The sequence below is a fragment of the Sciurus vulgaris genome, assembly GCF_902686455.1.
Source record: "Sciurus vulgaris genome assembly, chromosome: 3".
Classification (NCBI taxonomy): Eukaryota; Metazoa; Chordata; class Mammalia; order Rodentia; family Sciuridae; genus Sciurus; species Sciurus vulgaris.
In genome coordinates, this window is record NC_136463.1 from 51609038 (window position 1) to 51666073 (window position 57036).

The window sequence follows — 57036 nt, forward strand, 5'->3', positions numbered from 1 at the left end:
AAAACTCTCATCTTGGGTCCTAATTCCTCTAGGGCTTAATCTCCCATCTCTTTAATTCTGTGGTCACCTTTCTTTCAGTTCCATTTGTTCTTTTTTTTCAATATGTAGACACATGTCCTGTTTTGATGACTCACCACTTTTTATTTTTTAAAGTAATAATATATGTACCCAGCACAAGAAAATACAAAAAGGTACTGTATGAAATGTCAGCCTCCCTTTCACCTTGCAATCAAGCATTCAGAGATCACCAGTTAACACATTTTCCACCACCCTTTCTTTTCCATTTCTACCACCAACTCTTTAAATCAAGCACTCATTTCTTCACAGCTATATTCGAATAACAGGTCATACAAGTTTGTGTGTCTTTCTAGGTGAAACCATTTTTCTTCTATCAGGCAGAATAACTCCAAATTAAAAAATGTCTGGGAGAGAGGAGGAAAGTGCTGGAGAGTGACATTGGCCAAATTATATTGTTATATCGTGCTCATATATGAATATGTAACAACAAATCCACCATTATGTACAACTATAATGCACCAAAATGCAGAAAAAATGTAAGATCTGAGCTAGACTTTGATACATAAGACAATCTATGATTCCAATTGTCCAGTCATAGAATTTCTTAAGAATTTGCTATATAAAGAAAAAAAAAAAAAAAAAGACTAGCAAGAGGCTTTATAGAAAGACAAAAGAGCATTACATAATGACAGTGGGGAGCTTATCTGAAGCCTACTGTATAGCATAATATTCTGTAAATTTTTATTAAGTTATTGAAATGGTCAATTAACAAACATGTCACATGTAGGGATCAGAAAGGAAAATAGTTTCATTGCAAAGGAGAGTTCAGAATAAGGACTAACAAAATATGGGGGCCATAGTAATCCCACAATTATTAATATCAAGTGAATAAGAAATGTTTGCCAGGTGTTGTACTAGACTTCTAAGCATTTTTATTATTTATTTCTTAATAATTCATAACAGGTCGCATTTTCTTATTCTTTTATATAGCAGGAAACTGATCTTGGGAAGGGTTAGTAAATTTCCAAGGATATCCAGCTGATCTGTAGTTAAAAGTTAAATCCAGTTCAATTGTTAGGAACAAGGATAAAGAAATCTGGAGAATCCTGGAATTTGTAAACTAGAATTTGAGGGTGCTTACAATATGCTAGCACCATACAAGGTGTTAATGAATATCAAAGAAATGCATTAAATATGGTTCCTTCCCTGTAAAGAATTTATTTGCACACAATATTTTTTTTAAACTTGCTATCAAGTTGTTTTGAAGGTGACTTGAGCCTTTTTATTAGTGCTTTCTTGATTTCTCAAATTATAACCCTCCTGAAGTAAAGGTCAGTTGCTGCTATTTCCTTTGAATCTCCTTACAAAGCATAGACCAATATTCACTCTTGCATTTTCTCTTTTCCTGAATTATCACCAGTCTAAAATGTGACAGATATCCCAGGAATGAGCAATGGAACATGGAAGTCCCTGACTCATTAGAGTAGTGGTGAAAATTGGTGAAATCAAGAAAAAGTGAAAGTGTATCTTCAACCTGTTTGCAGAGTGGGAAAGTACATTATTCTGACTGACATAGTCCTTAATCCCCAGTCCTTGGAGAACATTTACTAGTCACAAGTCATGAGCCCACTGGCATAGGCAACTATTAAGATGTATCTCTCAATCACTGGGAATGAGGCTTTGCATTTTCTTTTTTACATTCAAAAACAATACACTGGACCACTTCATCCTCTAGACTACAGTATTCCCTAAAGGAGTTTATAAACTGAGGAAACAGAATATATAACCAAGAGAGGATTTAAAAATGAATATCAATTCATAAACAACATAAAAATAAGAATGTTTAATAAAGCATAAGGAAAATTCTTTCAGGGAGCAGGAATGAATCAAGAGAATATCAAACTATTAGACTGGGCTCTGAAAAGGACTATTTTATGGGGAAATAGCACCATAATTCACATCAAAAAAATTATAGTTGTGCCGTGAAATGCCGATCCCTTCAATCTCAGAATGGCTGGATGGGCCAGGATTGGGGGCAGAGCCTTGGGAAGTGGCCTCCAGGTGTGAAAAGGCTGAACAGGAGGTTCCTCTGAGGGTATTGTGGCCTATGTATCAAACTAACCTTGACAGCATATCTTCTAATCACCAAAGGAGGCGAGCACAATGGTGGCATTTGGCATGTGCTAAGTGGAACCAAGAAGGACTTCAGCAGCCAGCTGAGAGTGTGATGCTGCCTGCTGTAGTCAAGAGACCCCTGGAGTTGTTAGGAAGTTGATGTTCCAGGATGCCTGGGGCTGGGCATGAAGCCCAGAGTGCAGCCAGCCAGAGGAAAGGTGCTGGACGGCTAAATAAGATGTCCTGGTAAAGGCAGCTCTGAGTGATAGCTCCAAATCTTGGACTTTGAATATTTCAAGCACTTCCATGTATCTGTGACTGATGTGCCCTTTGACCAACTTAGGAACCAGAGGACTCTTTAAGCACATGGATTTCTTGAAGATTAGGCCTTCATCCTCTTTTGAAATATTTGATAGAAAGAGTTCAAATAAATGGGTTAAAATTCTATTCTTATTACCCTAAAAAAAATCAACATTATATTTCATCAATGAAGGAAGAAGAAGAGCCAGAGAATTTTGGGAATGTAATTTCAACAGTTAAAAAAATTTGCTTTTACATCTTTAGCACCTTCTTAGGCAAAGATTGCCACGATAATTATCAGTAATCATCAAGAATGCAGATACTGTATTATTAATAACATTTTGATCTGAAAATATGTGTCACATTTCAAGAATAAAATTAGATACAAACAAGTTTAATTTGTGGAATCTAGCTCAAGTTTCTTCCTAAAAGTTTCAAAAAGACATTATTTGGAAGTTCAAGACACCTTCTGTATTTAACATTTTTCTTAATGCTGTATATATTATATTTGCTATTTTATGTTACATAAAGAAAAGTAAGGAAATGTAAAGAAATAATCTCACTACGTCCACTATATATACAGCCAAATCTCTTCCATGTTTCTCTAGGACGCTATATAAAATATTTGCATTATTTTCTTGGTGTACTATGACATAAAAACACTGGAAAATACACTCAAAAAATCACCTTTTTCTACTAGAAAATATTCAACCTTTCCTATTGCAGGTACATCAAATGAGAAGGGGATAGGAAATGATGTGCTGCATGGAGGCAACAGATTGGGCAAAAGAAATTGTAAGAAAAAAAACTGCTATTTCACGAGAGTAAGGGAATTCCCGGAACTATAATACTACTGGGGGAAGAAAAGGGAGGACTTTCTGTTTTTAAATTGTAGAAAACACAGCTTAATTTTGCAGGGTTGAAAAGATAGGATTAACAGGTGAAAAATTGTCTCGTAAAATTAAAATAAATATGTGTATTTTATTTGTATCATTTAATATGTGAGATATGCAAAAGTGATGCAAGGCAATTCTGAATGGTATGCCTAGCAAGGCCAAAAAGAAGTTATGAGAGAAGCCAGGTAACCTGGCTGCCCAGTCAATGCCTTTATCCACGAGTCTGAATCTTCCTTTCACATCATCTTCTCAAATTATCCATAGGAGATTTATCCACATACTCAATAAGAAAAATATTTCTAATTATATCCAACCATTCTTAATATGAATGGGAATTATGCAGGGACATCAGACTGCCAAGAGGTTTTTTGCCAAACAATTCCTTTTGACTTAAGAAAGAAGAGGCAGCTGCATTGTTTCCATAACTATCCATATAAAAGAGCCTTCGGAATGAGGCTGACTCGTCCTGCTTTAAAAAGCTCCAAGGTAAGTGGGAGCAGGACCGGTCTTTCAAGAGGGACACTGGCCACATCGCCTGAGCTACTGCTGGTTCTGGTACTGCTGTCTTGCTACTTGGCCTTTTACACCTATGAATTCTGTTGCTTTCTGCTTATAATAGCAAGTATTTTGCAAATAGAATCCCTCCCCTTTGGTTAACCAAGTGCTTTTCCCTTATCTTTTACAGAACTGCCTTACTTCCAGGCTACATCTTCTCACTTGCTAACAAGGTAAGATTTGGACTAACCAGTCCTTGGAGGTGAATTCAAAAGGCTCTGGGATGGGTTTGTGTCACTTAGCAACCTTTGAGAAAATGCTTACCTCAGTAAATAACCTCCAACAACAGTAAGGAGGTGGAGAGGGACAGAGAAGGGGAGGGCTTTCACTGTCTTGTGTATGACTCAGGTACTAGTGAGGTGACATTTAAGCAAGAGAATTATTTATATTAGAATATTATTGTGCCTAAGGAAAAAAAATACACCACTCAGATTTCCTTGCTAAAGTGCTCAGATTTTGATAAAAATGTATCCTGCTATTAACATTCATTCAGTAATCAGGATGCCCAAGAAATAAGATAGGAAGTATCCGTGAAGATGCTCCCTTTAAACTTCTTTAAAGCTCTTTAAAAAGTCACTTTGTGCAATGCTGAGTGCTATCTAAAATGAAAACACCATAGAATTTTATTTTTCTCTAATAAAGGCATTAATCAGCCCTATTACTACACACTGCACTTCTAAAGAGGAGACTGGGATAGGGGATTAAAATGATTTCAAGTAATTTGATCATGCAATGACTGCAGTGGCATTCTTTGCCAAACCAAGCATTCTACTGATGCCACTGGCAACCTGCAGACAGCACAGTCTGAAGCAACCGAGGCCTGCATTCTTTAGAAGGAAATTCAGAATAGCAAAGGGAGCACTGCTTTGGATTTTATCATTAACTAGTCTAACTGGGTTAAACTGACTGACTGGATTTACTATGCAAAGAAATTTTGTAAGAGTGACTCTCTTCTAAGCACTCCACTAAAAGGGAAAACAAAGGTAAACAAAACTATAATCTCCAAAAATTCACTTTGAGCAAACTTGTCTATACAGCTAAAGGAGAAAATAAAGTTCTCTGACTTTGCATGGCAAGACATGGCATTTTGTGACATTATAGTAAATGACATTTTATATGCAAATGGTAGCATAAACTATTTCACATTACTACTTGTTCAGTAGTAACTATTTTTTTTTCAAAGTATCTTCATGCTATCTCATGGGCTGTGAATTAAGAAAAGCAGATATTATAATCCCTAAAGATTAATATAATCTCTACAGTGAGATCAAGTGACTTACCCAAGGATACAAGCAACTTAGCAGCAGTTCTGAGACCCATTTTCTTGATTGGAATGTGAGCCTTGGAGGATGAAAGAAGACAATGTATGCAAAACTGTAATATAGTATTAGGTGCATGGAGACCTTGGATGCATTTCAGTTTTTGTGATTATGTTTGTATCAATAACTAGCTGGTGTACAGTAGAACTGCCTAGCGGAATTTCCAACTGGGCCCATGGAATACAACTAATATAAAGATCTACTGTTAAAACAGCCCTTCAGACTCTACAGTGTGAAATGTTTTATCCCCTTTAGGACCTCTGAGATCAGCAGCCATGAGTTCAGACTCAGAAATGGCTGTTTTTGGGGAGGCTGCTCCCTACCTCCGAAAGTCTGAAAAGGAGCGCATTGAGGCCCAGAACAGGCCCTTTGATGCCAAGACATCAGTCTTCGTGGCAGAGCCCAAGGAATCCTTTGTCAAAGGAACTATTCAGAGCAGAGAAGCTGGGAAAGTGACAGTAAAAACTGAGGCGGGAGCGGTGAGTATAGACCCAGGAGCCTGCTGTATTTCATTGAATTGGGACAGGTAAGGTTTGGTCACTCAATTGACATTAATGGTTATCCTTCTTGTTTACTAGACTCTGACAGTGAAGGAAGATCAGATTTACCCCATGAACCCTCCCAAATATGACAAGATAGAGGACATGGCCATGATGACCCACCTGCATGAACCTGCTGTGCTGTATAATCTCAAAGAGCGCTATGCAGCCTGGATGATCTATGTGAGTGTCACCTACCAGGGGTCTTTATCATCATCACTGCATACCCTACCAGCCCACTGGCTCCACTGAAGCATAAATGGATCCCAAGTAGTGACCTATTTCATTTTCACTAGTAGCCTAACTAGTTAAATATTCATTACTATTGTAATGAACTGTGTAATAAATATTACACTATAGTAAGGCACAGTACAAACACCAGCACATCTTTTTCATTCAGAGCCAAGGAAGGTCATTATCCTTGTTGGTTAGATTGACCACAGGTCTCTTGATCAAATATTTGAGCAGTAACTGATTATATCTCAACTATCTGCTCACATCTTTCCCATTCCAATTGTAGAATCATTCCAAGGAGGGAAAAGATAAACATTTTATCACTCAAAAATTATTTTTAGGGACAAATTTCACTCATTTTCACTTTGCCCAAATAATGGTGATTTGCATCTATGTGTTCTGGTTGCTTCTATTTGGAATGCCACCTCTTCTGTGAAACCTTTCCAACTTCCCCAGGCAGAATCAGGGGTTGTGTCCCATTGTTTCTGTCCTTGCAATCACATTAGTCATGTTTTTCCTGCATCATTCATTACATCACTGTCTTCTGCATTGACTGGGAATTCCTCAAGGGACACAATCTCATTTATTTTTTATTCCTACTGCCTTTCAGGGACCTGGCACATAGTTCACTTTCATTAAATATTTTAAACTCAATATGTTATGTTACACTCATATTTTTGCATAATTTAACCAGTGCTATTATTTAGCTGGGCAACACCTATTACAGGTGTATCTAATGTTTACGATCAATATCTATTTTAACTGGTTGTTCTGTTCTGGACTAGTCATCAAATGTTTTAAAATTCCTTTGTTGTAATCATAATGTATTTACATCATTTTTTCCTGTATCTTTATAACTTAAAATAGTTTGCAAATATATTTCCAGTGTTGTCATATGTCACATTTATCTTCTTAAAGGTAAAAAAATATATATAGTTTATGTTGTCTTAAGATTTACTACAGTTCACCTAATCACTCCCTTATTGTTGGACACTTAGCTAATATCTAAATTTATGTTCTTATAAATTTGAATTATCTTAATTCTGCAAAGGAAGTATGTGCCTCTTTCTTTAAAAGAGTACAAATGTCTCATAGTACACATTTAAAAACAAGCAAACAAACAAACAAACATGTTTTTAGAGTTCCTACCATGTGATAAAGCACTGTGACGAGTTCTGAGGGTAGCGACAAGAATTCTGAATTTTGGTCCCTTTCCTCAGGGATGTTGTTACCACACCAACTAGTTCTCATGCTGATCGCTTAAAGAAATGTAGACCATTCACTTTTAGCCCTCCTTTTTTGTTAAAACCCAATTAATTAAGAAACTGAGCAAATAACAGAAAAGGCCTTTGGGTAGTAATTCTTTCTTTCTTTGCAAAGACCTATTCGGGACTCTTCTGTGTCACTGTCAACCCCTACAAGTGGCTGCCAGTGTACAACCCAGAGGTGGTGACGGCCTACAGAGGCAAAAAGCGCCAGGAGGCCCCGCCCCACATCTTCTCCATCTCTGACAATGCCTATCAGTTCATGCTGACTGGTGAGTGGGTCAGATGCTTTGTGTGTGCATTACATTTCTAGAGCAGAACCATAGGGGGGAGAGAGACAGAGAGAGAGAGAGAGAGAGAGAGAGAGAGAGAGAGAGAGAGAGAGAGAGGGTGGGAGAGAGAGAGAGAGAGTCTCTGACCAATTTCAACATACTTCAAAACAATTCCGTTGAGTTGAGGCGGGTGTATTTGTGAGATATTACATAAGGGTTGTCCCTGATTAGATAATTTACTTTTGAATGACTGAGAAACTCAAATGTTTGAACAAAAATGTAAACATATCTATGTGTACATGTACACACATGCACACACTCAGCCATACAAGCACACATACAAACTGAATCTCCACCTACCATGAGCCAAAAAACAGGAGAGTAAACCTTGCTCTGGGGTTTTATTCTTAATATCATAAATTGTGACCAATGAACATAAACTAAACATGGCACAAATGCTATTTCTCTTTCCCAGAGCCAATTTGAACAGGCCTAAGATTTTAAAGTATATAAGATATTATGACAGTTATGTTATGAATTTGTTTCCTGCACTATTGCTTCAGCTAGACTTATCTTAAGTACCCAGCATCCCCCTGGAAAGAGCTTAGAGAATTCCTTGTTAGAATAAAACACCAAAACAAACTTTTACCTTCCCCTAAAAAATACGACTAAACTCATGAGCACTTTCACAGCTACCTCCTTGTACTATATTTCTTACTTTTCACACACTAAAAATATCTCCAACATCCATTTTTCATTACTTCTTTCACCCACAATAAATATGTCATTAACATAAACTGTCATCAAAACCCAACTGAAGAGTCAAGTCCACTTTTGTTATTTATTTAATGTTAAAGAATTGAAAAGGAAGTCTGGTACTTCAGAAAAATAGAGCCATGTGATTATACTCTGGCTTTCAAACATTTTCTTTCATCACAGAATCTCCTCCCCAAATGAAATATTTCTTGGAAGACTTGAACATAAAACAGATAAAAGTGGCAGTGTTCATTTTAAATGGATGAATGTATGCAAAAGTAGGGGAGGGAGTAAGAAAGAGGGGTACTGGAAAGATGGCAGACCTAGGACTCATCAAGCTCAAAGGACTGCAAAACCCAGGTTGAAAAATACTAAGTTCATTTCATTTTACTTTACTGTCACTTACAAATGTACAAAAAAAAAAAATATTAAATGTTCACAATTTCTCTTTTGTAGACCGGGAGAATCAGTCAATCCTGATCACGTAAGTAGATTTTATGCTTTCCTTTCATGGCTGTGATAGCTGTTAACTTTGGGACCTCATTTGATTTTGGTTTGATTTGACAGTGGAGAATCTGGTGCAGGGAAGACTGTGAACACCAAGCGTGTCATCCAGTACTTTGCAACAATTGCAGTTACTGGGGACAAGAAGAAGGAGGAGGCAACCTCTGGCAAAATGCAGGTGTGTGTCTTGTCCCAGGCAGAATCCAGGCTCTGTTAGGGCTCTCAGGGAAGAAATTCCTGAGCCCCAGATGCAAGGACTGCTCTCTTCTTTGCAGGGGACCCTGGAAGATCAAATCATCAGTGCCAACCCCCTACTGGAGGCCTTTGGCAATGCCAAGACTGTGAGGAATGACAACTCCTCTCGCTTTGTAAGTCTCCTGGACACTATGATTGGCTCTGTCCACTGGTCAAAATTGATGGGATGCTTGTGAATACGTTCTCTGAATCTTTTATTCATATTATATTACACTGACTTTTTTCTTCTGAACATGGATCAAAAACCCTGTCTTGAAGGATATGTGGCTTTTTCTGAGTTTTTCTTAACCTGTCATTATATTGTTATTCACAATTTTAAAATTCTCATTTACTTTCAATTGATGATAATTGCATGCCTTTATGGGGCACAAAATGATGTTTTAATCTATTTATACATTATGAAATCCAACTAACATGTCACCTAACATATGTATCAAATTCACGAATTTTTAAATGAAAGATAAAATTCACTTACAAAATAGGAGAATATTTTTTAGTTCTTGACACAAATAGTCTCTAAATTGATTTAATATTAAAAGCATTACCATCTCAAGTGTTTTAGAGTTTGAAAAGATTTGATATTATTGAAAAATATTATTTTTATATTTGATATTATTGAATAATGTTAGTTTTCCTTTCAAGGGTAAATTTATCAGAATCCACTTTGGCACTACAGGAAAACTGGCTTCTGCTGATATTGAAACATGTAAGTGCTCAAATATCCTTAAAAATATTTCCTGTTCCTTATGAGCTATAAAATTTGTACATCACAGGAATTTTTATACTTTTCCCATGTATGCTTTGTTTTCTTCCAGATCTGTTAGAGAAGTCTAGAGTTACCTTCCAGCTTAAGGCTGAAAGAAGTTATCATATTTTTTATCAGATCACATCAAACAAGAAACCAGAACTAATTGGTAAGAAATATTATAATTCCTTTTCAAAATTTCTGTAACATTACCTATGAATGTATGTCTGAATTTTGTTGAATTTATATGTACTTTATTTATTTATTTATTTATTTATTTTTGTGGTACTAGGGATTGAATGCAGAGCATTCTACCATTGAGCTACATCCCCAGACCTTTTTATTTTTTATTTGAGACAGGATCTCACCAAGTTGCCCAGGATGGCTCAGATTTGTGATTCTTTTGCCTCCACATCCTAAGTAGCTGGAAATCCAAGCATGTGCCACCCACCCAGCTTGTTTATTTAATTTTTAAAATAACTTTGTAGGCTAGGGGTGTAGCTCCATGGCAGGATGCTTGCCTACTGTACACAAGGCCCTGTGTTGGATCCCTAGCATGGCAAAAACAGCTTGTAAGTTTGGTAAAATGTATATGTGCTCACTCAAAGAACTTATAAGAAAGCAAAAGGAAAATTAAAATAACACCTCCAATTTCTATAAGTAGTTAAATTTTATCCTAGTCATTTTCCATATATATATCTCATTACATATAGCTAAATACATACAATTTACATAACTGAAATAATAGTTACATGCCCTTTTGTAATTTTTCACTGAGCCTATCATGGTTTTCTCCATGTCAATAAATATAGATCTATGTTACTACTTTTAATGGTTGCATAGTGTTCCATTCTAGAAATAAGCATGATTTACTTAATCATATCCCTATCTTTTAATGATGTTTAGGTTGTTTTCAAAACTGAATTTTAAATAGTCAACACTGTAATTACTACTTATAGATATAACTTTTTTCATATGCAGTTATTTTTGGATTATAATGGTGTTTAAAAATAGGGAATGATAAGAGACGCTATGATAACAACTTCAAGGGGTTTAAGATAGTGGTACATATCCTTTAAGTGCCCCTTCACTGCCCATCAAGCATCTTTCAACCAAGCATCATAAAGTGATCTCAAAATTTGTCTAGAAATCTCTTGCTTTGATGATGAGGATGATTATGCTTATCTTTGCTCTTTTCTACGTATTCAGAAATGCTTCTGATTACCACAAACCCATATGATTACCCATTTGTCAGTCAAGGGGAAATCAGTGTGGCCAGCATTGATGATCAGGAAGAGCTGATGGCCACAGATGTAAGTAGAATACACAAAAACTGGAATTACTGCATTGGGTCGGAGCAATGGTCCATTTAGATAAATACTTAGTCTCCAATAGAAATAGCAAAGAAAGATTGAAGTATGAGGAGCATACACATGCCTCCTGGAGTCAATTAAAATATTAAGATGTGCCCCTACAACATTTTATCTTACCTTGATAGTCTAAAGGTTTATTACTTTGGAACCAAACCATTTTTTATATCTATCTGCAACAGACCAAACTACCTCTCAAAACAACTTACTATCCTTGTTCCCTGAGTTTTCTTTTTGAATCTTAAGATGATATACACATAAAATTAGACTGCTCTGCCCTGGTTTTTGGTTGAACAGACCTTTCTACACCCAATCTAAGGAATCTCTTGCCCCCCCCCCCCCATTAATACTGGTAGTTTCTTCAGATTGACCAATAAGTCAGGAAGGGGAATGTGAACTATAAAGTGTGCAAGTGTGTGGACTGTAACCTAACAGATATATTACTGGTTATTTGACAGAGTGCTATTGATATTTTGGGCTTTACTAATGAAGAAAAGGTGTCTATTTATAAGCTCACGGGGGCTGTGATGCATTATGGGAACATGAAATTCAAGCAAAAGCAGCGTGAGGAGCAAGCTGAGCCAGATGGCACTGAAGGTATCAACTGAGTTGATGTCATATTTGTTTGAATCACATTCTTGTTTCCTGTGAGTTTTCCTAAGAAGACAAATTTACTTTTAAGAATTGAGTGTTAAAGTATACCTAAATAATCTATTATGTAAAACATGAGTATTAGTTAATTTCCATCATTTCTAAAGTTCTTTAGGTCAAACTACCCATAACCAAGGTCTTTAACTTAATGAAAAAATGGGCAAGAATGTTCAAAAAGTTATACATAAAACACTCTACAAAACATATATATATACTTTAAAAAATTTAAGGAAGTGGGTATCTTTAGACTATAATAAAATTGTTCTTCCCTTTCTTCCTTTTAGTTGCTGACAAGGCAGCCTATCTCCAGGGCCTGAACTCTGCTGACCTGCTCAAAGCCCTCTGCTACCCCAGGGTCAAGGTCGGCAATGAGTATGTTACCAAAGGCCAGACTGTAGAGCAGGTAGGAGAATAATTTGAATTCATCACCAGGATAAAAAACATTTTTATAGCCCTCATGTAACTTTAAGAACTCTGTCTTTCAAGGTGATCAATGCAGTGGGTGCTCTGGCCAAAGCCATGTATGAGAAAATGTTCCTGTGGATGGTCACCCGCATCAACCAGCAACTGGACACCAAGCAGCCCAGACAATACTTCATTGGGGTCTTGGACATTGCTGGCTTTGAGATTTTTGATGTGAGTTGGTAGTTGGCTGGTGAAGAGATTTTATAGTAGGACAATAAAGAATTTATGAATATTATGGCTTTTTTCTTACAACTGTCAGTTATATTAAGACTTAAAAGAGATTGATTTGGCAGCTACTAATCATTTATTGTAGTGGCAATTCCACTTCTATGAGAAACAATATACTTAATGATGACCCAACTTGCTATGTGGTCCAGAGGGAGTTATGAATTAATTTGGTGTTATGGAGGGAGAAGGTTATAAAAATCCCACAAAACAAAATGAAGTTAACATGAAAATATCAATGTAAACCTTACTGATAAACAGTATGCTCTGAAAATATGGTGGAGAAATCATTTGGAAATACTTACAGAGATAATAAAAGCTTAGAAAACTTTATAGAGTCAGCATTAATAAGTGAAATTAGCTTTTAATCTCATAAATGTGATATCATGAAATAAAAATTCATATTTGATTATGAAATACATTTTTCCTGCTGATAGTTTTTGAGAAGTTTATATTCTTCCCAATTATTAAAGTAAAATTTGGGCATTACATAAAATATAAAAAAGCAAGGGAAAATATTCCACATAATTGTGCTTTATATCTAGTTAATGTTAATTTTAACATTTTGGTGGAACTTTTACAGTAGAAGTGTGTGTTCTCATATTGCATTTAATTTTTGGTATCGTGAGTATTTTTTCTTTTCACATCAAAGAAGAGATGCAGTAATTATTGCTCCCTTGAAATGCTGACCATAGTGAATTTCTCACAATGTAGACTCCTAGACAATTTCTCATGGGTTACAAGTTGGCTCGTAAGTCCACTGAAAGCTATGAGCCCTCTAATAGATGTAGAAGATAATGGGAATAAATACGGAATGATTAAGTAGAAACTCAGGAAAACACCGGAGTAAACTTAAGCAAATGCAGGGAGAAAATGTTAATACTGACAGGATTTTCTATAAAATGGCAGAAGAGAATGGTAGATAGATTCCACACATCCTAAAACCTCCTATACTTTTTACTTTTTATTTCAAAGGAATCTCTTTGGTCCAATGATTCTCACATCTATCATCTAAAGTCTATTGGACACAAAGTTTTAAATTTAAAAGTAAAGTATTTTTTTAAATGCTCAATTCTCTTAAGAGAGAAGTAAACACATCTATTTATTTAGTTCAACAGCCTGGAGCAGCTGTGCATCAACTTCACCAACGAGAAACTGCAACAGTTTTTCAACCACCACATGTTCGTGCTGGAGCAGGAGGAGTACAAGAAGGAAGGCATCGAGTGGACCTTCATTGACTTTGGGATGGACCTGGCTGCCTGCATTGAGCTCATCGAGAAGGTATCCTCCTCTGTCCACTCAGTCCCTTCTGCCTGTGTACTCTGCTTTTAACATTCACCCAGATGACCTTTTACCTCATCTTCAATCCAGCCTATGGGCATCTTCTCCATCCTGGAAGAGGAGTGCATGTTCCCCAAGGCAACAGACACCTCCTTCAAGAACAAACTGTATGAGCAGCATCTTGGAAAGTCTGCCAACTTCCAGAAGCCCAAAGTGGTCAAAGGCAAGGCTGAGGCCCACTTCTCCCTGATCCATTATGCTGGCACTGTGGACTACAACATCACCGGTTGGCTGGACAAGAACAAGGACCCCCTGAATGAGACTGTGGTTGGGCTGTACCAGAAGTCTTCATTGAAAACTCTAGCTTTCCTCTTTTCTGGGGCTCAAACTGCTGAAGCAGGTATTGCTCAAAAGTCTTAACATTTTCTGTAGATATTACAAAATGTGATGTTAGTTTGAGCCTGGAGAACTCATAGTCCTTGGCAGAATGTTTGCTGGTGAAACCCATTATTCTCCTAAGCATTGAATAGGTAGGCTGGTCTATAATTATATATGTGTGGCTCATGTCACTACAGATAGGGGCCCTACTTGCAAAGGGTGAGAGAGGAGGAACTATCATGCACTCAACCAATAAAAGGCCTCAGCTTCTGTGATTCTCTCCTGCTTCTTCCACTACACTGAATATTTGGGGATATTTATTATAATGCAGTGACTGACTTCTGCCTCTCCATACTTGTTTTATTGATGGTTTCTGAAGTTAGTGTATTCCTTAATGTCCAAATATTGGGGTGTCCAAATATTGGGAATGCCCTTCACATTATTTCCCAAAGGAGAAAGAATCACAGAAAAGTGATGCAAACTTAGTTAAAAATACAATTCAAATAGAGGCACCAATAGAGTTGGAAAATGCTCCATTTGATGAGTGTGTGAAAGCACAGACATCTGCAAATAGGCAAGTGTAGCCCTGTTGATTCAGAACTACATTAAATGATACTTCTTTTCTTCTCCAGAGGCAAGTGGCGGTGGAGGTGCCAAGAAAGGTGGCAAGAAGAAGGGCTCTTCTTTCCAGACTGTGTCTGCCCTTTTCAGGGTAAGGAAGGAATTGTTCTTGCATTCCCCAGTTACTTTGGGAATTTTTTTTCCAGTACTAGGGAATGAACCCAAAGCCTCGAATATCCTAGAAACTGAGTTAAACTCCCAGCCCAAAAATTTGTTTTCAGAAACAGGAGATCTTCTTTTCAAGAGATATTAGGAAAGAACTGACATTATCTAATGACTTCTATTGATTTAACTTAGAGAGAAAGGATTTTAATTACTCAGAAATCGTTATCTCACCTTTCATGCTAAGTCAAATAGTGAAGACTATGTGATAGGAAATAAACTTAATGCTCTACATTCATAATCTAGTGAGTCCTGACAAGGAACAATGAATGACATGTACACAGAGAGACTAACAGACATCTGCAAGACTGATGAAATCTAGCAGATAACCTACAACAAAGCTCATATAGTCTCCTTGATCTTAAATTAATTCTCAACTATAACTGGTAGTTTTTTTCACTTATAAACTTTATGTCCTAAAATTTTACAGAGCTGGAAAGAGGGAGCTCTATTTATGAGAAAAAGTTCAAATGTGGTGCAGGCTTGCATTTACTTATTGGAGAACTTCAGAGTTTAGTAGAAGAGAGAGTGATTATCTAGAATGGGTAGCAGTGACCTTGTAAGTGTCTGTGGGTGGCCAACAATATAGGTAGAAAGGACGGTGCTGATGTATGTGAGTAACTTCTGCCAACTTAAATTCAGAAAAATGTACCGAGGAAGAAACTAATCTCAGGAGAAGCATCTGAGGTGTTCTTTCATATGAAAACAGTCCATACAGGTCATTCAACCCAACTATAAAAATTGATTTTAGAAACATTGCCAACTGCTCATTACCATGTCAATAGTCTGAGATGACTGGTTTTACAGGAGAATCTGAACAAACTGATGACCAACCTCAGGAGCACCCATCCTCATTTTGTGAGGTGTATCATTCCCAATGAAACTAAAACTCCAGGTAAGAAACTCTAGAATGAAAGCAGAAGACATGATTGTCACACTCCCTTTTCATAACTCTCCAGTAAAATCTATATGTATTTTTTAGGTGCCATGGAGCACGAACTTGTCCTGCACCAGCTGAGGTGTAATGGTGTGCTGGAAGGCATCCGCATCTGTAGGAAGGGATTCCCAAGCAGAATCCTTTATGCAGATTTCAAGCAGAGGTCAGACTCTCCGAATTATGGCATATCTTGAAGTTTTGTATGAACAAATTTAATACAAGCAGAACAATTTAGTGAAAATTTTTAATTAGCCACAAAAGTAAAAAGTGTACATCTCGAAATTCCTTTAAAATGTAGGTGTATTGTATTTTAAACACTGTGAAGAATTTTCATTGGACTTACCATGCTCCTGACTAGTTCACAGATATGTGTGTATTAACTTCAATTTAGTTATGAGAACTATCTTTTTGAATATTTAGTATGTTTGGATTATCTCATTTAATCATTATAAAAGCCTAGTAAAGATAAGTACTATCATGACCTCATTTTATAGATGAATAACCTGAGGTTCATAAAGGTTATTTGCCCAAAGTCACACATTTAAGTGGCTAAGTTGGTCACTCTGCTATGCATGTATAACTTCAAATAAGTCATGTTCTGTTGCTTCCTTGGTTGTATCTATCATCATTTTTCTCTCATACATAAGCTTCCAAGTGTTTCGCAGAAACAGAGGGGACATATCAATGTGACAAGTCTTTAGATCCTTTTTCTCCTTCCTAGATAAGCATATCTTGTATATTCAAGAATAGGGCCTGGGTGGCAACTGCAGGGAGTGGGTCTCTCCTAAGTCTAGGTCTGGTGGAGCTGGCAGAGAGCTGCAGTGCTCTCAAGATTTGACATAACCCTAAGTTTGATTTTAAGTGCTTAGGACAATTCTCCACACTTGAAGTACCTTCTACCAGATTCTTCAATAAAAAGTAACTTTCTTGGACTCAGGATTCTAAACAGCAAGTTTTCAAGCAGGGATAATATTATATTCTGTAGGCCATCTATAGCTTAATGTGAAAAAGATTGTAAAGTTCTTTCCTGAGAACAGGGTCTGATGAGGCAGAAACTGTAAGAGATGGTAAAATGGAGTAAAAATGGATAGCCAATAGGTTGACCATTCATGTAAACAGTGTCATCCTTCTTTGAACAAAGAATAATAACTTTTTTAAAAACTTTGATTTTTAAATAAATCACTTAATGTTTAGCTAATACTTGTTTCATCAGTAAACCAAATGCTTTTTTTTTTAAACTGCATTTGCTTTAACAGATACAAGGTACTGAATGCAAGTGCTATCCCTGAGGGACAGTATATTGACAGCAAGAAGGCTTCTGAGAAACTTCTTGGGTCCATTGACATTGACCACACCCAGTATAAATTTGGTCACACCAAGGTAATACTCTCTAAATCCGATCTGATGCTATTTCTATCCCTTTGAATTTTATGTAAAAATTTTGATCTATAACACTGCCCCCACACAGGTCTTTTTCAAAGCTGGTCTTCTGGGGCTCCTAGAGGAGATGAGAGATGACAAGCTGGCCCAACTGATTACCCGCACCCAGGCCATGTGCAGAGGGTTCTTGGCAAGAGTGGAGTACCAGAAGATGGTGGAGAGAAGGTACAAAAACATATTGTTTATTCATGTTTTCCAACCTCAAAAACACACTTGAGGTAGCTTATAGTTAAGACTCAACTATGGTAAGGACACTGAAGTAAGAAGGAATGAATGAGTCCCATAGAGAAGTGAGGGAAAACTTAGAGGATCATCACCATGAAATACATTCTGAGTGTTTGGCTAAAAAATCGAGAAGCATGAAGTGTTCATAGTTCTCCTCTAACAAGAGAAAATACATCAGTAAGAAAGCAGAGACAAATTTTTGCCATAGCACTTGGTTCTAATGTGAATTTATTAGGCAGATGATTAAACAGAGGACATGTATAGCATTTTCAAGAATGGTTTTATACACAATAGAATCCTACATAATCCTTCTTCCATGTTATCATTTCTGTTATTGAACCATTCATGACTTAAAATATTAAGGGCATTTGTGAAAGACTTTGTAGGAAGTTAATACAATGTCATCTAATTTGTTGCAGGGACAGAATTCAAAGACTATAGAGTTAGGCATCACTCAGGCTGCAGGATATACATGACCAAGACTTATAGTGAGATATGCATTTTACATTGCCACTCTGTACATTTGCACATATGTGGATATGTATGTGTAAACATATAACAATCTGCATGAAACAAATTTTATTTTTACCACTTGAAATCATGCTAAAAATTTCTGTGGCATTCTATCTCATTAACAATAGTAAATTTGGGTCCTAACCATTATGTATGTATTTGAATAAATAACTGTCTATATATGAGGGTAAATAATTCCTTCAAACTGAAATTAATTCCTTCAAATCTAAATTAAAGCAACTGTGGTCATATGGAATATAGTGCAAAATTCACACAACATTGAAATATAAAGCTAGAGATTGTCAAAGAAATTCTAGCATTTTTAATCTCATACCCCACATTCTTTAAAGGTTATATTCCCCTTCTGCTTCTCATACGGTATTTTATAAGAATGTCTGAAAGGCACTGAAGCACAGCAATGCTTCTCAAAGGGTGGTCCTTGATTTGCATTATCACCATCCCTTGTGAACCTGTTAAAAGTGTACAATTTCAGCTCCCATCCCAAATCCTCTAAATCTGACTCTTTGAAGGTGGAGTTCAGGAATCAGTATTTTATCAAGCCCATTAGGTAATTTTTATGCATGCCAAAGCTTGAGAAGCAGCAAGGTAGAGGAATGAGTGATTGGCAAGTCCTTGACTATCACCCCAAATATCACTTATAACCTGAACATTTGTAAGCAGGTGAGGATTAGAGTGGGGACAGAATCTCCAACTCTCATTGCCTACATTTCATCTCATTTCATCATTCACACAATACCTAATTTGCAGTCATTGAATTTTAGGGAGTCCATCTTCTGTATCCAATACAACATACGAGCCTTCATGAATGTCAAGCACTGGCCCTGGATGAAACTGTTCTTTAAGATCAAACCTCTCCTAAAGAGTGCAGAAACTGAGAAGGAGATGGCCACCATGAAAGAAGAATTCCAGAAAACCAAAGATGAACTTGCGAAGTCAGAGGCAAAAAGGAAGGAATTAGAAGAAAAGATGGTGTCACTGTTAAAAGAAAAAAATGACTTGCAGCTCCAAGTTCAGGCTGTAAGTTGGGGGTACCATCTTAGGTATCACTAATCAGAATGCAAATGCTAAAACTCAGGCCATTATAGGCAGTGGGCTGGAGAGTCAGCAGGGCAGACAAGCATTCAAGAGAGAAAGTTAAAGCCCTCCAGGTATCTCTTCATTGACTATTGAACCCCGCCCCCTCAAACAGCACCACAACAATGAGGTAGAAATGCCCATCATCTTTCATTCTACACAATTTAATCAAACTACAGGATTTATGTCTTTTCCTTTGGAAGAAAGTCCTTGAAAGTGATTTTAACATGGAACAATCCCAAATAAAATATTAAGGGGAGGACATCACAGAGGGAGATTTTTTTTTCCTGAAACTTCCTTGAATACTTTCTTGATGTCCATAAGTCATACATTTCAATATTGTCAGCTGACAAATGACAGTATTCAACACCAAATTTTCTTAAATTATTGTTAATTATTGATACAAAAATTCTTATCCACTCTTGCCAAAATTCTTTTTCACTCTTTCTATGATCACCATAGTCAGTACCCTATCACATCCACACCCAGATTGCTTCATCAGCGCCTAAATTTCTCTGCCTACTTCCAGTTCTCTACTATTCTGTCCAAACCACTCACTGCTCACTTTGGGGCCAATCATTTTAGAACTGCTTCCATCAACTTGGAAATGTAATTTATAAGACTGTTTTTCACTTGGAGAGAATTGAATTGGTCTGGTATAATTTACTCATCACAAAATCATATTTTTTTCTGATGAGATTAGTCTCTGCTGTCAAGTTTGGGCAGTGTAATAACTCCTTCAAGATTACAGAAGGAAAAGGAGTCCCCCCGCCTTTTTTTTCTTTATTGCCTCTACCTCCTTTAAATCTATTCCAAACTTTTTTCTATTCTCTCCAGAGACTTTCTCAGAATCTGTTCTATACCACTACATTCACTACATAGCTATATAGAGCACATTATATTCTTTTGTGTACTCAAAAGCTGACATGGAGGATCACTGATGAATATATATTCCATGGCTCTCTCATTTTCTGCCTGCTCTGGTCCCCTTAATTGGAAACAGGGTTGCCAGGAATTTTTTGATTACTTTACGCCTCATCTTGAATTTAAAGCATCATAACCAGGACCATCTTTCAGTACTACAAAGAAATGTATTTCAGTAGCAGCTGCAGGTTGAAGTTTTCTGGAAGGAATGTTTCCCCATCCCATTGTGATTTTCTTCCTAATAAGTTGACTTCTGCAGACCCAAATACTACCAATCTCTCAAGGTCTAACTCAAATATCACTTTTTTCATGAAACCAACCCTGCACCCAACTTCTCTGATGTCATGAATTACTTTCAACATTAATGATAGCTTTTGAGAGAGAGGTTTTTCTAATCTACTGTGGAATGTACTCTTCTAAAGGAACAGGTCAACAACCAGTATTTTTGTTTTTTTTTTTTTTTTTCCATATGGAAATGTACTACACGTTAATAATTGGTTCATGAAACAAAATCTGTGAAAACATAAATAAGTGAAACCCAAAGGAACAACTGCAGAAATTTATACTCTTATCAGCATAAAGAATTTCATTCTTTATTCTCAATTGTAATTTCAAGGAAGCTGAAGGTTTGGCTGATGCAGAGGAAAGATGTGACCAGCTGATCAAAACCAAAATCCAGCTTGAAGCCAAAATCAAAGAGGTGACTGAGAGAGCTGAGGATGAGGAGGAGATCAATGCTGAGCTGACCGCCAAGAAGAGGAAACTGGAGGATGAGTGCTCAGAACTGAAGAAAGACATTGACGACCTAGAGCTGACACTGGCCAAGGTTGAAAAGGAGAAGCATGCCACAGAGAACAAGGTATGAAGCGGACTCTGTCGTACTATATACAGGTTCTTCCTAGTGAGGTGGCAGAGCTCATCTCTTTCTTAACCTCCGTAGGTGAAAAACCTCACAGAAGAGATGGCAGGCCTGGATGAAACCATCGCTAAGCTGACCAAGGAGAAGAAGGCCCTCCAAGAGGCCCACCAGCAGACCCTGGATGACCTGCAGGCAGAGGAGGACAAAGTCAACACCCTGACCAAAGCTAAAATCAAGCTTGAACAGCAAGTGGATGATGTAAGTCCAGGATTATCAAGGAAATTATTTCTTCTAAAGGAAACTGGGCATTCCTACTCAACATAATTTATATTTAGCTTGAAGGGTCCTTGGAGCAAGAAAAGAAACTTCGTATGGACTTAGAAAGGGCTAAGAGGAAACTGGAGGGTGATTTGAAGTTGGCCCAAGAGTCCATAATGGATATTGAAAATGAAAAACAGCAACTTGATGAAAAGCTCAAAAAGTAAGTATGAAAGAATAGCTCAGAGATTTGCTTCTACTGCTGGGTATGAGCTAAATTGTTGCCCTTTGCTGCTTTTCTAAAAGGAAAGAGTTTGAAATGAGCAATCTGCAAAGCAAGATTGAAGATGAACAGGCACTTGGCATTCAATTGCAGAAGAAGATCAAGGAGTTACAAGTAAGTACATGATCTCCATCAATCTAATTCAACAAGAAGAAAATGACTGACACTAGAAATTCAGTTTGTATTTACCATCATTTTCAGGCTCGCATTGAGGAGCTGGAGGAGGAAATTGAGGCAGAGCGGGCTTCCAGGGCCAAAGCAGAGAAGCAGCGCTCTGACCTCTCTCGGGAACTGGAGGAGATCAGCGAGCGACTGGAAGAAGCTGGTGGAGCCACTTCAGCCCAGATAGAACTAAATAAGAAGCGAGAGGCTGAGTTCCAGAAAATGCGCAGGGACCTGGAGGAGGCAACCCTGCAGCATGAAGCCACTGCGGCCACCCTGAGGAAGAAGCATGCAGACAGTGTGGCTGAACTTGGTGAGCAGATTGACAACCTGCAGCGGGTCAAGCAGAAGCTGGAGAAGGAGAAGAGTGAAATGAAGATGGAGATTGATGACCTTGCTAGTAATGTAGAGACGATCTCTAAAGCCAAGGTACAACAGATATGGGAAAACTGATATTAATTCACTAGCTCATATGGACACATCATAGTTTACTCATGACACATTATATACAATAAGTCATTTGTGATTTGCAGTAGTCCAGAATGGTAAGTAGGAAAAATAATAAACTATTTCTATTATTTCCATTTAACATACGAACAAACAGAAATCCAGAGCCTAAGCACAGCAGCATATTGCCCCATTAATAATTACAGTACTAGCTTTAGGAAATTAGGTCATTTGTTGTCCTCAGTCCTCCAACTGGAGAATACAACTCTCCCACGGTTTTAATTATCGAACAGCAAGGTTTCAGTGTATAGAAAGGCAATGTAATAGTTTGTAACATGCTTTTAGAATATGTACCATATAACTCTTATGTAATCTGAAAATTAGAACTTACTAGTAATATTGCATAGAGCTTCATGACTAGCTTTTATAAATAAAAAGAAATAAATTCTTCTATATCACAATGCATATTAGATAATTTGACTCATGTATCAAAACAAGTATTATATATTTCATTTGGGGAGAAATTATAGCTACTGCAAAGATCACTATATTGAAAGGTCTTCACTTCCTTCTTTCACTTTTTATCCTGTAGGGAAACCTAGAGAAGATGTGCCGTACTCTAGAGGACCAAGTAAGTGAACTGAAATCAAAAGAAGAAGAGCAGCAGCGGCTGATCAATGACCTGACAACCCAGAGGGGACGCTTGCAGACTGAGTCTGGTAAATCTCCCCTCTTCTTTGGTGCCTAAGTGTGGTGGTGATGATGATGTGGTTAAGAACAAATGATTTGGTTGCAGTCTAATAAAAGCGACTGAGATCATGTGTGATTCATTGAAAGGCTCAGACTCTCAATCTACGTGCAAGGTCATTTTGGGACAACACTGGAAATAAATATTTCCATATAACTAGACCAAGCTCTGCTACAGAAAGGCCTTGAATACTTATTTTTCATAAAGGGGATGTTGGGATTCGGGGTCATTCCAGCATTGGCCCAAGGCTTCTGCTTCAGGACACTTTTTTTTTTTTTTAAGTTTGCATAAACATGAACTAAATTGCTGACTGGGGCAATGGACAGCCCAGTCTCTCAAAAGTATATGGAAGTGGAACTATGTAGTTAGACATTTTAGCTCCCTTTTTGACAACTATCACCAGGTTTTACATATTACATTGGCTAAAATAATCAGTTATGAAGAGGGCAAAAAAACTTTTAGCTGTATTTATTCATTTGGATCGATGTGGAATTTCCACCATAATTACCCAAATTTAGCATTGAACATGAAGATGTCAATATAGAATTCAATCATCTGAGTATTCATTTCAGGGGATAAGGATTAAATTTATTTTTAACATGGGTTTGCAGAATATTTTCTTCACTTAGAAAACAATGTGCCTTTTCTTTTGTCTAGGTGAATTTTCACGCCAGCTTGATGAAAAAGAAGCTCTGGTGTCTCAGTTATCAAGGGGAAAGCAAGCATTTACTCAACAGATTGAAGAATTAAAGAGGCAACTTGAAGAAGAAGTAAAGGTAACAATTATTCTAAGACTGATTTGTTTTGACCCCTGAGTTGACCATAATCAAATTCAGTTACACCAACTTTTAGAGGGTTTTGAAACTTAAAAATTAAATACTTAGACAACCAGTAAAATGAAGGCATAACTACCTCCACAGGCCAAGAACGCACTGGCCCATGCACTCCAGTCCTCCCGCCATGACTGTGACCTGCTCCGGGAGCAGTATGAGGAGGAGCAAGAATCCAAGGCTGAGCTGCAGAGGGCGCTGTCTAAGGCCAACAGTGAGGTTGCCCAGTGGAGGACAAAATATGAGACGGATGCCATCCAGCGTACAGAGGAGCTGGAGGAAGCCAAGTATGTGCACAGCAGTGAGAGAATGTACAGAAAACTTGGCAGTCAGTGATGCTTATTAACTAGCTTCTATTTGCCAATCACTACCAATCCTGTGTATTATTCATGAATAAAGCAAACACAGTCCCTATTGCACTAGACTAAAATCTAGTTAAGGAATAAAAAAAAAAATGGCAAATGAATACTAATTACAGAGCTTACATATGTCAAGCACACCAAGTTCATTGCTGCTTTAGGGTTTTGTACTGTTCCCTCTGTTAGGAATACTATCCATTCGGGTCTCCTTCTAGCTCACTCTGACTCTTCTGGGGGAGGACTTCCGTGAATACCTAAAGTAGTTGTCTGTCATTTACCCAACTTTACTTCCCTTTGTCATACTTATATCTGAAAGTGTTGTCATAGATTTTCTCACTTGCTTATTGTTTATTTCTCCCACTAGTTTGTAAGCTTCATAAGGCAGGGAACTTTTTTTTTCTTATTGTTGCCTCAATATCTGGTTCATAAAAGGAGCTTGCTGATGTTTGTGAGTGAACTAATAGATCACATTAGTATGAAGTTCCCAATATGCTTCAGTGTGCTAATAATTCATAATTGCTGTTATGTTTACTTCCCCCTAAAATTTTATATAATTTTTCAGGAAGAAGCTCGCCCAGAGGCTACAGGCTGCTGAGGAACATGTAGAAGCTGTGAATGCCAAATGTGCATCCTTGGAGAAGACAAAACAGAGGTTGCAGAATGAGGTGGAGGACCTCATGCTTGATGTGGAGAGGACCAATGCTGCCTGTGCAGCCCTGGACAAAAAGCAAAGGAACTTTGATAAGGTGATTCTTGCAGCATCCTCTGCTCTCTGTGACTTTTTTCTGTCCTATACAACAGGTAACCGCTCTGGATTTTTCAGATCCTAGCAGAATGGAAGCAGAAATATGAGGAAACGCATGCTGAACTGGAAGCATCCCAGAAGGAGGCCCGGTCCCTTGGCACTGAGCTGTTCAAGATGAAGAATGCCTATGAGGAATCCTTGGATCAGCTAGAAACCCTGAAGCGAGAGAACAAAAATTTGCAGCGTGAGTCCCTTTCACTTTCAATAATATTCATGACTTGAAGGTATTTCTCTCTCTTGTCATGTGTTTGGCTAAATCCTTACCTGTCTTTTACCCAAACAACAGAGGAGATTTCTGACCTCACGGAGCAGATCGCAGAGGGAGGAAAACGTATCCATGAACTGGAGAAAATAAAGAAACAAGTAGAACAAGAGAAGTGTGAACTTCAGGCTGCTTTAGAAGAAGCTGAGGTACAGATTGAATTGTATTACACCAACAAATTCAGAAAAAAATTAAGCACATCTGTGTAGGTTGTAAAAAGATACATAGCATAAAGTTAATGCCTTGCACAAAAACTTCTGACTGCTTCTTGCTAATGTCACTTTTTGTGGTCATTAAGGCATCTCTTGAACATGAAGAGGGAAAGATCCTGCGCATCCAGCTTGAACTGAACCAAGTCAAGTCTGAAATCGACAGGAAAATTGCTGAGAAGGATGAGGAAATTGACCAGCTGAAGAGAAACCACATTAGAGTCGTGGAGTCCATGCAGAGCACACTGGATGCTGAGATCAGGAGCAGGAACGATGCCATCAGGATCAAGAAGAAGATGGAGGGCGACCTCAATGAAATGGAAATCCAGCTGAACCATGCCAACCGCATGGCTGCCGAGGCCCTGAGGAACTATAGGAACACCCAAGGCATACTCAAGGTACATGGCTTCCAAAGATGGACCCAGGATGATTTCTGTGACTGCGGCCTGAGAATGTGGTATCTCAATGATCTCTTATTCCACAGGATACCCAGCTGCACCTGGATGATGCTCTCCGGGGCCAGGAGGACCTGAAGGAACAGCTGGCCATGGTTGAGCGCAGAGCCAACCTGCTGCAGGCTGAGATTGAGGAGCTGCGGGCCACATTGGAGCAGACGGAGAGGAGCAGAAAAATTGCAGAACAAGAGCTCCTGGATGCCAGTGAACGTGTCCAACTCCTGCATACTCAGGTGGGATTTAGCACAAGGAACTCCCCTGTGGATTGCTGTTTATGTGCCTGGAATACGCAGGCCTGAATTTTTTATATGACAGCCAGGTTTTCTGCTTTTACCTTTTTTTTCATTGTGTTATTGAGAAAACTCTCCTTATTTTATGTTAAACAAATATTATTGACTCACTTACTATAATATTCTGAGACTGATTCATAGTCTATTATTATTAGTTTCATTGACTTATTAATATTGACATTTTTATTGTGCAGATTGAATGTTGTGAACATTATAATTTTGTCCTTGTGAATATTTCATTGGTAAAAGACAATTATAATATTATAGAGCTATTTCGTCTATTTATGAACTATGCACTTGAAGGTGCTCAATATTCTATAAGATTTCTATTTTATTTATTTGTACTACTTAAAAAATTCTTTAATACTGAAAGCATTTCTTACTTGTAGTTTTTAAACTAATTTTTTTCAAAAAAGTGATACTTTGATAACATGATAAAAAGATGTATAATTTATTTTAAAATAGAACACTAGCCTGATTAACACCAAGAAGAAGTTGGAGACAGACATTTCCCAAATGCAAGGAGAGATGGAGGACATTGTCCAAGAAGCCCGAAATGCAGAAGAGAAGGCCAAGAAAGCCATCACTGATGTGAGTAGCAGGCACACTTCTCCATCAATTTAGCAGTAATACTGCCTACAGCAATAGTTTTCTTGATTTTTTTAATTTACTTTTTAATCAGGCTGCCATGATGGCCGAGGAGCTGAAGAAGGAGCAGGACACCAGCGCCCACCTGGAGCGGATGAAGAAGAACATGGAGCAGACAGTCAAGGACCTGCAGCTCCGTCTGGATGAGGCTGAGCAGCTAGCACTGAAGGGTGGCAAGAAGCAGATCCAGAAGTTGGAGGCCAGGGTGGGTCTCCCAATAACTATTTCCTTCTGCTTCCAATGTCTGATTTGATTAAAGTTCTAAGAGCCTGTCTGTTTGCAGGTGCGTGAGCTGGAAGGGGAAGTTGAGAGTGAGCAAAAGCGTAATGTTGAGGCTGTCAAAGGTCTGCGCAAACATGAGAGGCGAGTGAAGGAACTCACTTACCAGGTACAGGATTAGTTTTAATCACCTAAGTACTCTTCCAAATATATGTGAAGTGCTCATATACAATGATGTAATAGTACTTTAGAAATAAGGCCCTGTGATTTTTATGATCTTTCAGACGGAAGAAGATCGGAAAAATATTCTCAGGCTTCAGGATTTGGTAGATAAACTTCAGGCAAAAGTGAAATCTTACAAGAGACAAGCAGAGGAGGCTGTAAGTATCCTTAAGTTCTACCTTAGAGGGACAGTGAAGTCCTTTGGTTAAGAAAAGCAGATGGATAATTAGATTCATTACCCTGTTCAGTAAATAAACCGTTTTATATAAGACTTGAATTTAAAACTTTTGTACATTTTTGTAGTTATTTCTTATCATTTGTAATATCAAAAGTTTGGTTTTAAAAGTAAACTTTCAGTTCACAAAGAAACAAAAATTTAAAAGCAGAAATAAGCCTGGCCATAATCTCTGCTCATTATCTGATAAAATTGTCAAGAAATGAGAAGATATAAACAAAAATTCTTACATACTTAAATGCTAAAAAACAAACTGTCCTTTATAATTCTTGGGATAAATTTGAAATAAAAGTATAATTACTAAATAATTAATTATAAATAAAATTACAAAGAAGATACTACTTTTACAAACCTACATATTGAAGTCAAAGCTGTTGTTTGGAAGTTACTCATTGCTGTATGTGCTTTCATTATGAATCAAAAATAAAAATAAGTTAATAAGCTGACAGTGTTATCCAGAAATTATAAATAACAAAACAATGGAAATAAGAAGCACCATTAAAAATAAGGTAGAAATCAATTAACTAGAGTATACTAGTTTCTAATTTGATTATGTTATTAATATCTGACAACTGAGGAATTAATAAATATACTTTTGACTAGTTTAATCAACGGGAAAGTGAGAGAAAATATAAACTCACAACATTAGAAATGAGAAAAAAAATAAACCATGGACATAGAAAAAAAAATTAGTGTAATTACTATGTAAACCTACCAAAAAATTGAAAACTTGAAGAAATTCATGATTTTTCTAGGAGAATATAAATTACCAATTTAGCTGGATAAGTTATTTCAGAATTACTTCTGAAAATGAACCCAGGTCCAGATTGGTCTTTCAAAATTTCAAGGAACAGATAATCCCCCAGCTATGTAAGCTGTTCAAGATCATGGGAAAAGACAGAGAGCTTTCCAATTCATGTTAAGAAGCCTGCATAACCCTCATACCAGAACCTGTCCAAGAGAGAACAGGGGGAAGAAAATACAGGCTGTTTTAATCATGAGTACAGTTGCAACATGGATGAATTACTTAGTATAAAGACCCTTACTTCATTAAAGGAATTTTCCATTGATATTTGAATAGGCTTAGTTTCTACAATGAAAGGATTACTTTATATTAGAGAATCTGTCAGTACAATTTTTACATCCAAAGCAGGAGGGAAAAAATAATATTTTGTGCCAAAACATAGTAAAGTAGATCATTTATTTCAATTTTTGAAAACTATTAAATTCATCCTCAATATGATAAAGAATAGTTTAGTGAACAGTTATCATCTAAAATCAAGTATTAACAATCTTGACTTTAATATTCTTGCCTTCTCCTCTGATCTTAACATTTTTTATTGCTCTACTTTTGGTACATATCTTTTAATATGCTTTGTTTTCAAAAATAAGGATGTAATTATTTATGAGGCAACAAGCCCCAGTTAAATCACAATATTAATTTCAATGATAACAAAACCTAGGAGAGGTTTGATTTTGCTTATCTACATATGCCAAGAGTCTAGAAGGATGTGCACTATGGGCTTCTTACAATTCCATTTCTATTCTCAGGAGGAACAATCCAACACAAATCTATCTAAATTCCGCAAGATACAGCATGAATTGGAGGAAGCAGAGGAAAGGGCTGACATTGCAGAGTCTCAGGTCAATAAACTACGGGTAAAGAGTCGGGAAGTTCACACAAAAATTATAAGTGAAGAATGATCAAGTCCGGATACAATGGAATGACTGAAGAGAGGCACAAAATGTGAAGTCTTTGGTCATTTTCCTCTATAATTTTGTCTGTTCTACCCTATTGTGAAGGAAATAAACAGTATAGGGTACTTTGCAAACAATATCCTTAGGCTGGTGTTGTTTTTTTCCTCTCTCCTAAAGTGATGTCAAGGTTTGAATAATCTCAAGTCTGTTGAACAAACACATTTAACCTGCCACTAAGAACTATTTATATATACATACTTTTATTTTAGGTCTATGGCGATACTTGAAAACTATAAAGTTGTCACATAACAGGGAAGTCAGTTTTGATGAACAGAAATCTGGATATCATTTTTCTTTCTAACCTCTCCTGGTATTTGGGTATAGTTATAGAATCCTAGAAAGTTCCTGCTTCCTCTAGTTTTCCAAGACAATGCAAAGGATGGCACTAGCTATATTTTCACATAGGCAATTCAGACTGAACCATACCACTAATTCTCTTTGCTTAATAACTGTAATCAAGAACATAAATGCAAAGTATTCTTAATTGGCACATGAAGATTTCCAACATTAATGCTAATATTCTGTGCACATAGTGTGGGTATGGATTTTATATGAATGAGATGTGACCCTTCTCCCTATGAAAGCTACAGGGTGTCGATTAACACTGGGGCCATAGAGATTATTACTTTATATATTATAATGCTTCCAGATTGTATGGCCCCCTAGATAATCATGTAGAGTCAAAATCAATGATTGATAATATCAATAAAATGTATGCACACATAATGATAAACATGAGTTTGGTACAAAAAGTAGATATGGTAGCTATCCAGATTACTGAGAGAAAATTTCCTGGAGGATTAAGATTTTTAAACTAGATACAGCTGAGATACATAGCCAAAAACATAAACTTCCTGGATAGCATGAAAGAAAAGATGAATGCTAACTTCCTGTATAAATAGAAAGCAAGAATATCTTGGCTTCAATGGCACCATGTGAGAATGATTTAAATTAGACATGTAGAGGCAATTTAACAGGTAAGTTGGATCCATGCTATAACACCAGTTTTAGGAAGGGTGTGGAATTGCTCTTCTCACTGTATTGGCCCCTCTTTCACGTTGTTCCTATATCACCTGTGAATTCTGAAGTACCTCATAACTTGGCAATAATCACCAAAAAATAAAGTCTTGCTTTCTATTTGCTGAAGCATTTTTCTAAAATAGAACAAAAGCCTGTCTTAAAATCCCCATTAAATCCTATTGAGACCATTATTAAAATGTTCTCTCTTCCTGAGAATAATTACCCACATTTTATAGATGCCTAATAAAGAAACAGACATTTAAGAAAACAAAATGATGTACCTGTAGTAACAAAGTTAGCTAACAGTTGACTAGAAAAGCCCTTCTTGGAACACACATCTTTTGCGAGACTCTTCCTGATGGTTTTAATTGACTCCAGGTAGAAGAATGTCATCAGAAAGCGTCTTGGACTGCAAATAAGGTGACTGGGGTTTGGACTGCTGTGTGATTTGTGAAACATTTCTTCTATTCTTTGACTCTCAGTTGCTTTATAAGTAAAATCAGAAAAATGGACCAGATGGTCCCTTACAATAATAAAATCAAATGGTGATTATAACCACTATCTCCAGATATCTTTTTCACAAGGTAACCAATTTTCTTCCATTACATCAATTGAAATATAAGAATAATAGTACAGATATGGGTGCAAACAGGGTACAATGGGTCCCAGTACCAGTCAGACAATGCTAACAGAGAGAGATGCAAGGTCACAGAGACAATAAAACAAACATGTTTTAAAATAAAAAAGTGAAAATAGAAAACAATGTTCAAGATATTATTTTCAAGCAAAATGTTAAATATAAATTTTAGGTATCTGATGGAAAAGAATTTATACACACTTATATTTCCAGGAAGACATGATCCATTTTAAATATTTTTCTATGTTCGGTTTGATAGAGGAGAAAGGATTTCACAAACAATTTGCATTTTAAAAAATGAGAGAAGCAGGACATCTCTGCTCAGTAAGGCAGTGCAATTTTGGAGCAAGCCTGAAGTGGAAATGGAATGATTTCACAATGAATAAGAGGCAAATAACTGGCGGAAACAAAAGAAACTGTCTATCTTTGCTCCTCATGAACAAATTTTAAAATAAGTTTCAAGGCATCATTGGAAAAGCACAATGCATTCCAAAAAAAAAAAAAAAATGTCTTCTTGGAAGGAACCAGCAATCTCTTTATGATATTCAGCTAAAGAGCAAAAACTTTCCTCTCCAGTGTAATATTACAATTGTCAGACAGTTGAAAAGACTTCACACGAGCTACTCAGTGAAACAGAAGAGCAGTAGGCAACAAAGTCCAGGCATTCCAGAACTCAGCAGTCTTTGAAACAACACCTTACATTATTCCAAGGGCAGATCACTTTTAGATTGCCAACAACTCAAATTATTTATAGGAGATTGATTCATATACTTAACCCAATGTGAGAGGAAATATTTCTAATTATATCCAAACATCTTTAATATGAGGGGAATTAGGCTTGGAAACCTTCTTTGCCAAAAACATGTTTTGCCAAATATGTTTTAAGAAAGAGGAGGAGGTTACGTGTTTTCCATATTTGATCCTATAAAAGTACCCTTGGAATGAGTATGACTTGTCTTTCCTCATAAAGCTTCAAGGTAAGCGTGTGTGAGGACAGAGCTCTGTCTGGAGGACGTGAAGGGATGCTGGCTGCTTGCATGCATGCCACACATCCTGGTTCCCACTGTCCCTGGCAGCCTTGCCAGTGAAGCACCAACCTACTCCACAGCAATTTTAATTAGATGTTGTAGTCTTCCCAGTCATTTCCTGGTTCCCAGTTAAGAAGTGTACTATTATTAATAATCATTAGAATTTAATCAAAAGAATTTTATTGTTTTTCTTACAGTTCTGACCCACTTGAAAGGTTTCATCTCTAAAGGTAAGAGCCTAGTTCCTTTTTTTAAAATTCCTCCTGGAGTGCAAGAGATTTTCTGCAATGGTTTGGATGTGGCATGGAGTGGGTGCTAAAAAATAAAAGTATTTCAATCATGCTTCTTTTGAAAAACTCTGAGGACTTTAGAAATTGTGTCTAATTAACTCAGATCCTTGCAATATATGAAAATGTTTTCTCAGTCTTCAAGAGTTTCATGTGTAGTTTTTTTTTTTTTTCTATTTGTAGCATTGTAGTTTGTCTTTTAAGTATAACATGCAGTGTAATACTTCACAGGGTTATTCATTTAGAGAGAAAATGTGAACTTTCTATGCTACAGTTTTTATCCAGCACTATATAATATAAAAACTGAGACAATGTCTAAATGGATACAATGAATGGTCTGAATCCTTGCCTTGGAATAGTTGCTTAACTCCATGTTGTTTCACAATCTGTAAAATGGAAATTTAAAAAAATACACTATTAAAATGATTTCCAGCAAGACAAATCATTTTAATGTGTTTAGATAAGTCATGTAATTTGAATGGAAAAATGTGAAATAGTTTATTCAGGTGAGCTTTCTTGGAAAAGGTACATTATTATTATAAAATATATATATGATGATCATGGATAGCATTCATGAATGCTAGTTAAAGAAGCAAAAGATGAGTTTGAAAGGAAAACCTTTTATAAATTTTTTGAGAATATTAGTAATAAGGTAAGAAATATATAATAAATTTTTAAATAAATCTTTGAGAAATACTAAGGACTAATGAAGCAGCTGGTTTTGTCAAAATTATGAAGAAAGGATAAACTGATGTATAATAAAATTATTTCCTCAACAAAACAATGTGAAACATATCTCCTCACAATTCCACTCTCTTATATATTAATCTTTGTAACTCCAAAGTCTATAATGAAAACATTTTTACCATGTACAAAATACTTCCTAAAATTTTTGCGACATATGCTTATCATTCTTTTACTTCAGAAAGCCAGCTCTGAGCCTTTCTCTGCATCTAGCATGTGTTTTTAGAGGTGTGAAGGATGCTGTAAAGAGTGTACCCTGCCTGCAAGTTGCTTATAATCCAATGAGGAAAATAAAAATCATGCTTGAAAGACCCCACAGCATCATGCTGTCATCTTAGCTTTGGGTTCTGCATAAACCAATGATAGGCAGCTTATAAAGATCAATATATATAACAAATGAAACACAGAGATTAGCCAGGATAGATCTCCCAGTAGGTGAGCCAGAAACAAGTGTCTCTTTCCAAATGCATGATTAAGTAGCTGTCAGCACTGGCGCAGAACAAGGAGACTGATATTTCACCTACATCCAAGCCAGGGAGATGGTGATACCCAATGCAATGCTAAGTACCCAAAAGTCAGTGAATTTAAAACAACAACAACAACAAATAAAAAACTCTTTAAAAATGTGATGGATCTAATGGTCTAGTTTATGAATTTCTATAATTTCTTTTCTTCTTGCGCCAGGAGGCCGGGTCCTTAACTGGGCTGCCAGCAATAACCTGCAGCCATGAGTTCCGATGCTGACATGGCCATTTTTGGGGAGGCTGCTCCTTACCTCCGAAAGTCTGAAAAGGAGCGCATTGAAGCCCAGAACAAGCCTTTCGATGCCAAGTCCTCAGTCTTTGTGGCGGACCCTAAGGAGTCCTTCGTAAAGGCAACAGTGCAGAGCAGGGAAGGGGGGAAGGTGACAGCTAAGACTGAAGCTGGAGCTGTGAGTAAAACATCTGTAGCTGATTAGATTGTTTAAATTGTGCCTCATTTGGGGTTAGGTTAGCTGACCATTATTTTCTGATCTAGTCTCTCCTGTTTTACTGAACAGACTGTAACAGTGAAAGAAGACCAAGTCTATCCCATGAACCCTCCAAAATACGACAAGATTGAGGACATGGCCATGATGACCCACCTGCACGAGCCTGCTGTGCTGTACAACCTCAAAGAGCGCTATGCAGCCTGGATGATCTACGTGAGTTCTTATGGCCTTCTACTCATAGGGAGTTAATAATTTTTTTTGAAAAAGAGTAAATTATCAAGTTTCTTGTCAAATAATCATACTCCTTTAAAAAAATGTGTTTTCTCTTTTGGTGCAGACCTACTCAGGCCTCTTCTGCGTCACTGTCAACCCCTACAAGTGGTTGCCAGTGTATAATGCTGAGGTGGTGACAGCCTACAGAGGCAAAAAGCGTCAGGAGGCCCCGCCCCACATCTTCTCCATCTCTGACAATGCCTATCAGTTCATGCTGACTGGTGAGTGGCACGACTGGTTTTCATATGAATTATTTTATCACAAAATGTTAGTGCTAAGAAGATACTTAGAAATATTCTAATCCAATTCTCTTGTTGTTAAGAAGAGGTGACCAACGCACAGAGAGGTATATGCCATCAACACTGGAACTAAAACTCAACTCTCTATCCCTTGAACTTACCAGAACTTGCTAATGCGTCATCCCTGTTTAATATGTTTATAGGCTTCTTGCTTAGAAACATACCAGCAATTTTATATATTTAAATAGTAAGAGTAAGACTAAGTAACATGTGAATCATATGTTGTCTGAATAGAAAAGAAAAATACATGTTAAATCCTTTTATTCCCTTTTTATTGTTGATTATCAATTATGTAATTTTAAAAGTATCATCATCTTTTAAAAGTTATCAGAGGGGTGATAGCTTCTCTTTGAAGTTGTTCTTTTCCCTCATAAAAGGATTTCATTTTGATTTAGGCACCCTCTCTTATCTGATCTTTCTTTAACACAATCATGGTACACTTTTGGGAAGGTCAGTCATATTAAGGTTCTAGTCTGTGGCCATAGGAAGAAAAAAGCATTTTTAATTTTGAGGCTAATTGACTCATTTAGAAATTAAATCTCACCCTGCCTTGCAGGATACTATTTCAGTTTGTCAAATCATAGTCCAAACCCATAACATAAATGCATTTTTCAGTGTCATGTATTAATCAGTAGACAGCATGCCATTGAAATCTACAGATGGCAACTCTGGGATGTGTCTGGCTTTGGAATATGGGATTCTTTACATTAAATCAACAGGATTTACTTCTTGTGATGACTTAAGGAATTTAAAATATGACAACATTTTATCTCTCTCCCCCAACTTAATTGGCTGAAGAATAATACCATGTATAACTTGACAATAATATTTTGAAAACACCATCAAAAATGACATTTATATACTCACATGTCCTGTTTCCCTATAGAAATTTTTATTTATGTAGTGAATACATGTACTGATTGTTCACTATTTTTCTTCTAGATCGGGAAAATCAGTCTATCTTGATCACGTATGTACTCCTATTCTGAGACTTATTGGTATTTTATTCTCACTAAAAAAATGACAAATGAAAAAGCAAACAGTTAGTGAATGCCCTCATACTAAAGCAATGGCAGGATCAGTCAGAAACTAGCTAATGGTTTAGTTTTATTGTAAGGATGTAGATTGAGTCAGAATGTAAAATAAAAATGCTCCAAATTATCTCATTTGCTAGTTCAGTCCCAAAAGTCTCACAGGAGTTCCCTGGAAGTTGGGGATATAAATTGCCTTCTCTGATCCTGACCAGATCCTATTCAGGACAGAGAACAGCCCATAACCTTCTGGAGGTACAGTGGTTTGGGAATATACCAGTGACACATTTTCAAGTCCTACTTAGGAAATGTCTATCACTTCAAAGATGTAGACATCTGCAGTCTAAGGAAACTGAAGAACACCTGCACATTTCATACAGTTTCTTACTTAATGTTTCATTTTCTATGTAATTGTTGAGTGGCTGTTTTGTATGTCTCTCACAACCAGATCTCAACACCTAGCAATGAATAAGGAACATTTTAAGCACTCAAGAAATATGTGTTTAAGTGAATAATGAATGAATTTCTCTACTTGTCAGTGCAAAGCAAGAGAAATAATATGAGCTATTTGTAGCCTAAATAAAAAAGATCTAGAAGACTCTCAGACAGAAAGATATAAAAATACCTAGATGCATGAGGTAGTAAATGCTAATGGTGGAAATTATTTCATTTGTCACGATGCATATTTTCTCATGTACATTGGTCTTTGTGAACAGTGGAGAATCTGGTGCAGGGAAGACTGTGAACACCAAGCGTGTCATCCAGTACTTTGCAACAATTGCAGTTACTGGGGAGAAGAAGAAGGAGGAGGCAACCTCTGGCAAAATGCAGGTGTGTGTCTTGTCCCAGGCAGAATCCAGGCTCTGTTAGGGCTCTCAGGGAAGAAATTCCTGAGCCCCAGATGCAAGGACTGCTCTCTTCTTTGCAGGGGACCCTGGAAGATCAAATCATCAGTGCCAACCCCCTACTGGAGGCCTTTGGCAATGCCAAGACTGTGAGGAATGACAACTCCTCTCGCTTTGTAAGTCTTTTGGTCACAGAAGGATTTTTTCTTCCTTTAGATACCAGAGGAAGCACATTTAAATTATTTCAAACACATCTCTCTTGTCTACTTCCAAGTTTTGTATATAACATCATCTTTTTTAACTTACAAGGGTAAATTCATCAGGATCCATTTTGGCACTACGGGGAAACTGGCTTCTGCTGATATTGAAACATGTGAGTAACAGGACCTTCCAAACGGAATTCAAGAATGATAAATGATGGTTTGGAGGAACACTCTGCAGCTCTTGCTGAGAGTAAAGCCTATAAAACCCTCATCTTCTGCCAAACATGCCTGTGGTAGTGTCAGTCTTATCTCAAGCAAACATACTTGACCCACTCCAGGTATGAGCTAATGATTCTGTAGAAATCATTGGGAACTACTGGGGTTGTCCATAGTATCCTGTTCTCAGACTAATTTCAGACTTTTCCAGGAAAAAAAGTAACATTTGGTGTAAATGATTTGCCTATGTGTAGAAGATAGGTGATTTCTCCTCACCTGAGCCTTGATTACTATATTGCTCTCAGTAGCCCCTCTGGAATAGAATGACAGGGGACATTGGGGAAGGAGCATTCTCAAGACTCAATTACATTCCAAATGTCAAGGTTCTTCTGTATAAGAAGTGAATAATATCTTCTGCCAAGCAGGTATCATTTTCTTTCTAGAGATAATAGGAGAAACTGCAGTGGTATTTGTAGAGACATTATATGTGGTACCTCCTGGGAACATTCAGCTGAAATCTCAAGGGTTCAATAAGATTTAACTAATGACCTCAAGCCCTAAAATCACTCCGGAGCACTTTTTACTTTTTCCCCAATTCAATGTTTACTATCCATTACAGATCTTCTGGAAAAGTCCAGAGTTACTTTCCAGCTAAAGGCAGAAAGAAGCTACCATATTTTCTATCAAATCATGTCTAATAAGAAGCCAGACCTAATTGGTAAGAAAAAACTTAAATACACAGGCTAGAAATTAATCATTATACTAATATTATCTAAATTAAAGCATATATCCTGAATTCTATGTACCCAGAAATGCTCCTGATCACCACCAACCCATATGACTATGCCTTTGTCAGTCAGGGGGAGATCACAGTGCCCAGCATTGATGATCAAGAAGAGTTGATGGCCACAGATGTAAGTTACACATTACATATAAAAATGACAATAACGGCTGACTGTAAATGTGGCTAAGAATAAAATTCTCCCAAATAAATTCATGTCTTTATAACTTTTGTCCTTTCATCTCTCCTGGTAGAGTGCCATTGACATTCTGGGTTTCACTTCTGATGAAAGAGTGTCCATCTATAAACTCACAGGGGCTGTGATGCATTATGGGAACATGAAATTCAAGCAAAAGCAGCGTGAGGAGCAAGCTGAGCCAGATGGCACTGAAGGTACCAAACCAATCTCTATCTGGGTTTAATGAGAGAATATAGGACAAAAAGCCCAATCCAAACTCATCTCTTTTACAGTTGAGCTTTGGATGAACATACACAAATTTACCCTCACATAGACCTTTGATAATGCAATTCACTCAATACTCTCTCCCTATGAATGGTGGGGCCCAGAGTAGGTCATATTTAGTACCTGAATTATGTTTCTGCAGTTGCTGATAAGGCAGCCTATCTCCAGAGTCTGAACTCTGCTGACCTGCTCAAAGCCCTCTGCTACCCCAGGGTCAAGGTCGGCAATGAATATGTCACCAAAGGTCAGACTGTGCAACAGGTGAGTACATGATCTCAATGAATCACACCCATCCCAGGCCTCCATGCCATGTTTTTTAATAATACTAACAAACATTACTATGTTTGTGAAGGTGTACAATGCAGTGGGGGCTCTAGCTAAAGCTGTCTATGAGAAGATGTTCCTGTGGATGGTCACCCGCATCAACCAGCAGCTGGATACCAAGCAGCCCAGGCAGTACTTCATTGGGGTCTTGGACATTGCCGGCTTTGAGATCTTTGATGTGAGTTAACAGAAAGTTTGTAGCAGAAAATTCTACAAATCATACATGCTATAGTCATACATGGAAAAGATCTATAAACTTAACTGACACATGAAAAAGGTCCAAAAGAACATAAAAGGGCATGAACTTTGAAATGATACCAAAACTCCAACTCTGTCAATTCCTAACTTGGTGATAAGGGGAATGGTATCTAATTGATCATTGAGCAATTTCAATGAGTCACCATAAGTAAAGCACCTCACATTTCAGATAATACACTCATTTCTGAGATCATTTTGCAGTTACAAGATTTCTCAATTTAAAACTCTTAGCATAGTCCCAACACATAATGTTTAAGATGATTATGATTAAAAAGATGATGAAGGCAAAGGTAGCATCAAAGAAGTGATGAGAAACACAATGAAAAATTCAAAGACTTCAAGATTCCGATCTGACTAATTAAGGGAAGTGACATTTAAATATTAGGTTAACCTCAGAAATACCAAGGTATAGAGAATGGAAATGGCATTGTAAATAAACTCAAATTTGTCTGCCTAGGAAAGAATACTACCTAGCATAGGAAATAAGGCTACTCTTGGTCCTTCACCTGACATCAGTATTTCTGAGGTATCTCATCCAGAGGACACATTTTTAAACATTTTCTGTATGTGGACTGATAGAAACTGGATGAAATTTCAGTAAGGGCTTGGCATGGGAAGACAAAAATCTATCATCCTAGGAGGGCAGTCAGCCTACCCAAATGAGAAAACCCCTTTCAAAGGTAAACTTTTGTTATAAATTTAACTTAATTTGTGTTTTCCGCTTACTTAGTTCAACAGCCTGGAGCAGCTGTGCATCAACTTCACCAATGAGAAACTGCAACAGTTTTTCAACCACCACATGTTCGTGCTGGAGCAGGAGGAGTACAAGAAGGAAGGCATTGAGTGGGAGTTCATTGACTTTGGGATGGACCTGGCCGCCTGCATTGAGCTCATCGAGAAGGTTCATTTGATTTTTTTCAGACCACAGATTATACCACTGTATAGCATATAAAAAAAAATCACAAAACCTCTGTATGTACTATGATAAAATATTTTTATTTTTAAACAAAATTAGGAAAATTCCTTGTTTCATTAACTCAGAGATAGGTATTCTGGTAAAAGGAGATTGAATATTTTCTATAAAGTCTATAACTTCATACCTAACCACAGTTTGAAGTACAAAGCCTTACATTTAAAAACATCTTTCTTTATAAAACATAGCTCTGACTAGAATACTTTTTACTTATTTCTTTGGCACTTTTAGATTCATTATTACTAACATTTGATGTATGAATTTCTAGTACTTTAAAGCAGAGGCTTTCAAACTCTGGTTGTGCCAAAGACTCATGAAGACAACTGCAGATTTCCGTATTCTGATCCCTAGGAGTCCTCTTTGGCAAAAGTGGGATGAGGTCTTGGAATTTGTGTTTTTTAGCAAATGATTCTGATGTAGCTAACTTTCAAGTCACACTTGGAGAAATATTGTTCTAAGGACTTTTGGGGTAAAGACACAAACTCTACAAGAGCACAGCCCTCATCTATCTTATTCTGTCATGTTCTAAAACTTGACATAGCACCTCATTCTTCATAGGCACTCAATAGATATTTGTTAAATTAGTGACTTCTGACCAAAGAAATAAGAGTTCATTAACTCTATGGAATTAAAGAATGAATTAGTCAAATGGATCATTAATGTCACCTGTTATTTCCATAAGTACACAGAACTCATACATCATTTGTTTCTTTTCATTTTTCTAGCCTATGGGCATCTTCTCCATCCTGGAAGAGGAGTGCATGTTCCCTAAGGCAACAGACACCTCCTTCAAGAACAAGCTATATGAACAGCACCTTGGAAAGTCCAACAACTTCCAGAAGCCCAAGCCTGCCAAAGGCAAGGTCGAGGCCCACTTCTCCCTGATCCATTATGCTGGCACTGTGGACTACAACATTGCCGGCTGGCTGGACAAGAACAAGGACCCCCTGAATGAGACTGTGGTTGGGTTGTATCAGAAGTCTTCAATGAAAACTCTAGCTTACCTCTTTTCTGGAGCTGCAGCTGCTGCTGAAGCAGGTAATTTGCAATAAGTCAATCTTTTACATACAACATAAGCAGAGAAAGTGTGTCTCATGATTGCTTGTGCTTTCTTTGTCCCTCAGAGGCTGGTGGTGGTGGAAAGAAAGGTGGCAAGAAGAAGGGTTCCTCTTTCCAGACTGTGTCTGCTCTCTTCAGGGTATCAACTTCATTTTTTCTCTCACTGAATACAGGACATTAAATTTTACTTTACTGTGTGCAGAAAGGGATATAATCTTGTGAGGATTCTAGAACTGAATATGACTCAGGGAGATGAGTTAGTCAACAGTGGCAGAACTGAGTTTTAGGGAGCTTCTGGATAGTTTAGAAGAGAAGTCTCAGTAAATAAGATAGGAGAGCCAAGAAGTGATGCAAGTGAATGACAAAAGTATCAGGTGGCAAAATTCAACTTTGGGGTTTGGGAAGGTACCCATAGGTATAGAATTAAGTATAAAATTAGATTTGCTTGAGCCTTTGGGAGCCTCCAAGTGATTCAGGTACTTAAGTATATATTAGTATAGCACTGAAATGAGTAGCTTTTGAAAGCCAAAGACATGAATAGTGATGGGAATTGGAGGATGAGTCAAAAGAAGGAAATACAATAAAACAGATATGATAAGAAATGGTTCTTTAAGGAAAACTTATTCTTCTTTTGACAATTCCATCCCAAACAATGGAAGCTCTGTTATTCTAACTGGAGGATTTCCATAGAATGGAAAATGTCTTACCCTGGGTAACACGGCCTTTAGTTTTCTGTCAGTTCCCAAAGTGAGATATTAAAAGGCTATTTTCTTTGGAATCAACAGGGGGACACAACTCTGTATCTATAACATAAGTACATGATAAAGCAGTACACATGTGATAGGTAGACAAAACTGAAAGTTGGGGAAAGAAAGAAATGGGAGAGCTGGAGGAAAACCTTTAATTATTACTAAAACCAGACCATACATCTAGGAAAAAGGCTGTAGGTGGACTATATCCATATGTTTAGAGTATCATACTAAATTTACAGCATAAGCTAGAAAATGCAACGACAGTGAACAACCACTTCAAAGTTAATAGAAAACACATATAATGTACAAAAATACCAAATCACGTTGGGAAAGTGGAAATTTCAGAGCTAACCCTTTTGAAAACTCAAATGTAGACACTATTCAATAGAACTGAACCAATGTCAAGGAACAGGATCATTATGTCTGTAAATATGAAGGTACAAAACAGTGCATTTTAAAACCAAATATTCATGACTCTACAGGAGAATTTAAATAAGCTGATGACCAATCTGAGGAGCACTCACCCCCACTTTGTAAGGTGCATCATCCCCAATGAAACCAAAACTCCTGGTAAGATACTTTTGATATCTATCAAGACAAATCCCAGTGTGTTTGCTATAGGCCACGAAATATGGCACATGCATTTTTTCTTTTAGGTGCCATGGAGCACGAACTTGTCCTGCACCAGCTGAGGTGTAATGGTGTGCTAGAAGGCATCCGCATCTGTAGGAAGGGATTCCCAAGCAGAATCCTTTATGCAGACTTCAAACAGAGGTAAGATGTTTTCATGTGAATTATTTTAAGAGATTCTTTTATTTAATTTTTCAATGAAGAATCCTTCATACCTTCTATGAAAATTGAATAGAAGAGAAAAACTATTTATGGACATATAAAAAGCATACAGTCCTTCAAATATACAGAGGATAGATACAGGAGTAGATATGACTTCTTGTTTATGTTAGACAACCCAATGGCTGTGTTGTTCCTATGGCAGGAAGATTTCTTGTGGGTGACAACAGCTATCATACATTTGATATCACTATATCATTTATTTGTTTGGCTTAAACAGATATAAGGTACTAAATGCAAGTGCTATCCCCGAAGGACAATTCATTGATAGCAAGAAGGCTTCTGAGAAGCTCCTTGGGTCCATTGACATTGACCACACCCAGTATAAATTTGGTCACACCAAGGTAATACTCTCTAAATTCAATCTGATAATATTCCTATCCCTTTGAAATTTATGTAAAGTTTCTAATATGCAACACTTTCCACACACAGGTCTTTTTCAAAGCTGGTCTTCTGGGGCTCCTAGAGGAGATGAGAGATGACAAGCTGGCCCAACTGATTACCCGCACCCAGGCCATGTGCAGAGGGTTCTTGGCAAGAGTGGAGTACCAGAAGATGGTGGAGAGAAGGTATTAGCAAAGATAATATTACTTAACCCATCATCCTAGGATTTTAAATTCTGATTCTTGTTATAATCTAATGTTGAACATTTCTGTTCCTATTATAGAGAGTCCATCTTCTGCATCCAGTACAATGTCCGTGCTTTCATGAATGTCAAGCACTGGCCTTGGATGAAGCTGTATTTCAAGATCAAGCCCCTTCTCAAGAGTGCAGAGACAGAGAAGGAGATGGCCAACATGAAGGAAGAATTTGAAAAAACTAAAGAAAGCCTTGCAAAGGCTGAGGCTAAAAGAAAAGAACTAGAAGAAAAAATGGTTGCTCTGATGCAAGAGAAAAATGACCTGCAACTCCAGGTTCAAGCTGTGAGTATCAGTACCCATCTTTCCCCCAATATCATAAAATTTCAGTTCAGTGATCACCAAGGAAAGGTCTAGATTTCATATAACAGAGGGTCTGGTTATCAGTCTTTTCTAATTCACAATTCCTTAGAATGTTCTATAAAATTTCATGTATAACATTACTAATAATCAATGTGGCAAGGATTCCTTATTGTCCAGAAAGCAAAAACAAACAAACAAACAAAAAATTCTTGCTTTCCTCTAGTTTTTCTTCCTGGAAGAATCCTGAACAAGAAATAAGATTTTACTTTCCTAAAATTTTCCCTATTGAAAAAATGCAAATAAAAGCAGAAAAATAGACCAATATAGTCAATGAAGATAGAGAATTTGTAACTAAAACATATCAACTTGAAACCAGAATCTGAGTTGTGTCTCCAGTTCCCTAGAAACTTTCTGCTCGGTTTTATTTTTAGAAACTTTCTACTGCCTGAAAGAGTAGGATTGTGGCAAGGATAATGGCAAGGAATTCTAGGGATAATGTCAATTTTTATGTAAAGCATGAGACACAGTACTGATGGTCTCTCTCTGAAGACCCAATAAATATTCAGAGGCTTGAGGAAAAGTATTTGACAAAGGGCCACTGTTGAATCTACTATTTGACCCAAAACTGACACCAAAATCAATAAGAGAAACATTAAAGTTTATACCCTGATTTCTGAATTCAGAAGGGGAATCCATTGGGCCCTTGGGTCTATAGATTTTCTACACATAGTTTGAAAATTAAAAGAAAGATGAATTATAAATACCTAGGTTGGTCTGTAATTTTCTTGTACTTTGAATAAAGTAGAATTTTCCAAATTGAGGAAAGGGTCATCATACCTTCAAGAATCAAGAGATAATTAAAGGGAATATCTAAGTCTGAATCATGTATTCTCTTCTCCTTTGGGCATAGTATGACCTCTTTCCAACAACATCAAATACCATTTTAGTAAATATTTTATGTATTACGGATCCTGGGGATACTACTTTGAGCAAGAAACATGTTCCATGGTGTCACAGATTTTGTTTTTAAACTCCTCTTTCTTCTCTTGAGAAGCATGTCTACTACTTCTTCAAATACCAGCTTTTAACATGTACCATTCCTCTTAGTTCTTCCAAACTATTCTGTCACTGGAGGACATGTCTTCCCTTTAAGTCACTTTCCTGATATCACCCTTTCCTCTCAGCTACTGCCTAAATACACGAGTCTTTTGTTTACTGATTCTTCATATACTAAAGTTTTCTCAAAATAAATACTAAACAAAGAAAACTGATCTGAAATTATATGCCAGCACATTAAACATAGGTTATTGCAAATGAAATGGTATCATAATTTCACCAGGAAACATGATTTAAATTTCTTTAACTCCAATTTTATTATAAATGGCCAATTAGTATTTTCTTAGTGGCGGAAGGCTAAAAAAAAATGCAATGTCTTAAAACATAATTTGCATATTTGGTTTCACAATATTAATACTTTCTAAGGAACCCAAATCTAAAATTGTCTATTGTCTCTCCATAGGAAGCAGATAGCTTGGCTGATGCAGAGGAAAGATGTGACCAGCTGATCAAAACCAAAATCCAGCTTGAAGCCAAAATCAAAGAGGTGACTGAGAGAGCTGAGGATGAGGAGGAGATCAATGCTGAGCTGACCGCCAAGAAGAGGAAACTGGAGGATGAGTGCTCAGAACTGAAGAAAGACATTGACGACCTAGAGCTGACACTGGCCAAGGTTGAAAAGGAGAAGCATGCCACGGAGAACAAGGTATGAAGCGGACTCTGTCGTACTATATACAGGTTCTTCCTAGTGAGGTGGCAGAGCTCATCTCTTTCTTAACCTCCGTAGGTGAAAAACCTCACAGAAGAGATGGCAGGCCTGGATGAAACCATCGCTAAGCTGACCAAGGAGAAGAAGGCCCTCCAAGAGGCCCACCAGCAGACCCTGGATGACCTGCAGGCAGAGGAGGACAAAGTCAACACCCTGACCAAAGCTAAAATCAAGCTTGAACAGCAAGTGGATGATGTAAGCCTAACGACATGTGAAAATAGTTTTTCATTTTATAACTAGGCAAGCATGAGTTTGCATTCTTATGATGCAATGAGTACTCAATAAGTGCTTCCTATGAATAAAAAATATAGAACATAATCCCTGCTGCAAGGGCCAAGATGTACACACAAGAAATTTTAAAAAGTCAATAATGACAGTTAGCTGTAACATATAATTTGGTTAAAAAGAATTAAGGGGAAGGAAGGTAAGTGTGTCCATCAAGAAAATCTGTGCAAACAAAAGCAGGTCTTTGGTTATACTTGAAAGGTTAGTGTCTATGGGAGGATGAGGAACAGGATTGTATTCTAAGCAGGGAACACAGCAACAATAAAGAAGTAGTAATGGTCATTAAAGTTTAGTCTCTTAGGAACAAAAAAATATGGAAGATATATTTGGCTTTAAATATGATCTGATATCAGAAACCAATAGAAAATGTCTGAGTGAGGGAAACATTAACAAAGATCATGGTTTGGACATATATTGCAATGGTCTCCATCCCATGTCGTGAGGTACTGACTACAAGGGATTCCAATGGGGAGATATAGAAGGCATGATGTCTCACTAGTAGTTTGTTGTACAGGTTAGCACATTTCACATTTTAAATGCTGAATCCTTAAACTAGGTAAATGTCAACAGGCAAGGAATTGATGGAACAATTTTCCTAATTCAAACAACAACCAAAACAATTTGCTGATAAGATACGTAGAAATGTTTAAAAGTTCAACCTGAGACAAAAAGTGAGGCCACTCTAGGAACTATATTCATGTATTACTAACTTTTAGCTTGAAGGCTCTTTGGAACAAGAAAAGAAAATCCGAATGGACCTAGAAAGGGCAAAGAGAAAACTGGAGGGAGACCTAAAATTGGCCCAAGAATCCACAATGGATGTAGAAAATGACAAGCAACAACTGGATGAAAAACTTAAAAAGTAAGCAGCAAGAGACAAAAGTGTCAGGAGCTAAAATTACTATTAATATTTCTGTGACTGACATAAAGTGTTTTTCCAATAGGAAAGAGTTTGAAATGAGCAATCTGCAAAGCAAGATTGAAGATGAACAGGCACTTGGTATGCAGCTGCAGAAGAAGATCAAGGAGTTACAAGTAAGTACATGATTTCCATCACTTTAATTCAACAAGAAAAATAAATGACTGACACTAAAAACTCAGTTTGTATTTACCATCATTTTCAGGCTCGCATTGAGGAGCTGGAGGAGGAAATTGAGGCAGAGCGGGCTTCCAGGGCCAAAGCAGAGAAGCAGCGCTCTGACCTCTCTCGGGAACTGGAGGAGATCAGCGAGCGACTGGAAGAAGCTGGTGGAGCCACTTCAGCCCAGATTGAGATGAACAAGAAGCGAGAGGCTGAGTTCCAGAAAATGCGCAGGGACCTGGAGGAAGCAACCCTGCAGCATGAAGCCACTGCGGCCACCCTGAGGAAGAAGCATGCAGACAGTGTGGCTGAACTTGGGGAGCAGATTGACAACCTGCAGAGGGTCAAGCAGAAGCTGGAGAAGGAGAAGAGTGAAATGAAGATGGAGATTGATGACCTTGCTAGTAACATGGAGACAATCTCCAAATCCAAGGTATAATCATGATTCAAGTTTCAAAGAGGTTTCTGTAGGACAAGTGTGAAACTTTCAAGGATCTAGTAATTGGCAGAAAGAGACTTGGGTCATGTAAGTTAGGGGACTTGGGGTCTGGGGAATAACCCCAACTTGCTCACTCTTTACTCAACAATAGACATACCTAAATAATATGGAGGCTGAAAACTTAGGCTCTTTCAAATAAAAAAAAAAAAAATACATCCAACTTGAGATTTTTAAAACACTTCACATTGATTATTGGGCTTTTTATTTTTCCCTTAGAGACAATATAATTTGTTTCTCACAAATATCTCATGAGCTGAATCAGGTATTATTATTCTCACATCACAGTGAATACAATTTAGTAAAGATGTTAAATTCTTTTAAAAATTTTTTTCAAATATATTTTTAGTTGTAGATAGACACAATATCTTTATTTATTTATTTATTTATTTGTTTGTTTATTTATTTATATGTGGTGCTAAGTCGTGAACCCAGTGCCTCACACGCACTAGGCAAGTACTCTACCACTGATACAGAACCCCAGCCCAAGATGTTAAATTCTCAAGTAATTTTGTGATAGTTTGTTTAGACTATGTATCTTATTATTCTTTCTATAACAATCTAAGATCCTCGTTGTTTTATTTGTTTATAAAAATAGTTTATTCTCAAAGTAAATTAACACTGCAGCTATGGAAGTTTCAGATTACTGAAATTTTCTTTGGTGCAAATCCTTGCTTGAGTGCCTTCTACTACTTTTTGAATGCAGGGAAACCTTGAAAAGATGTGCCGTACACTAGAAGATCAAGTGAGTGAGCTCAAGACCAAGGAAGAGGAGCAGCAGCGGCTGATCAATGAGCTGACAGCACAGAGGGCACGCCTGCAGACAGAATCAGGTGGGCCATTTACCGTTGCTTACCTCAAATGACAGATTTATCCTATATGTGCTATGCAAGATCAAGTATTACTACACCAGAAGGTACCTACTAACATGAACACATTATTGAAAGAAAGTATGTAGCTGCTTTCTTTCATAGACAGATGGATTAATTGATGGTTCAATCCATCAGGTCCTTTGGTTTTGGAACATTTTAAAGCAGATTTGATTTTAATCAAAAAGTTATCAAATACCAAGGATATCCCCACAGTAACCCTTTCCCTTTTCAAAATGCTTTTACAAGCTATTTGTTTGTTTTCCTCATTAACCTGTGTGATGGTGTCCCTACTGTAAAGAGGACAGATTATAGAAATGATGAAATAGCTGGTCCAAGAATTCTTACTTCTGTTTTTTTCCTGAAGTCTTGCCAACTGCTGATAACTAACACTGTTAGGCAAAGCAATATTCAGGATAACAACTCATATAGCATTAAGTGAGGTTTGTGTATTTTTGATTAGCAAAATTGGAAAGTCCCTGCATTTACTCTTCTTACTACTAACTTGTCCAACTTTCTACCAAAGTTCTACCTCCCTAAATAAGAGGTTATGAGATGGAAATTGGGAGTAATTTCAGTTATTAGAGTAATAGGCAGATATATGTGTTACAGAACAACTCTACATTTTCATATTTATTCAAATACTTTTTATAATAAGGTTCAAAAAAAGTTTTTAGTTAAAGGTAGGAAGTACATTTCCTGAAAAGAAAAGCTACATTCTCAAAGAGTCAACAAGCTCCTTATGTGCATTGAATGCAGTGGCGCATGCCTGAAATTCTAGCAGCTTGGGAGGCTGAGGCAGGAGGATCTCAGGTTCAAAGCCAGTATCAGCAAAAGCAAGGTGCTAAGAAACTTAGTGAGACCCTGTCTCTAAATAAAATACAAAATAGGGATGGGGATGTGGCTCATTGGTTGAGTGCCCCTGAGTTCAATCGCCAGTACCTGCCCCCCAGAAAAGCTCCTTGGGTTTTTTCTTTTTTAAAACATGTTTATTCCTAGTAATAACTAATTGCTTACTAGTAACTCAATAGTATGAAAGAAATAAAACTTGTGATTTTTATTTAAATCAAATGAGATGCTTTCCAAGTAACTAGGTTAAAAAAAAATGGTGCTAAGAGGTTTTCTGCCTCTTCTAACATGATCTAGTGTATATTTTGAATAATAGCACTTAAAGAATTGAAGACAAATTTAAATGTCGTTTAGTTTAGGAACTGATTAGTTATTTAGAACCAATTCATTTTGGGCTTAGGAGGACCACTGATCATTACTTAATATAAAAATGCTTCCAGGATTTTCTTTTAAGCATCACTTCTACTTATAGAGTCAATTGTTCAGAGCCTCCTACTTTTCATAGATTAATTTTTTTTGTTTCAACAAAATTTTCAGTGGTAAGAAAACCAACACCACTGCCTTAGCTAAAAAGCACTGGAATATTTTGTTGGTTTGATTTACATTTCTTTTCACAGGTTTCTTCTTCACTTTCTATTATGATCATATAATCTTAAATGTCATCTGAAATCTTTGGGGTTGTTCATAAATATGTATGTATCTTTAAGTTCTCCATACTTCCCATTTTTCCATAGAGTTGCTCATCAGGGTTGAAGTGGATATTGGTGTTTTGGTATATTCATGCTCTCCAGCATATTTCAGACTTGGCTTCCTTTCCCTGCTCCAGTTTTTATTTTTAAAGACTTTAATTTTCAAAGTCAGGTTGAGTTTTCTGGATCTTGGTCTTCACAGGTGAATATTCACGCCAGTTAGATGAAAAGGACTCATTAGTTTCTCAACTCTCGAGGGGCAAACAAGCATTCACACAACAGATTGAGGAACTGAAAAGGCAGCTTGAAGAGGAAGTAAAGGTAAATCCTACTTGTTGTTTTCATTATAGTTGTTTTGTGGTTGTTTTTAACTTACTTTTACATATTTTCTACTAGTGATCTATAGGAGCTTGGGATACACACCACTTTGAAGATATGAAATTAAGTTACCAATCTGTCTATTCCCAGGCGAAGAGTGCACTGGCCCACGCCCTGCAGTCCTCCCGCCATGACTGTGACCTGCTGCGGGAGCAATATGAGGAGGAGCAGGAAGCCAAGGCTGAGCTGCAGAGGGCCATGTCCAAGGCCAACAGTGAGGTTGCCCAGTGGAGGACCAAATATGAGACGGATGCCATCCAGCGCACAGAGGAGCTGGAGGAAGCCAAGTATGTTCTAGATTTGATTAAAATGTAAATGCATCTGTTAACAAAGTAAATCTGCTATGAGTTCTAAATGGGCAAGGAGGATCCGGGCTGCCCCCAAAACTAAAAAAAAAAAAAATATGAAAAAAACCCATATAGACATAACCCTAAACAAGAAATACAAATACACTAGGATAGTCTAGGGAAAGAAATGACAGTAGAGGTTTGAAAGAGAAAGGGATATAAAACAAGAGGAAGCTGAATAATTAGTTTTTAAATGGGGAACTTTGGATCTCATTTCATCTACAGAGGTACAGATTGAATAAAAGTTACTTACACTCTCCTGTTTCTCTTCCCTCTCAACCACTAATGGAATAACTGCTCCAGGGTGATGGATGTGGAAGAAAAGCAATCAAGCTTTAAAGTTCAGTTCTTTTATATATATATATATATATATATATATATATATATATATATATATAAATGTGATTACATGTACATTTATTTATAGTAGGGGAAAAGTAGAAATATGTTGTTAAAGACCAAAATGTATACAGAAAATGCTATAATAAGAAAGAAAATACAGTGTTTTATAAAGGAGTAAATATTCAATGTAATTCAAAACTGAATTATGTAATAAGAAGAATATGGACAGGAAAGAACCTATGACTTGATAGAAAGTTTAAGATGACATTAAGTCATTTATTTTTCTGGAATTAATGTTTTGATGAATGCTTAGGAGAGATTCTTAGATGAGTTTTCAAAGCAAAATTTATATTGATTTGAGAAAGCTTCTTTTAATTAATGGATTAATAAAATGCCAGCAAAAATAAGAACTATAATTAAACATACAAAATCAAGTGTATTTTATTTGAATTCAGTGTACCCAATAGTTGGGTCCTTAATATGTATGACAGCCCACAAGAATACAAAGATTGGTAAGATACAGACTGTACCCTCTGGAGATTAAAATTAAGTAGAGGCAGACATGAAAAATATTAATTCAAGGTAGATATGAATATGCTAAAAAGGAAGAATAAACCAGCTACCTTGAAGAATAAATGTTGTCTCAGACTTGTCATGGATAGCCTCAAAGGCAGACTATGTGTCCAAAAAAAATTGAAATTTTAAATTTTTCAGTATTTGGTGTAGGAGAGTAGCAGTGAGTTAATATAGAAGTGGAAACCTGAGAAGCAAAGTGTTAAATCACTCACTTGTCCCCACTTTGAAACACCCAAATCTACTGATAGTCATTCACTTCTATTATCCATATTTCATTTTTTAGGAAGAAGCTGGCTCAGCGTCTTCAGGATGCTGAGGAACATGTAGAAGCTGTGAATGCCAAATGTGCTTCCTTGGAGAAGACAAAGCAGCGGCTCCAGAATGAGGTGGAGGACCTCATGATTGATGTGGAGAGAACAAATGCTGCCTGTGCAGCCCTGGACAAAAAGCAAAGGAACTTCGATAAGGTATTCTACCCAGTTTCTGCTTCCATATTCAACACATGATTAACCAGAGCCTGCTACCTTCAGTGTGCCTCATTCAAACCACCTGAGGGCTGTTCTCAGCAGCTCTTGCTTCACTGGTAGGTGTGTGTGTTTAAATGTGAGGGAGATGTTCCTGTACCTCCTATGCTTCTCATCCACAATTATTTTTTCAGTCCCAGATCACTAAAACTCTGGTTGGGAGCTGCCAGAATATATGGCTTTCATCCCATAAAACTTTCTCCCTAAATTTCTTGACTGTTTCTTGCCCTTTAGATCCTGGCAGAATGGAAACAGAAGTATGAAGAAACTCATGCTGAGCTTGAAGCTTCTCAAAAAGAATCCCGCTCCCTCAGCACAGAACTGTTCAAGATTAAGAATGCTTATGAGGAATCCTTAGACCAACTTGAAACCTTGAAGCGGGAAAATAAGAATTTGCAACGTGAGTACATTTTACCTATTCTTTAACAAAAGATTTGAAAGAATGCTTCCCTTTTTCAACAAATTTCTCTATTTGTTCACCAACAGAGGAGATTTCTGATCTCACTGAACAGATTGCAGAAGGAGGGAAACGTATCCATGAACTGGAAAAAATAAAGAAGCAAATTGAGCAAGAAAAGACTGAACTTCAGGCTGCTTTAGAAGAGGCAGAGGTAGACATTTTATTTTATACTCTAAACCAATTACAAGAGGCATTAGGCTCTAGTGAATGCAAGAACTATTGAATCAGGAAAAATGAAAAATTATTTTTACTCGATAAAGAATTGAACATGTACACAAATAAGATAACTATGTGTCAAGAATTGTGCTAGAGACTGTGAAAACAAAGACAAGTAAGTTAAGTAAGGTTCCTTCCCTCAAGGGCATGATCTAGCTGGAGATAGAAGCACACAAAACAATAATAACACATTTGTAGACGTTCCTGTAACAATGGAATAAAGATGTTATCAAGGCAGCACAAAGATGGGAACTAATTCCTATTTCTAAAATACTACAAACTTATATTCCCCTGCTAATGTCACTTTTTGTGGTCATTAAGGCATCTCTTGAACATGAAGAGGGAAAGATCCTGCGCATCCAGCTTGAACTGAACCAAGTCAAGTCTGAAATCGACAGGAAAATTGCTGAGAAGGATGAGGAAATTGACCAGCTGAAGAGAAACCACATTAGAGTCGTGGAGTCCATGCAGAGCACACTGGATGCTGAGATCAGGAGCAGGAACGATGCCATCAGGATCAAGAAGAAGATGGAGGGCGACCTCAATGAAATGGAAATCCAGCTGAACCATGCCAACCGCATGGCTGCCGAGGCCCTGAGGAACTATAGGAACACCCAAGGCATACTCAAGGTACATGGCTTCCAAAGATGGACCCAGGATGATTTCTGTGACTGCGGCCTGAGAATGTGGTATCTCAATGATCTCTTATTCCACAGGATACCCAGCTGCACCTGGATGATGCTCTCCGGGGCCAGGAGGACCTGAAGGAACAGCTGGCCATGGTTGAGCGCAGAGCCAACCTGCTGCAGGCTGAGATTGAGGAGCTGCGGGCCACATTGGAGCAGACGGAGAGGAGCAGGAAAATTGCAGAACAAGAGCTCCTGGATGCCAGTGAACGTGTCCAGCTCCTTCACACTCAGGTGAATATAATAGTAGAATGGTAAATAAAGTACAAAGGGCATAGCTCGGTGGCAGAGCACTTGTCTAGCATGCATGAGGCCCTGGCTTCCATCTCCAGCACCACAAAACAAAAAAACAAAAGAATGAAGATTAAATTCTTGCTCAGATTTTAGTGCTATTTAGAAATGTACTCATAATGTTTTGTGGAGAATTAAGTTTGAAACCCTCAATGTTTCTGCAGAACAATATTTTTGTTCATCTGAACTAAGGCATACAGAATTGTCTTTTAAAAATATATTCTCAACTCAGATCCTTTATGGAACAAGGGATACTAGTTAACTAAGAGTTTATTAGAGTATTGGATATCCCAATTTTGCTCTCATGTATTTAATATTTCTAAATTTGATATTTTAACCAGAACACCAGCCTGATAAACACCAAGAAGAAGCTGGAGACAGACATTTCCCAAATCCAGGGAGAAATGGAGGACATTGTTCAGGAAGCCCGCAACGCCGAAGAGAAGGCCAAGAAGGCCATCACCGATGTAAGCAGAGGACCACACATTGGTGGATAAACTTGAATCCTGCTGCGCTCTCTTAGCTATTAAATGATTCTGTTTTACTGCTAACCAGGCTGCCATGATGGCTGAGGAACTGAAGAAGGAGCAGGATACCAGTGCCCATCTGGAGCGGATGAAGAAGAATCTGGAACAGACAGTGAAGGACCTGCAGCACCGGCTGGATGAGGCTGAGCAATTGGCCCTGAAGGGTGGCAAGAAGCAGATCCAGAAACTTGAAGCCAGGGTAGGTCTTCAAATCAACATGTATTCCCATCTCATTCCAAACCAGCATATAACTCTGAATAGCTAGTATTGCTAAATGATGGGAGCATCCTAAGATGCAAGAGAGATATTCCCTACAGTCTGAGAGCTCATAATAGGGCAATTAGATGAGGGCATCAAAATCTGCTTATGAAAGTGATAAAAGAAATATGTGGGTCATTTGAAGAAGTAGAAATTCATCAAGTAAATGGATGATAGTAACTTTTTTTTAAATGTCCACCTTCTTTCAGGTACGTGAACTTGAAGGAGAAGTTGAAAGCGAACAGAAACGCAATGTTGAGGCTGTCAAGGGCCTGCGCAAACATGAGAGAAGAGTGAAGGAACTCACTTACCAAGTAAGGAAATTGGTCTATCTAGGTTCTTACCCAGTCTAATAGATTAAAAACTGTGTACAACAAAACGTAATGATATTTGTACTTTCAGGAAATTCACTCTTTAAAATATTATTTCAGACTGAGGAAGACCGCAAGAATGTTCTCAGACTCCAGGACCTTGTAGACAAACTACAAGCAAAGGTGAAAGCATACAAAAGACAAGCTGAGGAAGCGGTAAGTTCAGAACCTCTGGGCAGGGGTGATTTGGCAGCCTCTAGTTCTCAGATGTGACCTGACTGATTTAGTTAAAGGGATGAAACAAAGGATAAGTAAAATAAGGAAAAATCAAAGGAAAATGAGTGAGTGAAGGTCTGACAATGAGATGAAACCAACCACTTGACAAGCCAGAGAAAATGTTCTATGGCACATGGAACAAAGTGGTAGAGTGTGAACTTGGCACACGGGAGGCCCCAAGTTCCATCCCAAGCATACACGCGCACACACACACACACACAAATCAATATTCTAGAAAGGGGAAGGGCAAATGCAAAATTTTTGAGTGCAAAAGAGTTTGATTCAAGAAGCAGAAAGAATAAGGAAGAGAGCAGCTTATAGGGGTCTGAGAACTAGGCAAAAGGATAGATAACAGAATCTTCCAGACCATAGTAAGACCTCTGGATTATATTCTAAGTACAAAGGGGCACTGGGAAGCAATGGGAGAGTTTTCATCTGGGTCAGTCATGACTTGATTAATATTTTTTTGAAGAATATGTGGTGAACACCACATATCATTGAGTAACACAGTGGGGGCTACAGGGAGACATGTTAGGAGGCTTTCCAGGTGGTTTTGTGGTTTGGATAAGGTAGTAATGAAGCAGAGAGAGAGAAATAGAAAGATTCAAAATATGTTCTGGAGGAAAAAGAATATAAGACATGCTAACAGGTTGCACTTATGTTGGTGAAAGAATGGCAATCAAGGGAATTCATCAGGTTTATGGTTCGAGTAACCAGGTGGACAATTGCTAAAATGGGGATCTAGGGGAAAACCAGATTTGAAGGGCAAGAAGGAAACAGGAATTCTGTTTTAGATACATTAAATGTGAAATGCCATTATATACACAAGTTGTGCCAAGTAAATAGTTGAATACAAGAGTCTGGAGCTCAAGGTCTCAGTTGTGTCAAATCAGTAGATTCTTAGGACTTCACCTTCTCTCATTTCCCCATTCCAAGATTAATCTAAAATAATAATTAAATAGTGACAATTTCCTAAGTATAGATATACATAGCTACATATCACAAGTGAGTTCTTCTGGTCATTGATGGTTTTTATTATTTCCCTGGCCTCTAATGTCTGAAAGGAAGACAAAGGGTGGGGAGGTGTGTGTGGTGGGGAGGCAAGCAAGGGAGAGAGAACAAAGACAAAGGTGTGCACATTCACATCCACACTTTAGACAGTTTGCTTAATTTTTAGTTCCTGTTTTCCTCATCGGCAAGAGGAAGATCAAGGTGTTTTTTGTTTTGTTTTGTTTTGTTTTTTTCAAGGTATGCTATTTAGTGATTCTAAGCTTTATAAATGTTCTAAATTGGAATGTCACATCTGGGGAGGATTCTTTTTTTTTATTTTTTATTTTTTATTTTACCTTGATTGATTTACACTTTGTAACACTATTGCCAATGAGTCTTCTATGATTGTTGCAAAACACCTGGTTAAACTGGCAATTGCTGTGAGAGATTCTTGAAGAGGCTTTTAAAAGAATAATGAATACTGGAGAATAAACTTGAACTAGTCTCAAATTCACTGATATATATTCAAGCATAATCAGAGATCACTCAGAAATGATAAACTTGTTTAATTTTTAAACTTAATTAAGTGGCAATAATTTATAGTCAAGGCTAGTATTTTGGTTTAATATCGATTGCCTTCCTGCATTTTTAAAAGGTTTTGTGTTCCAGTCTCAGGATCCTGGAAAAGAAAAAAAGACTGGAAACCTGGTATATTTAGTTGTAGTTCTAAGATGTTTAGATATTTAGCTTTTCTTAAAGTCAGAGAAAAATGTCACCTGCCTTTCTGCATTATCTGAGTTCAAGAAACATAGAAGTAATTATTAAAACAAAATTTAAAAAAAAAACATTTCTCTAGGTTTCTTTAGAAATTTTACAAAAGTGAATCACTTTTAAGTAAAAAGAAATTCAAGTCACATTGACCTAAGAATCTAGAAATTGGAACATTTCTTCCTCCTAAATGCATTCCCATTCACAGGAGGAACAATCCAATGTCAACCTTGCCAAGTACCGCAAGATCCAGCACGAGCTGGAGGAGGCAGAGGAACGGGCTGACATTGCTGAGTCCCAGGTCAACAAACTACGGGTGAAGAGCCGGGAAGTTCACACGAAAATCATAAGTGAAGAGTAATTCATCCAAATGGTGAAAGTGACCAAAGATGCACAAAATGTGAAAATCTTTGTTGTCACTGTTTTGTACTTATAATTTTTGGAGATAAAAAATTTATCCACCAAGAACTTGTGAGTCTCTTTCTCTTTCTCCTTTTTCCTTCCTGTCGATTATCTTTTTATGCAACAAGAGAAGAAAAAAATTTGCTTAAATTTTATGGAAAAGTGCTTAGTTGACAAGATTAAAGCATGACAGAGAGCAGCTGGGCCAAGCTTAGTAATTATCACCATGATAGTATTAAATAGTGTCAAATATTTAAAAATGCAAACTCCTCACTGTAACTACATGAACTGTTAAGCTGGAATTAGGATTCCTTGAGAGGGAACATACTCTGTTTATTGGTTCTCTTTAAATACAAGAGATTTGTGGGGTTTTGTTAACTACAGATGTTCACTTGTTTTATTACACCTTCTCCCAGGTTAACATGTTAGAATGGTAAAGAGGAAAGAAGGATGAATATGTTCCTAATATTAATTGTTCTCTTTAGAAACTTTCATATTTTACGTGTTTTTTTTCCCCTAGTACTTTTG

The 57036-nt window shown here is 37.3% G+C and overlaps 1 protein-coding gene across 2 annotated transcripts; it reads left to right on the top strand.

The window, feature by feature from the left end:
* The first annotated feature begins 3797 nt into the window (after positions 1-3797).
* Positions 3798-56574, top strand: LOC306657752 (myosin-1). 2 transcript variants are annotated; one of them, XM_079134047.1, is made up of 40 exons: positions 3798-3815; positions 4015-4057; positions 5459-5682; positions 5782-5925; positions 7357-7513; positions 8726-8753; positions 8837-8951; positions 9049-9141; positions 9671-9734; positions 9844-9942; positions 10983-11086; positions 11602-11740; positions 12079-12197; positions 12281-12430; positions 13595-13765; positions 13856-14165; positions 14776-14855; positions 15734-15821; positions 15909-16026; positions 17120-17243; positions 17332-17468; positions 18824-19079; positions 20677-20919; positions 21001-21177; positions 21255-21400; positions 21484-21574; positions 21662-22051; positions 22662-22788; positions 23475-23593; positions 23738-23934; positions 24569-24752; positions 24830-24995; positions 25098-25222; positions 25372-25680; positions 25767-25970; positions 26493-26618; positions 26710-26880; positions 26959-27063; positions 27179-27274; positions 28903-29188. In XM_079134047.1, the coding sequence occupies exons 3-40, from the start codon at positions 5479-5481 to the stop codon at positions 29053-29055; spliced, it is 5829 nt and encodes a 1942-aa protein (XP_078990173.1). In that variant the 5' UTR covers positions 3798-3815; positions 4015-4057; positions 5459-5478; the 3' UTR covers positions 29056-29188. The 2 variants fall into 2 exon arrangements, with proteins under 2 accessions (XP_078990173.1, XP_078990174.1); XM_079134048.1 differs by lacking the exons at positions 3798-3815; positions 4015-4057; positions 5459-5682; ... (35 more) ...; positions 27179-27274; positions 28903-29188 and adding exons at positions 31726-31743; positions 31992-32024; positions 33510-33756; ... (35 more) ...; positions 54193-54288; positions 56315-56574.
* The last annotated feature ends 462 nt before the right edge of the window (positions 56575-57036 follow it).

Excerpts from the sequence above, each read along its gene's own strand:
- LOC306657752 (XM_079134047.1), top strand. The coding sequence starts at position 5,479 with ATGAGTTCAGACTCAGAAATGGCTGTTTTTGGGGAGGCTGCTCCCTAC. Across the intron at positions 9,142-9,670 it reads ATGACAACTCCTCTCGCTTT|GGTAAATTTATCAGAATCCA; the intron begins GTAAGTCTCCTG and ends TTTCCTTTCAAG. Across the intron at positions 9,943-10,982 it reads CAAGAAACCAGAACTAATTG|AAATGCTTCTGATTACCACA; the intron begins GTAAGAAATATT and ends CTACGTATTCAG.